Source organism: Oncorhynchus gorbuscha, linkage group LG09 (assembly GCF_021184085.1).
Source record: "Oncorhynchus gorbuscha isolate QuinsamMale2020 ecotype Even-year linkage group LG09, OgorEven_v1.0, whole genome shotgun sequence".
NCBI classification, from domain to species: domain Eukaryota; kingdom Metazoa; phylum Chordata; class Actinopteri; order Salmoniformes; family Salmonidae; genus Oncorhynchus; species Oncorhynchus gorbuscha.
Genome location: NC_060181.1, coordinates 87,569,271 through 87,641,359, shown reverse-complemented (window position 1 = coordinate 87,641,359; position 72,089 = coordinate 87,569,271). Strand labels below are relative to the sequence as shown.

The following is a 72,089-nucleotide window of genomic DNA, read 5'->3' as shown; positions in this document are numbered from 1 at the left end:
AATCAGCTAGACAAACAGGAAGACTGATCAGCTAGACAAACAGGAAGACTGATCAGTTAGACAAACAGGAAGACTGATCAGTTAGACAAACAGGAAGACTGATCAGCTAGACAAACATGAAGAACCTGATCAGCTAGACAAACAGGAAGACCCGGATCAGCTAGACAAACAGGAAGACTGATCAACTAGACAAACAGGAAGACCATCAGTTAGACAAACAGGAAGACTGATCAGCTAGACAAACAGGAAGACTGATCAGTTAGACAAACAGGAAGACTGATCAGCTAGACAAACAGGAAGACTGATCAGCTATACAAACAGGAACACTCTGATCAGTTAGACAAACAGGAAGACTGATCAGTTAGACAAACAGGAAGACTGATCAGTTAGACAAACAAGAAGACTGATCAGCTAGACAAACAGGAAGACTGATCAGTTAGACAAACAGGAAGACTGATCAGTTAGACAAACAGGAAGACTCTGACCAGCTAGACAAACAGGAAGTCTGATCAGTTAGACAAACAGGAAGAGTGATCAGTTAGACAAACAGGAATACTCTGATCAGCTAGACAAACAGGAATACTGATCAGCTAGACAAACAGGAAGACTGATCAGTTAGACAAACATGAAGACTGATCAGTTAGACAAACAGGAACACTGATCAGCTATACAAACAGGAAGACTGATCAGTTAGACAAACAGGAAGACTGATCAGTTAGACAAACAGGAAGACTGATCAGTTAGACAAACAGGAACAATCTGATCAGCTATCAAACAGGAAGACTGATCAGTTAGACAAACAGGAAGACTGATCAGCTAGACAAACAGGATTACTGATCAGTTAGACAAACAGGAAGACTGATCAGTTAGACAAACAGGAACACTCTGATCAGCTATACAAACAGGAAGACTGATCAGTTAGACTAACAGGAATACTGATCAGTTAGACAAACAGGAAGACTGATCAGCTAGACAAACAGGAAGACTCTGATCAGTTAGACAAACAGGAAGACCAATCAGCTAGACAAACAGGAAGACTGATCAGCTAGACAAACAGGAAGACTGATCAGTTAGACAAACAGGAAGACTGATCAGTTAGACAAACAGGAAGACTGATCAGCTAGACAAACATGAAGAACCTGATCAGCTAGACAAACAGGAAGACCCGGATCAGCTAGACAAACAGGAAGACTGATCAACTAGACAAACAGGAAGACCATCAGTTAGACAAACAGGAAGACTGATCAGCTAGACAAACAGGAAGACTGATCAGTTAGACAAACAGGAAGACTCTGATCAGCTAGACAAACATGAATACTGATCAGCTAGACAAACAGGAAGACTGATCAGTTAGACAAACAGGAAGACTGATCAGTTAGACAGACAGGAAGACTCTGATCAGCTAGACAAACAGGAAGACTGATCAGTTAGACAAACAGGAAGACTGATCAGTTAGACAAACAGGAAGACTCTGATCAACTAGACAAACAGGAAGACTGATCAGTTAGACAAACAGGAAGACTGATCAGTTAGACAAACAGGAAGACTGATCAGTTAGACAAACAGGAAGACTCTGACCAGCTAGACAAACAGGAAGTCTGATCAGTTAGACAAACAGGAAGAGTGATCAGTTAGACAAACAGGAATACTCTGATCAGCTAGACAAACAGGAATACTGATCAGCTAGACAAACAGGAAGACTGATCAGCTAGACAAACAGGAAGACTGATCAGTTAGACAAACAGGAACACTGATCAGCTATACAAACAGGAAGACTGATCAGTTAGACAAACAGGAAGACTGATCAGTTAGACAAACAGGAAGACTGATCAGTTAGACAAACAGGAACACTCTGATCAGCTATCAAACAGGAAGACTGATCAGTTAGACAAACAGGAAGACTGATCAGCTAGACAAACAGGATTACTGATCAGTTAGACAAACAGGAAGACTGATCAGTTAGACAAACAGGAACACTCTGATCAGCTATACAAACAGGAAGACTGATCAGTTAGACTAACAGGAATACTGATCAGTTAGACAAACAGGAAGACTGATCAGCTAGACAAACAGGAAGACTCTGATCAGTTAGACAAACAGGAAGACCAATCAGCTAGACAAACAGGAAGACTGATCAGCTAGACAAACAGGAAGACTGATCAGTTAGACAAACAGGAAGACTGATCAGTTAGACAAACAGGAAGACTGATCAGCTAGACAAACATGAAGAACCTGATCAGCTAGACAAACAGGAAGACCCGGATCAGCTAGACAAACAGGAAGACTGATCAACTAGACAAACAGGAAGACCATCAGTTAGACAAACAGGAAGACTGATCAGCTAGACAAACAGGAAGACTGATCAGTTAGACAAACAGGAAGACTGATCAGCTAGACAAACAGGAAGACTGATCAGCTATACAAACAGGAACACTCTGATCAGTTAGACAAACAGGAAGACTGATCAGTTAGACAAACAGGAAGACTGATCAGTTAGACAAACAAGAAGACTGATCAGCTAGACAAACAGGAAGACTGATCAGTTAGACAAACAGGAAGACTGATCAGTTAGACAAACAGGAAGACTCTGACCAGCTAGACAAACAGGAAGTCTGATCAGTTAGACAAACAGGAAGAGTGATCAGTTAGACAAACAGGAATACTCTGATCAGCTAGACAAACAGGAATACTGATCAGCTAGACAAACAGGAAGACTGATCAGTTAGACAAACATGAAGACTGATCAGTTAGACAAACAGGAACACTGATCAGCTATACAAACAGGAAGACTGATCAGTTAGACAAACAGGAAGACTGATCAGTTAGACAAACAGGAAGACTGATCAGTTAGACAAACAGGAACACTCTGATCAGCTATCAAACAGGAAGACTGATCAGTTAGACAAACAGGAAGACTGATCAGCTAGACAAACAGGATTACTGATCAGTTAGACAAACAGGAAGACTGATCAGTTAGACAAACAGGAACACTCTGATCAGCTATACAAACAGGAAGACTGATCAGTTAGACTAACAGGAATACTGATCAGTTAGACAAACAGGAAGACTGATCAGCTAGACAAACAGGAAGACTCTGATCAGTTAGACAAACAGGAAGACCAATCAGCTAGACAAACAGGAAGACTGATCAGCTAGACAAACAGGAAGACTGATCAGTTAGACAAACAGGAAGACTGATCAGTTAGACAAACAGGAAGACTGATCAGCTAGACAAACATGAAGAACCTGATCAGCTAGACAAACAGGAAGACTGATCAACTAGACAAACAGGAAGACCATCAGTTAGACAAACAGGAAGACTGATCAGCTAGACAAACAGGAAGACTGATCAGTTAGACAAACAGGAAGACTGATCAGCTAGACAAACAGGAAGACTGATCAGCTATACAAACAGGAACACTCTGATCAGTTAGACAAACAGGAAGACTGATCAGTTAGACAAACAGGAAGACTGATCAGTTAGACAAACAAGAAGACTGATCAGCTAGACAAACAGGAAGACTGATCAGTTAGACAAACAGGAAGACTCTGATCAGGTAGACAAACAGGAAGACTCTGATCAGCTAGACAAACAGGAAGACTGATCAGTTAGACAAACAGGAACACTCTGATCAGCTATACAAACAGGAAGACTGATCAGTTAGACAAACAGGAAGACTGATCAGTTAGACAAACATGAAGACTGATCAGTTAGACAAACAGGAAGACTGATCAGCTAGACAAACAGGAAGACTGATCAGTTAGACAAACCGGAAGACTGATCAGTTAGACAAACAGGAACACTCTGATCAGCTATACAAACAGGAAGACTGATCAGTTAGACAAACAGGAAGACTGATCAGTTAGACAAACGGGAAGACTGATCAGCTAGACAAACAGGAAGACTGATCAGCTAGACAAACAGGAGGACTGATCAGTTAGACAAACAGGAAGACTCTGATCAGTTAGACAAACAGGAAGACCCTGATCAGTTAGACAAACAGGACGACTGACCAGCTAGACAAACAGGAAGACCCTGATCAGTTAGACAAACAGGAAGACTCTGATCAGTTAGACAAACAGGAAGACTCTGATCAGTTAGACAAACAGGAAGACTCTGATCAGCTAGACAAACAGGAAGGATGATCAGTTAGACAAACAGGAAGACTGATCAGTTAGACAAACAGGAAGACTGATCAGTTAGACAAACAGGAAGACTCTGATCAGTTAGACAAACAGGAAGACCCTGATCAGTTAGACAAACAGGAAGACTCTGATCAGTTAGACAAACAGGAAGACTCTGATCACCTAGACAATCAGGAAGACCCTGATCAGTTAGACAAAAAGGAAGACCCTGATCAGTTAGACAAACAGGAAGACTCTGATCAGTTAGACAAACAGGAAGACTCTGATCAGTTAGACAAACAGGAAGACTCTGATCAGCTAGACAATCAGGAAGACCCTGATCAGTTAGACAAAAAGGAAGACCCTGATCAGTTAGACAAACAGGAAGACCCTGATCAGCTAGACAAACAGCAAGACCCTGATCAGGTGGACAAACAGGAAGACTGATCCATTAGACAAACAGGAAGACTGATCCGTTAGACAAACAGGAACACTCTGATCAGCTATACAAATAGGAAGACTGATCAGTTAGACAAACAGGAAGACTGATCAGTTAGGCAAACAGGAACACTCTGATCAGTTAGAGAAACAGGAAGACTGATCAGCTAGACAAACAGGAAGACCTTGATCAGCTTGACAAACAAGAAGACTCTGATCAGCTAGACAAACAGGAAGACTGATCAGCTAGACAAACAGGAAGAATCTGATCAGCTAGACAAACAGGAAGACCCTGATCAGTTAGACAAACAGGAAGACCCTGATCAGTTAGACAAACAGGAAGACCCTGATCAGTTAGACAAACAGGAAGACCCTGATCAGTTAGACAAACATGAAGACCCTGATCAGCTAGACACACAGGAAGACTCTGATCAGCTAGACAAACAGGAAGAACCTGATCAGTTAGACAAACAGGAAGACCCTGATCAGTTAGACAAACAGGAAGACCCTGATCAGTTAGACAAACAGGAAGAACCTGATCAGTTAGACAAACAGGAAGACTATGATCAGCTAGACAAACAGGAAGACCCTGATCAGTTAGACAAACAGGAAGAACCTGATCAGTTAGACAAACAGGAAGACTCTGATCAGCTAGACAAACAGGAAGACCCTGATCAGTTAGACAAACAGGAAGACCCTGATCAGTTAGACAAAAAGGAAGACCCTGATCAGTTAGACAAACAGGAAGACTCTGATCAGTTAGACAAACAGGAAGACTCTGATCAGTTAGACAAACAGGAAGACTCTGATCAGCTAGACAATCAGGAAGACCCTGATCAGTTAGACAAAAAGGAAGACCCTGATCAGTTAGACAAACAGGAAGACCCTGATCAGCTAGACAAACAGCAAGACCCTGATCAGGTGGACAAACAGGAAGACTGATCCATTAGACAAACAGGAAGACTGATCCGTTAGACAAACAGGAACACTCTGATCAGCTATACAAACAGGAAGAAGGATCAGTTAGACAAACAGGAAGACTGATCAGTTAGGCAAACAGGAACACTCTGATCAGTTAGAGAAACAGGAAGACTGATCAGCTAGACAAACAGGAAGACCTTGATCAGCTTGACAAACAAGAAGACTCTGATCAGCTAGACAAACAGGAAGACTGATCAGCTAGACAAACAGGAAGAATCTGATCAGCTAGACAAACAGGAAGACCCTGATCAGTTAGACAAACAGGAAGACCCTGATCAGTTAGACAAACAGGAAGACCCTGATCAGTTAGACAAACAGGAAGACCCTGATCAGTTAGACAAACATGAAGACCCTGATCAGCTAGACACACAGGAAGACTCTGATCAGCTAGACAAACAGGAAGAACCTGATCAGTTAGACAAACAGGAAGACTCTGATCAGCTAGACAAACAGGAAGACCCTGATCAGTTAGACAAACAGGAAGAACCTGATCAGTTAGACAAACAGGAAGACTCTGATCAGCTAGACAAACAGGAAGACCCTGATCAGTTAGACAAACAGGAAGACCCTGATCAGCTAGACAAACTGGAAGACTCTGATCAGCTAGACAAACATGAAGACTGATCAGTTAGACAAACAGGAAGCCTGATCAGTTAGACAAACAGGAAGACTGATCAGCTAGACAAACAAGAAGACTGATCAGTTAGACAAACAGGAAGACTGATCAGTTAGACAAACAGGAAGACTCTGATCAGCTAGACAAACAGGAAGACTCTGATCAGCTAGACAAACAGGAAGATGCTGATCAGCTGTACAAACAGGAAGACCCTGATCAGCTAGACAAACAGGAAGACCCTGATCAGCTAGACAAAAACAGGAAGACCCGGATCAGCTAGACAAACAGGAAGACCCTGATCAGTTAGACAAACAGGAAGACCCTGATCAGCTAGACAAACTGGAAGACTCTGATCAGCTAGACAAACATGAAGACTGATCAGTTAGACAAACAGGAAGCCTGATCAGTTAGACAAACAGGAAGACTGATCAGCTAGACAAACAAGAAGACTGATCAGTTAGACAAACAGGAAGACTGATCAGTTAGACAAACAGGAAGACTCTGATCAGCTAGACAAACAGGAAGACTCTGATCAGCTAGACAAACAGGAAGATGCTGATCAGCTGTACAAACAGGAAGACCCTGATCAGCTAGACAAACAGGAAGACCCTGATCAGCTAGACAAAAACAGGAAGACCCGGATCAGCTAGACAAACAGGAAGACTGATCAACTAGAGAAACAGGAAGACCATCAATTAGACAAACAGGAAGACTGATCAGCTAGACAAACAGGAAGACTGATCAGTTAGACAAACAGGAAGACTGATCAGTTAGACAAACAGGAAGACTGATCAGTTAGACAAACAGGAAGACTGATCAGTTAGACAAACAGGAAGACTGATCAGTTAGACAAACAGGAAGACTGATCAGCTAGACAAACAGGAAGACCCTGATCAGCTAGACAAACAGGAAGACTGATCAGCTAGACAAAGAGGAAGACTGATCAGTTAGACAAACAGGAAGACTGATCAGCTAGACAAACAGGAAGACTGATCAGCTATACAAACAGGAACACTCTGATCAGTTAGACAAACAGGAAGACTGATCAGTTAGACAAACAGGAAGACTGATCAGTTAGACAAACAAGAAGACTGATCAGCTAGACAAACAGGAAGACTGATCAGTTAGACAAACAGGAAGACTCTGATCAGGTAGACAAACAGGAAGACTCTGATCAGCTAGACAAACAGGAAGACTGATCAGTTAGACAAACAGGAACACTCTGATCAGCTATACAAACAGGAAGACTGATCAGTTAGACAAACAGGAAGACTGATCAGTTAGACAAACATGAAGACTGATCAGTTAGACAAACAGGAAGACTGATCAGCTAGACAAACAGGAAGACTGATCAGTTAGACAACCCGGAAGACTGATCAGTTAGACAAACAGGAACACTCTGATCAGCTATACAAACAGGAAGACTGATCAGTTAGACAAACAGGAAGACTGATCAGTTAGACAAACGGGAAGACTGATCAGCTAGACAAACAGGAAGACTGATCAGCTAGACAAACAGGAAGACTGATCAGTTAGACAAACAGGAAGACTCTGATCAGTTAGACAAACAGGAAGACCCTGATCAGCTAGACAAACAGGAAGACCCTGATCAGCTAGACAAAAACAGGAAGACCCGGATCAGCTAGACAAACAGGAAGACCCTGATCAGTTAGACAAACAGGAAGACCCTGATCAGCTAGACAAACAGGAAGACCCTGATCAGCTAGACAAAAACAGGAAGACCCGGATCAGCTAGACAAACAGGAAGACCCTGATCAGTTAGACAAACAGGAAGACCCTGATCAGCTAGACAAACTGGAAGACTCTGATCAGCTAGACAAACATGAAGACTGATCAGTTAGACAAACAGGAAGCCTGATCAGTTAGACAAACAGGAAGACTGATCAGCTAGACAAACAAGAAGACTGATCAGTTAGACAAACAGGAAGACTGATCAGTTAGACAAACAGGAAGACTCTGATCAGCTAGACAAACAGGAAGACTCTGATCAGCTAGACAAACAGGAAGATGCTGATCAGCTGTACAAACAGGAAGACCCTGATCAGCTAGACAAACAGGAAGACCCTGATCAGCTAGACAAAAACAGGAAGACCCGGATCAGCTAGACAAACAGGAAGACTGATCAACTAGAGAAACAGGAAGACCATCAATTAGACAAACAGGAAGACTGATCAGCTAGACAAACAGGAAGACTGATCAGTTAGACAAACAGGAAGACTGATCAGTTAGACAAACAGGAAGACTGATCAGTTAGACAAACAGGAAGACTGATCAGTTAGACAAACAGGAAGACTGATCAGTTAGACAAACAGGAAGACTGATCAGCTAGACAAACAGGAAGACCCTGATCAGCTAGACAAACAGGAAGACCCAGATCAGCTAGACAAACAGGAAGACTGATCAACTAGACAAACAGGAAGACCATCAGTTAGACAAACAGGAAGACTGATCAGCTAGACAAACAGGAAGACTGATCAGTTAGACAAACAGGAAGACTGATCAGCTAGACAAACAGGAAGACTGATCAGCTATACAAACAGGAACACTCTGATCAGTTAGACAAACAGGAAGACTGATCAGTTAGACAAACAGGAAGACTGATCAGTTAGACAAACAAGAAGACTGATCAGCTAGACAAACAGGAAGACTGATCAGTTAGACAAACAGGAAGACTCTGATCAGGTAGACAAACAGGAAGACTCTGATCAGCTAGACAAACAGGAAGACTGATCAGTTAGACAAACAGGAACACTCTGATCAGCTATACAAACAGGAAGACTGATCAGTTAGACAAACAGGAAGACTGATCAGTTAGACAAACATGAAGACTGATCAGTTAGACAAACAGGAAGACTGATCAGCTAGACAAACAGGAAGACTGATCAGTTAGACAACCCGGAAGACTGATCAGTTAGACAAACAGGAACACTCTGATCAGCTATACAAACAGGAAGACTGATCAGTTAGACAAACAGGAAGACTGATCAGTTAGACAAACGGGAAGACTGATCAGCTAGACAAACAGGAAGACTGATCAGCTAGACAAACAGGAAGACTGATCAGTTAGACAAACAGGAAGACTCTGATCAGTTAGACAAACAGGAAGACCCTGATCAGTTAGACAAACAGGAAGACTGATCAGCTAGACAAACAGGAAGACCCTGATCAGTTAGACAAACAGGAAGACTCTGATCAGTTAGACAAACAGGAAGACTCTGATCAGTTAGACAAACAGGAAGACTCTGATCAGCTAGACAAACAGGAAGACTCTGATCAGCTAGACAAACAGGAAGATGCTGATCAGCTGTACAAACAGGAAGACCCTGATCAGCTAGACAAACAGGAAGACCCTGATCAGCTAGACAAAAACAGGAAGACCCGGATCAGCTAGACAAACAGGAAGACTGATCAACTAGAGAAACAGGAAGACCATCAATTAGACAAACAGGAAGACTGATCAGCTAGACAAACAGGAAGACTGATCAGTTAGACAAACAGGAAGACTGATCAGCTATACAAACAGGAAGACTGATCAGCTATACAAACAGGAACACTCTGATCAGTTAGACAAACAGGAAGACTGATCAGTTAGACAAACAGGAAGACTGATCAGTTAGACAAACAAGAAGACTGATCAGCTAGACAAACAGGAAGACTGATCAGTTAGACAAACAGGAAGACTCTGATCAGGTAGACAAACAGGAAGACTCTGATCAGCTAGACAAACAGGAAGACTGATCAGTTAGACAAACAGGAACACTCTGATCAGCTATACAAACAGGAAGACTGATCAGTTAGACAAACAGGAAGACTGATCAGTTAGACAAACATGAAGACTGATCAGTTAGACAAACAGGAAGACTGATCAGCTAGACAAACAGGAAGACTGATCAGTTAGACAACCCGGAAGACTGATCAGTTAGACAAACAGGAACACTCTGATCAGCTATACAAACAGGAAGACTGATCAGTTAGACAAACAGGAAGACTGATCAGTTAGACAAACGGGAAGACTGATCAGCTAGACAAACAGGAAGACTGATCAGCTAGACAAACAGGAAGACTGATCAGTTAGACAAACAGGAAGACTCTGATCAGTTAGACAAACAGGAAGACCCTGATCAGCTAGACAAACAGGAAGACTGATCAGCTAGACAAAAACAGGAAGACCCGGATCAGCTAGACAAACAGGAAGACCCTGATCAGTTAGACAAACAGGAAGACCCTGATCAGCTAGACAAACAGGAAGACCCTGATCAGCTAGACAAAAACAGGAAGACCCGGATCAGCTAGACAAACAGGAAGACCCTGATCAGTTAGACAAACAGGAAGACCCTGATCAGCTAGACAAACTGGAAGACTCTGATCAGCTAGACAAACATGAAGACTGATCAGTTAGACAAACAGGAAGCCTGATCAGTTAGACAAACAGGAAGACTGATCAGCTAGACAAACAAGAAGACTGATCAGTTAGACAAACAGGAAGACTGATCAGTTAGACAAACAGGAAGACTCTGATCAGCTAGACAAACAGGAAGATGCTGATCAGCTGTACAAACAGGAAGACCCTGATCAGCTAGACAAACAGGAAGACCCTGATCAGCTAGACAAAAACAGGAAGACCCGGATCAGCTAGACAAACAGGAAGACTGATCAACTAGAGAAACAGGAAGACCATCAATTAGACAAACAGGAAGACTGATCAGCTAGACAAACAGGAAGACTGATCAGTTAGACAAACAGGAAGACTGATCAGTTAGACAAACAGGAAGACTGATCAGTTAGACAAACAGGAAGACTGATCAGTTAGACAAACAGGAAGACTGATCAGCTAGACAAACAGGAAGACCCTGATCAGCTAGACAAACAGGAAGACCCAGATCAGCTAGACAAACAGGAAGACTGATCAACTAGACAAACAGGAAGACCATCAGTTAGACAAACAGGAAGACTGATCAGCTAGACAAACAGGAAGACTGATCAGTTAGACAAACAGGAAGACTGATCAGCTAGACAAACAGGAAGACTGATCAGCTATACAAACAGGAACACTCTGATCAGTTAGACAAACAGGAAGACTGATCAGTTAGACAAACAGGAAGACTGATCAGTTAGACAAACAAGAAGACTGATCAGCTAGACAAACAGGAAGACTGATCAGTTAGACAAACAGGAAGACTCTGATCAGGTAGACAAACAGGAAGACTCTGATCAGCTAGACAAACAGGAAGACTGATCAGTTAGACAAACAGGAACACTCTGATCAGCTATACAAACAGGAAGACTGATCAGTTAGACAAACAGGAAGACTGATCAGTTAGACAAACATGAAGACTGATCAGTTAGACAAACAGGAAGACTGATCAGCTAGACAAACAGGAAGACTGATCAGTTAGACAACCCGGAAGACTGATCAGTTAGACAAACAGGAACACTCTGATCAGCTATACAAACAGGAAGACTGATCAGTTAGACAAACAGGAAGACTGATCAGTTAGACAAACAGGAAGACTCTGATCAGTTAGACAAACAGGAAGACCCTGATCAGTTAGACAAACAGGAAGACTGATCAGCTAGACAAACAGGAAGACCCTGATCAGTTAGACAAACAGGAAGACTCTGATCAGTTAGACAAACAGGAAGACTCTGATCAGTTAGACAAACAGGAAGACTCTGATCAGCTAGACAAACAGGAAGAATGATCAGTTAGACAAACAGGAAGACTGATCAGTTAGACAAACAGGAAGACTGATCAGTTAGACAAACAGGAAGACTCTGATCAGTTAGACAAACAGGAAGACTCTGATCAGCTAGACAATCAGGAAGACCCTGATCAGTTAGACAAAAAGGAAGAGCCTGATCAGTTAGACAAACAGGAAGACTCTGATCAGCTAGACAAACAGGAAGACCCTGATCAGTTAGACAAACAGGAAGACCCTGATCAGTTAGACAAACAGGAAGACCCTGATCAGTTAGACAAACAGGAAGACCCTGATCAGTTAGACAAACAGTAAGACTCTGATCAGCTAGACAAAGAGGAAGACCCTGATCAGTTAGACAAACAGGAAGACCCTGATCAGTTAGACAAACAGGAAGACTGATCAGCTAGACAAACAGGAAGACCCTGATCAGTTAGACAAACAGGAAGACTCTGATCAGTTAGACAAACAGGAAGACTCTGATCAGTTAGACAAACAGGAAGACTCTGATCAGCTAGACAAACAGGAAGAATGATCAGTTAGACAAACAGGAAGACTCTGATCAGTTAGACAAACAGGAAGACTGATCAGTTAGACAAACAGGAAGACTCTGATCAGTTAGACAAACAGGAAGACTCTGATCAGTTAGACAAACAGGAAGACTCTGATCAGTTAGACAAACAGGAAGACTCTGATCAGCTAGACAAACAGGAAGACCCTGATCAGTTAGACAAACAGTAAGACTCTGATCAGCTAGACAAACTGGAAGACTCTGATCAGCTAGACAAACAGGAAGACCCTGATCAGTTAGACAAACAGGAAGACCCTGATCAGCTAGACAAATAGCAAGACCCTGATCAGTTGGACAAACAGGAAGACTGATCCGTTAGACAAACAGGAAGACTGATCCGTTAGACAAACAGGAACACTCTGATCAGCTATACAAACAGGAAGACTGATCAGTTAGACAAACAGGAAGACTGATCAGTTAGGCAAACAGGAACACTCTGATCAGCTATACAAACAGAAAGACTGATCAGCTAGACAAACAGGAAGACCCTGATCAGCTTGACAAACAAGAAGACCCTGATCAGCTAGACAAACAGGAAGACTGATCAGCTAGACAAACAGGAAGAATCTGATCAGCTAGACCAACAGGAAGACCCTGATCAGTTAGACAAACAGGAAGACCCTGATCAGTTAGACAAACAGGAAGACCCTGATCAGCTAGACAAACTGGAAGACTCTGATCAGCTAGACAAACATGAAGACTGATCAGTTAGACAAACAGGAAGCCTGATCAGTTAGACAAACAGGAAGACTGATCAGCTAGACAAACAAGAAGACTGATCAGTTAGACAAACAGGAAGACTGATCAGTTAGACAAACAGGAAGACTCTGATCAGCTAGACAAACAGGAAGACTCTGATCAGCTAGACAAACAGGAAGATGCTGATCAGCTGTACAAACAGGAAGATCCTGATCAGCTAGACAAACAGGAAGACCCTGATCAGCTAGACAAACAGGAAGACCCGGATCAGCTAGACAAACAGGAAGACTGATCAACTAGAGAAACAGGAAGACCATCAATTAGACAAACAGGAAGACTGATCAGCTAGACAAACAGGAAGACTGATCAGTTAGACAAACAGGAAGACTGATCAGTTAGACAAACAGGAAGACTGATCAGTTAGACAAACAGGAAGACTGATCAGTTAGACAAACATGAACACTCTGATCAGCTATACAAACAGGAAGACTGATCAGTTAGACAAACAGGAAGACTGATCAGTTAGACAAACAGGAAGACTGATCAGTTAGACAAACAGGAACACTCTGATCAGCTATACAAACAGGAAGACTGATCAGTTAGACAAACAGGAAGACTGATCAGTTAGACAAACAGGAAGACTGATCAGTTAGACAAACAGGAACACTCTGATCAGCTATACAAAAAGGAAGACTGATCAGTTAGACTAACAGGAATACTGGTCAGTTAGACAAACAGGAAGACTGATCAGCTAGACAAACAGGAAGACTGATCAGTTAGACAAACAGGAAGACTCTGATCAGTTAGACAAACAGGAAGACTGATCAGCTAGACAAAGAGGAAGACTGATCAGTTTGACAAACAGGAAGACTGATCAGTTAGACAAACAGGACGACTGATCAGTTAGACAAACAGGAACACTCTGATCAGCTATACAAACAGGAAGACTGATCAGTTAGACTAACAGGAATACTGATCAGCTAGAAAAACAGGAAGCCTCAAAAGAGAGGTACTAGCTCCTGTCAGGACAACACTAGTTACTGTATATAGGTCATGGGATGGCAGATACCCTAGTGGTTAGAGCATTGGGCCAATAACCAAAAGGTTGCTAGATCAAATCACCAAGCTGACAAAGTAAAATTATTGTATTCTGCTCCTGAACAAGGCAATTAACCCACTGTTCCTAGGCCGTCATTGTAAATAAGAATTTGTTCTTAAAACCTCTTGCTCCTACCTGGCACGCAGGCGTCCCATCTAGAGATCTGGAAATGCAAATGCACTACGCTAAATGCTAATAGTACTAGTTAAAACTTAAACGTTCATTAAAATACACATGCAGAGTATTGAATTAAAGCTACACTCGTTGTGAATCCAGGCAACAAGTCAGATTTTTAAAATGCTTTTCGGTGAAAGCATGAGAAGCTATTATCTGATAGCATGTAACACCCCAAAAGACCCGCAGGGGACGTAAACAAAATAATTAGCATAGTTGGCGCTACACAAACCGCACAATAAAATATAAAACATTCATTACCTTTGACCATCTTCTTTGTTGGCACTCCTAGATGTCCCATAATCAATATTGGGTCTTTTTTTCGATTAAATCGGTCCATATATAGCCTAGATATCGATCTATGAAGACTGTGTGATAAACTGAAAAAAATAGCGTCTTATAACGTAACGTCATTTTTTTAAATAAAAATTTGACGATAAACTTTCACAAAACACTTCGAAATACTTTTGTAATGCAACTTTAGGTATTAGTAAACGTTAATAAGCGATCAAATTAATCACAAGACGAAGTATATTCTTTAGCTGTCCGTCTGGAAAAAATGTCCGGGTAGAATCTCAACCAAAATATCCGGTCCGAGAAGAACTGTGCTGCCTTGCATCTGTTTGACCAAGAAACAAAGAGTAGGCAAATGACAAGACTCTAGACAACGTGTGGAAGCTGTAGGTATTGCAACTTCAGCCCCATTAAATGTGGTTCACCTTTATCAATGGGTTCAAGTCGCGCAGGAATATATTTTTCCATTTTCAGTGACCAGATTTTCCTGCACTTTTCGATGAAACGCACGTTCTGTTATAGTCACAGCCGTGATTTAACCAGTTTTATAAACGTCTGAGTGTTTTCTATCCACACATAATCATATGCATATACTATATTCCTGGCATGAGTAGCAGGGCGCTGAAATGTTGCGCGATTTTTAACAGAATGTTCAAAAAAGTAGGGGGTAGGAGTAACAGGTTAACTGACTTGCCTAGTTAAATAAAGGTTAAATAAAAAATATATTGTGGAGGAGGAGGTGAAGAATATTTCAACCTTAACTGTGACTAAGATGTTGTTGATTGGGAGGTGGACGAGTTAAATGTGGCTACTGTTGAGGCCTAAATGTAAACGTGTGTGTCGTGAACAACATTGGTGAGAGAAAAAAATAGTGGAATCTGCAGTTCACCTTCAAAATGAATGTCCCCCATTGAAATGAATAAAAATAGTGAAAACATGCCACAATTGGACTAGGTAATGCTAAACAAGATTAGAATGTTGTTATATACAGCAACAGTCAAAGGTTTGGACACACCTACTCATTCAATGGTCTTTCTTTATTTTACTATGTTTTACATTGTAGAAACATTGTCAAGACCATGCAAAGCTGTCATCAAGACAAAGGGTGGCTACTTTGAGGAATCTAAGATCTAAAATATATTTTGATTTGTTTAACACTTTTTTGGTTACTACATGATTCCATATGTGTTATTTAATAGTTTTGATGTCTACACTATTATTCTGCAACGTATAAAATAGTAAAATAAAGAAAAACCCTTGAATTAGTAGGTGAGTCCAAACTGGTGACTGGTACTGTGAGCCCGCAACATTACAATTTGAACCAAATACTTTCCCTCATTCAATGAACCAGGGATGAAATGGCTAAAGTGGCCGACTTCAAAGAAGGGTAGCTAACTAAGTCATTTTTATCTATTTCTAAGGCTAAAATATTACATTTTCAGATTGACAGCATAGCAGTTACTTGTCAATTAGCCTTTTCAAATAATATATATTTTTCACGTTGTCAGAAGTACGTTACATGGCCAGTATTGAATGACCAAAAATGTGCTATAATTCGGTGTAATGAATTTCCTCCTCTTCTTCCGAAGAGGAGAGGCGAAACGGATCAGAGGACCAATACGCGGCGTGGTAAGTGTCCATGGTTCTCTTTAATACGTTAAGGTACACATGAACAACTGACTACAAAAACAATAAATGTGAAAACTCAAAACAGTCCTATCTGGTGCAAACACAGAGACAGGAACAATCACCCACCAACACACAGTGAAACCCAGGCTACCTAAGTATGATTCTCAATCAGAGACAACTAATGACACCTGCCTCTGATTGAGAACCATACTAGGCTGAAACATAGAAATACCCAAAACATAGAAAAACAAACAGACTGCCCACCCAACTCACGCCCTGACCATACTAACTAACTACAAAACACAGGAAATAAAGGTCAGAACGTGACATTGGGCAAATAACTTACTAGCAACGAATATCAACAAATGTGCACACGTGGCTTGCTTTGATCTCACAAACGTATCTAACAACTGCGTGATTGATAGACTGCATGGTGCCTGGCAATTCAAGCCTAGAATAAGTCTACTGTGATGAGCTCTGCAGAGATTGGGAAGACAGATGCATCTTATCCAAAGGACACACTAATGTAATTCTAATTGGAGTTGCCTAATTGTTTGATATTGTGATTTTTGCCTGATTTTGTCTCACTTTTGAATCTATAATCTGCTTGTACGACAATTTGTTTTACTTGCTCCCGGACAAGTGTTAATGTTGAGTCCTGCTGTATGTGATAATCCACCCAAAGAGGGAAAACACACCAGAGCAACGGATGGACGAGTGTACTTAAAAACAGCGGGAGGCCATCCTATTGCCTTTGACCACAGAACATTGGCCGTCAATTTCAGGTTCATTTCCTGTCGATTCTACATGTTAAATTTTCGCCGTTCGTTGACACCCAGCAGGTTACCGCTGACAGGCCACGGCAACACACTGCTTTCAGACATCTGTCTTACTGCTGTGTTTCCTCTCTGCGTCCCCTGTGTTTTGTGTTGTTTATGAGGAGGAGTTGGAGACGCTGACCAAGCCCAACACAGACAGCGAATCAAAGGAGGAGGCTCTCCAGCCACCCATTATGACATCACAATGGCTCAACCCTGTGATGTCATAAGAAATCCACTTTGCACTGTTGGCCGCTAAATGTATTTATCTCTCTGATGGTCAAACATAAACATGCAGCGGTCGGGAATTCTAGCCTTACCGTTATTCTTTACTCACACAGACCATACAGCAACCTCACACAGACCATACAGCAACATCACACAGACCATACAGTAACCTCACACAGACCATACAGTAACCTCACACAGACCATACAGCAACCTCACACAGACCATACAGTAACCTCACACAGACCATACAGTAACCTCACACAGACCATACAGTAACCTCACACAGACCATACAGTAACCTCACACAGACCATACAGCAACCTCACACAGACCATACAGTAACCTCACACAGACCATACAGTAACCTCACACAGACCATACAGTAACCTCACACAGACCATACAGTAACCTCACACAGACCATACAGTAACCTCACACAGACCATACAGTAACCTCACACAGACCATACAGTAACCTCACACAGACCATACAGTAACCTCACACAGACCATACAGCAACCTCACACAGACCATACAGTAACCACACACAGACCATACAGTAACCTCACACAGACCATACAGTAACCTCACACAGACCATACAGTAACCTCACACAGACCATACAGCAACCTCACACAGACCATACAGTAACCTAACACAGACCATACAGCAACCTCACACAGACCATACAGTAACCTCACACAGACCATACAGCAACCTCACACAGACCATACAGTAACCTCACACAGACCATACAGCAACCTCACACAGACCATACAGTAACCTCACACAGACCATACAGTCAGGTGGACTGGGGACAGCAAGGAGTCATCATGTCAGGTAGTCCTGGGGCATGGTCCTAGGGCTCAGGTCCTCCGAGAGAGAGAAAGAAAGAGAGAAGGAGAGAATTAGAGAACGCACACTTATATTCACACAGGACACCGAATAGGACAGGAGAAGTACTCCAGATATAAAAAACTGACCCTAGCCCCCCGACACATAAACTACAGTAACCTCACACAGACCATACACCAACCTCACACGGACCATACAGTAACCTCACACGGACCATACAGTAACCTCACACGGACCATACAGCAACCTCACACAGACCATACAGTAACCTCGTAAGGCCAATGTGATTAACTCTGGTCACAGGGGTCCATGTTACATTCAGAAAACCGTATTCGATGACGTGATGGTAGAACATATACGGTTGTGGTTTACACAGGGACCAACTGCCTTCCCTCCTGGTTACAGAAACCGACAGCTATAGAAATGACACGTGTTCAACACTCTGTTTACTCTCCTATACATAATTATTGTCCCATAGAATTGACACTTCTGCCATGTATTCACAGAAAGCTTCTTGTGGAGTGGATATGAAGTGGTTATCAGTAATATTATATATTATTATTATATTAATAAATCAAATCAAACTTTATTTGTCACAACCTTACTGAGAAATGCTGACTTACAAGCTCTTAACCAACAGTGCAGTTCAAGAAGAGTTAAAATATTTACCAAATAAACTAAAGTTAAAAAACAAAACAATAATGAGGCTATGACTTTGTGTGACTGGGGTCTCTGATGTGTTATACTACACATCTTTAAGGCAATGAACTCCGGGTTAATAACATGTATTTTGTTTTGATACAGTGCATCATTATTCAGTTCATAACTGCTCAGTATCTCACACAAAATAGTCTATAGATTAGCAAACAGACACATTTTGTTTTAGTTGCTGACTGTATTTTTCCGTTCTGTTGGTCTGTATTGTTCAATCTGTATTGTTAAACTTGAACCAACAGGGGGAGGTGCAACATGATACATTTGTATTTCTGCGCCTAAAGAACGTTTGTCGACAATGCAAAGTACCGAGATACAGTTTGTATTAAAACTCAGAGAAAAGTGTTGACAGGAAACAAAAGTTTTATTTTTCATAAATATACAGTACAACAGAGACTCTGTCTCTCATGCACAACAGAGTATATACAGTACAACAGAGACTCTGTCTCTCATGCACAACAGAGTATGAATAGGAACAAGATGCAACAACAGGAAAATGACAAAACAGAAATGAAGTTGAAAGTTCATTGCAGAATCTGACCGTTATAGCCGCAAGTTAAAAACAGACATCCATAACAAACAAAACGTTTGACTGATCCTTACACTTCTATCTACAATAACGTTCAGACTGTCAAAGTGAACATGTACATTTGGTCAAGAATGGAAATGTAGTCGACCGAACACGTGAAATGGAAAACAACTGTTGATTGTAATTCTTTATATCAAAAGAGCAAGACTGATATAGAGAAGGATTAGACAGAGATTGATGACATCACTATCCAATCCTTCTGTATTTCATTCTGGAACCAGGAAGCACAGAGCTAACCCCTAGACCATTTAACCCTCCATAAACTTCCTGAAAACAAAAACCGCCGTTCAAGAAGCGAGACAAAGGTTATACTCATGCCCCTCTCCCATTGGAAATCAACCCCTATCCCTAGGAACTTCTTCATTAATGCCTACAGATCCGTAGTACAGGGAGCATGGTGTACAGCCCATCTAGACTACCATGGGGCTAGGTAGAGCCATACCTTACTGCTTACACCTATCTGATCCATTGGAATCTACAAAGGGCCATCAAGAAGCATACATGGGATAAACGCAAAAGAGATTGATTTGAGATTAAGTAACACACCCCTTAGTAACCATATCATTGCTTATAGACTATTGACACCCACTTTAGTAACCGTATCCCTGGTGATAGCCGTCCTGGTAACCGTCGTAGCCGTGGTGATGGTACCCGTAGCCTCCGTACTCGTCTTCCGGGCAGCGCATGCCCAGTGACTGCTGGATGGCCATCTCCTGCCTGCGGAGCTGCATAGAGTCCACCAGGTCGTAGATAATGGCCATGGACCACATGGGGCTCGGGTACCACGACTTGACGTTGCCGTCCTTCCCCACCAGCAGCATGGAGAAGTACTCTGGGCTGATCTGGAAGTAGTTGCGGATGTCTTTGACCAGGGTGGCCGAGAGGCCCTCACGATCCACCGTGGCACTGCCTGGAAGGAGGAGAGAGAGATGGATAGGAGTCAGTCAATATCCTTTGGTACGATTGATGTCTTTGACTGAAGTGGCAGAGAGGCATACTCGCTCCACGGCCAAGCTGCCCGTCTCAAGAGAAAGAAGGAATTAGGCCAAGCGGCCCCAGCCCCACCTCTCTGCCCCAGCCCCACCTCTCTGCCCCAGCTCTGCCCCAGCCCCACCTCTCTGCCCCAGCCCCACCTCTCTGCCCCAGCTCTGCCCCAGCCCCATCTCTCTGCCCCAGCCCCACCTCTCTGCCCCAGCCCCACCTCTCTGCCCCAGCCCCACCTCTCTGCCCCAGCCCGACCTCTCTGCCCCAACTCTCTGTCCCAGCCCTAGCTCTCTGCCCCAGCCCCAGCTCTCTGCCCCAGCCCCACCTCTCTGCCCCAGCCCCACCTCTCTGCCCCAGCCCGACCTCTCTGCCCCAACTCTCTGTCCCAGCCCTAGCTCTCTGCCCCAGCCCCAGCTCTCTGCCCCAGCCCAACCTCTCTGCCCCAGCTCTGCCCCAGCCCCACCTCTCTGCCCCAGCCCCACCTCTCTGCCCCAGCTCTGCCCCAGCCCCATCTCTCTGCCCCAGCCCCACCTCTCTGCCCCAGCCCCAGCTCTCTGCCCCAGCCCCACCTCTCTGCCCCAGCCTCACCTCTCTGCCCCACCTCTCTGCTTCAGCCCCAGCTCTCTGCCCCAGCCCCACCTCTCTGCCCCAGCCCCACCTCTCTGCCCCACCTCTCTGCTTCAGCCCCAGCTCTCTGCCCCAGCCCCACCTCTCTACCCAAGCCCCAGCTCTCTGCCCCAGCCCCACCTCTCTGCCCCAAGCCCCAGCCCTCTGCCCCAGCCCCAGCTTTCTGCCCCACCTCTCTGCTTCAGCCCCAGCTCTCTGCCCCAGCCCCACCTTTCTGCCCCAGCCCCACCTCTCTATCCCAGCTCTCTGCCCCAGCTCTCTGCCCCATCTCTCTGTCCCACTTCTCTGCCCCAGCCCCAGCTCTCTGCCCCAGCCCCCTCTCTCTACCCTAGCCCCAGCTCTCTGCCCCAGCCCCAGCTCTCTACCCCAGCTCTCTGCCCCAGCTCTCTACCCCAGCTCTCTTCCCCAGCTCTCTGCCCCAGCCCCACCTCTCTGTCCCAGCCCCACTTCTCTACCCCAGCCCCACCTCTCTGCCCAAGCTCTCTGTCCCAGCCCCACCTCTCTGCCCCAGCCCCACCTCTCAGCCCCAGCTCTCTGTCCCAGCCCCAGCTCTCTACCCCAGCCCCACCTCTCTGCCCCACCTCTCTGCCCCAGCCCCACCTCTGCCCCAGCCCCACCTCTCTGCCCCAGCCCGACCTCTCTGCCCCAGCTCTCTGCCCCAGCCCCAGCTCTCTGCCCCAGCCCCAGCTCTCTGCCCCAGCCCCACCTCTCTGCTCCAGCTCTCTGCCCCATCTCCACCTCTCTGCCCCAGCCCCAGCTCTCTGCCCCAGCCCCAGCTCTCTACCAAAGCCCCAGCTCTCTGCCCCAGCTCTCTGACCTCTCTGCCCCAACTCTCTGCCCCAGCCCCACCTCTCTGCCCCAGCCCCACCTCTCTGCCCCACCTCTCTGCTTCAGCCCCAGCTCTCTGCCCCAGCCCCACCTCTCTACCCAAGCCCCAGCTCTCTGCCCCAGCCCCACCTCTCTGCCCCAAGCCCCAGCCCTCTGCCCCAGCCCCAGCTTTCTGCCCCACCTCTCTGCTTCAGCCCCAGCTCTCTGCCCCAGCCCCACCTTTCTGCCCCAGCCCCACCTCTCTATCCCAGCTCTCTGCCCCAGCTCTCTGCCCCATCTCTCTGTCCCACTTCTCTGCCCCAGCCCCAGCTCTCTGCCCCAGCCCCCTCTCTCTACCCTAGCCCCAGCTCTCTGCCCCAGCCCCACCTCTCTGCCCCAGCCCGACCTCTCTGCCCCAGCTCTCTGCCCCAGCCCCAGCTCTCTGCCCCAGCCCCAGCTCTCTGCCCCAGCCCCACCTCTCTGCTCCAGCTCTCTGCCCCATCTCCACCTCTCTGCCCCAGCCCCAGCTCTCTGCCCCAGCCCCAGCTCTCTACCAAAGCCCCAGCTCTCTGCCCCAGCTCTCTGACCTCTCTGCCCCAACTCTCTGCCCCAGCCCCACCTCTCTGCCCCAGCCCCACCTCTCTGCCCCACCTCTCTGCTTCAGCCCCAGCTCTCTGCCCCAGCCCCACCTCTCTACCCAAGCCCCAGCTCTCTGCCCCAGCCCCACCTCTCTGCCCCAAGCCCCAGCCCTCTGCCCCAGCCCCAGCTTTCTGCCCCACCTCTCTGCTTCAGCCCCAGCTCTCTGCCCCAGCCCCACCTTTCTGCCCCAGCCCCACCTCTCTATCCCAGCTCTCTGCCCCAGCTCTCTGCCCCATCTCTCTGTCCCACTTCTCTGCCCCAGCCCCAGCTCTCTGCCCCAGCCCCCTCTCTCTACCCTAGCCCCAGCTCTCTGCCCCAGCCCCAGCTCTCTACCCCAGCTCTCTGCCCCAGCTCTCTACCCCAGCTCTCTGCCCCAGCTCTCTGCCCCAGCTCTCTGCCCCAGCCCCACCTCTCTGTCCCAGCCCCACTTCTCTACCCCAGCCCCACCTCTCTGCCCAAGCTCTCTGTCCCAGCCCCACCTCTCTGCCCCAGCCCCACCTCTCAGCCCCAGCTCTCTGTCCCAGCCCCAGCTCTCTACCCCAGCCCCACCTCTCTGCCCCACCTCTCTGCCCCAGCCCCACCTCTGCCCCAGCCCCACCTCTCTGCCCCAGCCCGACCTCTCTGCCCCAGCTCTCTGCCCCAGCCCCAGCTCTCTGCCCCAGCCCCAGCTCTCTGCCCCAGCCCCACCTCTCTGCTCCAGCTCTCTGCCCCATCTCCACCTCTCTGCCCCAGCCCCAGCTCTCTGCCCCAGCCCCAGCTCTCTACCAAAGCCCCAGCTCTCTGCCCCAGCCCCACCTCTCTGCCCCAGCCTTCTGCCCCAGCCCCAGCTTTCTGCCCCACCTCTCTGCTTCAGCCCCAGCTCTCTGCACCAGCCCCACCTCTCTGCCCCAGACCCACCTCTCTGCCCCAGACCCAACTCTCTGCCCCAGACCCAATCTCTTCCCCTGCAAAGCTACCACTTCATTCAAGGAAAGCTCCCCAAAGAGCTCATATGAATGCTATTTGGATGGGCGGAGAAATTAAAGGGAGGGTTTACATATTTCCTCCCTAACACCCCCACCACAGCAAATGTCTGTGTGCTTATGCAGCTGTGAGGGGTGTATGGGTGGAGGGCCGTATGTGTTTGTGTTGATGGTGTGGTGTAGGCAGCAGCACCAACATGTTTTTGAGGTTGAGCCCCATACCACAGAGGAAAGATCAAAAATGTGTATCTGGTAGCATAGAGAGAATAAATAAACAAGGCTGGGCTATAGGGACCTGGACCGGGGGAGACAGCAGTAGTTAGGGCTGAGGCTGGGCTATAGGGACAAGGACTGGGGGAGACAGCAGGAGTTAGGGCTGGGCTATAGGGACCTGGACCGGGGGAGACAGCAGTAGTTAGGGCTGAGGCTGGGCTATAGGGACATGGACTGGGGGAGACAGCAGTAGTTAGGGCTGAGGCTGGGCTATAGGGACAAGGACTGGGGGAGACAGCAGGAGTTAGGGCTGAGGCTGGGCTATAGGGACAAGGACTGGGGGAGACAGCAGGAGTTAGGGCTGGGCTATAGGGACAAGGACTGGGGGAGACAGCAGGAGTTACGGCTGAGGCTGGGCTATAGGGACAAGGACTGGGGGAGACAGCAGGAGTTATGGCTGAGGCTGGGCTATAGGGACAAGGACTGAGGGAGACAGCAGGAATTAGGGCTGAGGCTGGGCTATAGGGACAAGGACTGAGGGAGACAGCAGGAATTAGGGCTGAGGCTGGGCTATAGGGACAAGGACTGGGGGAGACAGCAGGAATTTGGGCTGAAGTTGAGCTACCTGCCTGCTGTGACAATTAAACAACATCAGACATTCAACAGCATGGGTGTATTAACTGAAGAACAAAACATAACACAGCCCATTTACCCTCCATGTGTTTCCTGTTTTGTTTCATCTTCACAGCCATTTCCTGTATGAAGTATGATACACAAAGGCGCTGTGGAGACAACAGGGTTCTCACCGTTGATTGGATAGAGCTCTAGTACTCCTCCCTGATCCACTGCCTCCATGCCAACCAGCTTCAGGATGGAGATGTGTCTCAGGCCTGGGTCACCATGGAAACCACCACCATACAGACAAACCCACAACAGAGAAGCACATTAAGAACAACAAAAACACCCAACAACAACTACTTACAACGTAAAGTCAAACGTCTCCTACTGAGCATCTAAGTCAGGGTTCTTCAACCTGTAAACAATAAGGAAGGGAGGCGTTGATTGGTTAGGGAAATCTTTGTAGATTGAAGGTGTTCCTTAGTAAGAGAGAAATCTGTAGCGCCACTGAGTGTGCAGGGTTTTGATCCAACCCCCTGCAACAACACACACCTGATTCAGCTAAGTAACGGTCCAGAGAGAAGACCTTGATCTCCAGGATCAGAGTCGGAGCACCCCCCAAAAACGGATATAATTCAACCACTTGTTTCATATTCATCTCTAAACGTATTTATTCAATATGTGGATGCGGCTGTTCCTGATTAGAACCATCTGTGAATTAGTAGTGAGGGAATGTGAAGGACTTGTGTCCTGCTGAGCCAGACAGATGGTTGTTCTGAAGACAGAAAAACCACAGTAACCACATGAAAACACTGCTCTCTAAGGTGAGAGCCAAGAGCTGAATACCGCGGTACGAACCCAAAGCAGAGTCAGCAGCTAGGAGAAGCCTTGTTTACCAGAGAAGCCAGGTTTGAACACACACACACCTAGCCAAGAGAAACAGAGGAGGGGATCACAGTCTGTGATCTGAGACTCCAGAACTGGTAGATGAGTAGGGAGTTACACTTCCATGAACCTTTTCTGAGGGGTATATGCTGTGTGTGTGTGGTTTTGTGTGTGTGTGTGTGTGGTTGTGTGTGTCTGTGTGCGTGTGTGTTGATTTACATCTGTTGTGTGTGTACCAGAGGTTGGCACAACACGTCCCAGACTGGTAAAACTCCTGACCCTATACGGACATTATTAATTTGTTGTTAAAAGGTTTAATATTGGTAATGGTGGAACCAGAGCAGGTCACATGGTTTAAAAAATAAAACTCCTGGAAAAACTCCTGCCCCTGGGAAGGATGAAAATCCTGTTACAGCTACAGCCACCTTGTTCATATGATTGAGATTTTAAGGAAGGACTAGGGGGGTTTCCTACACACAAACACAGAGAAAGCAAAATGATTGCACAGTAAAATGGCTGAGCTTGCTTTATTCAGGTTTGCATCGTGTAGTCCCGCCCTATGAACCGTAGGCCTTAATTAAAAATGAACTCAGTCTATGTCAGCTATTGTGTTTATTGATCAATTCCAGTGTCAATATATTTCAGTCAATATATATTTTTTAACAAAATCAAGAGTGTTGTGAAAAGCGTGTCCTTGCTACAAGTTTTCCAGAGGCCATAGTGAGACCACGGGATGATCCACACAGAGCCCAGATGATACTGCTGGCAGCACGCTGCAAGTGGATGGCTCTGATTTGACAACTGCCCAGTTTGTGTGTGTGTGCGTGTCAGCAGTTTATGGCCTGCTTCAGAAACAACGTGTCTTCCTGTTGATCTGAAAGTATAAGATAAATATGGTAAATATGGTAATAACTCAATGATTCCTTGTAATAATCACCCAGGTTGCAGGCTTGGCTGGTCAGGGCGTGAAGCTGCTGCTGATAGGCCCATTCCTCATCGTTGGGGGCGGAGATTACAAACAGGCGACGCCTCCAACGGAACCTGAGAACCCAAAGACGGAACGACGATGAGATGCAGTAGGATTAAACTATACGGTGATGTCATCAATCTCACGTATTTAAATATCCTACAAGGCACTTCCTCAAGACTTGAACCAAGTCTCTTCCTGTATAAACACTGTGAGTCACTGTCATTAGAACCAACAACCAACCCACTGGGTACTGACCTCATTTCAACGTCTAGTTTAGATTTACATCTGGTTGAGTTGTCAACTAACGTGAATTCAACGTGAAATCAATAAAACATGTCACCATGTCATTGGATTTCGGTAACAAGTTATGTGAGAAAAAAGACATTTCTTTACGTTGATGACTCTACAATCAGTTTTCCACGTTGATTCAACGTCATCACATATAACTTTTTTTTATTTTGAAATGATGTGGAACACAGTTGACTCACAGTTGCCCAGTGGGAAGTCATTCCCTGTCTGAACACTGTGGGTCACGGTCATTAGACTGGAATTTAGTCTCCATGGCAACAAACCACAGTCAATCTGGTTAAAACATTTCAGTTAAATACAATATGCAGCACTAGTCAAAAGTTTGGGCTCACCTACTCATTCAAGGGATTTTCTTCATTTTTACTATTTTCTACATTGTAGAATAATAGTGAAGACATCAAAACTATGAAATAACACACACCCTAACCCTAACCCTAACCCTCCAGCCACACCCGTTTGTGACAGGTGTATAAAATCGATCACACATCTATGCAATCTAGACATAGACAACATATTGGCAGTAGAATGACCTTACTAAAGAGGTCAGTGACTTTCAACCTGGCACGGTCATAGGGTGCCAATTTTACAACAAGTCAGTTTGTCAAAATCCTGCCCTGCTAGGGCTGCCTCAGTCAACTGTATGTTCTGTTATTTTAAAGTGTAAATGTCTAGGAGCTACAAAGAGTCAGCCGTAAAGTGGTAGGCCACACAAGTTGACAGAACGGCACCAACGAGTGCTGAAGTCCGTAGCGCTGTCCTAAGGTTAAAACACTCAATACCGAGATCCAAACTGCCTCTGGAAGCAACGTCAGCACAAGAACTGTTCGTCGGGAGCTTCATGAAATGGGTTTCCATGGCCGAGCAGCCCACAAGCCTTAGATCACACCATGCGCAATGCCAAGTGTCGGCTGGAGTTGTGTAAAGCTCGCCGCCACTGGACTCTGCAATGGAAACACCTTATCCACAGTGATGAATCACGCTTCACCATCTGGCAGTCTGACGGACCATTCTGGGTTTAGTGGACGCCAGGAGAATGCTACCTGCCTGAAAGTGCCAAACTGTAAAGTTTGGTTTATGAGGAATAATGGCTTGGGGCTGTTTTTCATGGTTTGGGCTAGGCTTAGTTCCAGTGAAGGGAAATCTTAATGCTACAGCATACAAGAACATTCTAGATGATTCTGTGCTTCCAACTTTGTGACAACAGTTTGGGGAAGGCCCTTTTTCGGGTTCAGCATTACAATGCCCCCGTGCAATAATTGAGGTCCATACAGAATTATTTTTTTTTCGAGATCGGTGTGGAAGAACTTGACTGGCCTGCATAGAGGCCTGACCTCAACCCCATCGAACATCTTTGGGAAAAATTGGAAAGCCTAATCGCCCAAAATCTGTGCCCGACCTCACTAATGCTCTTGTGGCTGAATGGAAGCAAGTCCCTGCAGCAATGTTCCAACATCTAGTGGAAATCTTTCCCAGAAGAGTGGAGGCTGTTATAGCAGCAAAGGGGGGACCAACTTCATATTAATGCTTATGATTTTGGAATGAGATGTTCAACAAGCAGGTGTCCAAAATACTGTTGGTCATGTAGTGTATAAACGGGACCATAGTCAATTGATCCAAGGTTTTAGTGTATCCTATAATACTGGAAATGAAATATTAATTTAGCAGACACATTTATCCAAAGAGACTTACAGTTATGTATACATGCAATGAAAAAAATACGTATGGGTGGTTCGTGTTAATATTAATGTTGACATGGCCACCTGACAATTCTGACCAATCCTCAGCCAGATCCTTACCTGGCAGAATGAGGCAATATTCGCACCGGCTATGGAGCAAAATGTATGTTTCATATGGAGCAAAATGTCAGATTCCAGCCATTCCCAGCCACAACCATAGGCGTGACACACACACACACACACACACCCACACACACACACACACACACACACACACACACACACACACACACACACACACACACACACACACACACACACACACACACACACACACACACACACACACACACACACACACACACACACACACACTACCTGGAGAGGAAGTTCTCAAGTGATCTTGGTTTGTCCTCCTTCTTGCAGGCCACTCCATCTCTCTTCTGCTGTTCCATCTCTCTGATGCGAGAGGTGAAGGTGTCAATGTAATCGAACACAGCCTTCATGGCAATGGGAACCTCGTAGGATTGCTGTTGGAGGGACACACATCATTAAGTCAGTGGACCAAAAAGGTAACCAACCAATGAAGGATTTGAGTGTACATATTATTCTAGTGGTCAGGAGAGAAATGTAAGAAATGCTATAATGATTCCAATATTCCTAGAAAAAACTTGAAAACCCTGTATCCTGTATTCCAAGAGACTGAGCAATGTGTTCCAGTTTGCTGTGACAGGCATTCTCTGCATGTTTCTGAGAAGCACAACCAGAGCAGCGGGCCATGGGGTTCAACACAGCGGGCCATGGGGTTCAACACAGCGGGCCATGGGGTTCAACAGAGCGGGCCATGGGGTTCAACACAGCGGGCCATGGGGTTCAACAAAGCGGGCAATGGGGTTCAACAGAGCGGGCCATGGGGTTCAACACAGCGGGCCATGGGGTTCAACAGAGCGGGCCATGGGGTTCAACACAGTGGGCCATGGGGTTCAACACAGCGGGCCATGGGGTTCAATACAGCGGGCCATGGGGTTCAACAGAGCGGGCCATGGGGTTCAACACAGTGGGCCATGGGGTTCAACACAGCGGGCCATGGGGTTCAACACAGCGGGCCATGGGGTTCAACACAGTGGGCCATGGGGTTCAACAGAGCGGGCCATGGGGTTCAACACAGTGGGCCATGGGGTTCAACACAGTGGGCCATGGGGTTCAACAGAGCGGGCCATGGGGTTCAACACAGTGGGCCATGGGGTTCAACACAGTGGACCATGGGGTTCAACAGAGCGGGCCATGGGGTTCAACACAGCGGGCCATGGGGTTCAACACAGCGGGCCATGGGGTTCAACAGAGCGGGCCATGGGGTTCAACACAACAGTTCAGAACGTGATAAATTCCACCATGCAGCTTATTTTTTAGGAACAGCAGAGATCCCAGCATAAAATATGATATTTTATAGGGCACACGCCCCCATCTCTCTCATACCCACACCCTCTAATAGACTGTCTTGTCTATAATAGACTCCCCTGTCTGTAATAGACTGTCCTGTCTGTTATAGACTGCCCTGAGAGAGAGAGGGATACGGAGAATGAGAAAGAGGTACAGATGATATACAGAGAGAGAGAGATACAGAGAAAGAGAGCGATACGGAGATACAGAGAGAGAGAGGGAGAGATACAGAGAGGGAGAGATACACAGAGAGATAAAGAGAAATACACAGAGAGTGAGAGAGGGTGAGAGAGAGAGAGACTGATAGAGAGATACAGACAGAAAGAGAGATACACAGAGAGAGAGAGATAGAGATACAGAGAGAGAGAGAGAGAGATAGAGAGAGATACAAACAGAAAGAGAGAGAGATACAGAGAGAGCAAGAGATACCAAGAGAGAATGAAAGAGATACGGATAGACAGAGAGTTAACCACATAGAACTCCTATGAAATGATTGCTCTAATTCATAATTGTATTGGTAACCCCACCTTGAATCTCATGTCAGTGTCAGTGACGACCATGTAGAAGTGATTGAAGGTCATACTGAACTCCTTCCTCAGCTCTGTAATCACATCCTGGTTCACCAGATCCTCCTGACGAAGACCCTTCATAGGCTTATCATTCTCTGAGAGGGGAGGAATGAGAGAGAGAGAGACAGAACAGAGACAGAGACAGAGACAGGGAGAGAGAGAGAGAGAGAGAGAGAGAGAGAGAGAGAGAGAGAGAGAGAGAGAGAGAGAGAGAGAGAGAGACAGAGACAGAGAGAGAGAGAGAGAGAGAGAGAGAGAGAGAGAGAGAAAGAAAGAAAATTAAGAAAGAGTCAGCATTTAACACGGATTGGACAACACCCTTCCAATCAGGGGACCGGATTGGTTGACAATTGACCGACCAGAAGGCGTGTGCAGCTTCAAGAGTAAACATAGGTCCATATCAATCCATAGCATGTTCAGGATAGATTATTAGTACTCCATCTATGCCTGTCTCTTCAGCTCTGCAAACATCAGAGTGGTATGGAGGAGACGAATGGAAGAGACTAAGAGTTGTTTTTTGATGAGCGTCTCTTTGGTAAAATAATCTCAAGGGCAGAGATTTACCACCCAAAAGGAGGGCAATCGTGTGTTTCCTCTAGGTTTACTGCTTCCTCTACGGAGAAGAGACACACACGCACACACACCTCAGTCACTCAGTCACTCACTCACACTGACACCCTCTTTATTACAAAACACTGGCACTTCCCTCTCTCAAAAAGAGGAAGATGGCTGAAGCGGGAGAAGCCCACGAAGATTGTTTATCTTATTTTTATTTCTCACTCTGTTTTAACATGGATATTCCTTCTCAAAAAATGTATTCACAATTTTTTTCCTCCCCATTCTTGAAACCCATGTACCAGGTCTTCCTCTGTTTTTGACTTGAATCCAGAACACCCAGAAGACCACAGCTGTCTTTAATATGAGGTGATGATAGAAGACCACAGCCGTCTTCAATATGAGGTGATGATAGAAGACCACAGCTGTCTTTAATATGAGGTGATGACAAAAGACCACAGCTGTCTTTAATATCAGGTGATGATAGAAGACCACAGCTGTCTTTGTTATGAGGTGATGACAGAAGACCACAGCTGTCTTTAATATCAGGTGATGACAGAAGACCACAGCTGTCTTTAATATCAGGTGATGATAGAAGACCACAGCTGTCTTTGTTATCAGGTGATGATAGAAGATCACAGCTGTCTTTGTTATGAGGTGATGACAGAAGACCACAGCTGTCTTTAATATCAGGTGATGACAGAAGACCACAGCTGTCTTTAATATCAGGTGATGAAAGAAGACCACAGCTGTCTTTATTATCAGGTGATGATAGAAGATCACAGCTGTCTTTGTTATGAGGTGATGACAGAAGACCACAGCTGTCTTTAATATCAGGTAATGATAGAAGACCACAGCTGTCTTTGTTATGAGGTGATGACAGAAGACCACAGCTGTCTTTAATATCAGGTGATGACAGAAGACCACAGCTGTCTTTAATATCAGGTGATGATAGAAGACCACAGCTGTCTTTGTTATCAGGTGATGATAGAAGATCACAGCTGTCTTTGTTATGAGATGATGACAGAAGACCACAGCTGTCTTTAATATCATGTTATGCAGGTGAATGAGGACCCAAAAGCGACTTGGCGAAAACAGAGTTTTTAATCCAGTAAGAAACTTTACAAAACAAAAAGCATAATACTACTCGTAAAGACGAGAACAGACAGGAGACTTGATCGAGAACTGCAGGTTGCCTCGGGAAGGCACTTGAACCTAGCAGACTCAGACACCTGCTCACCACGCAGCATCTGAGGGAAACACGACACGACAGGGCAAAACATAGACACAGCACGGTGAATTATAGATGAGGATCCGACAGGGCAGGTACGGAAAACAAGGAGAGAAATAGGGACTCTAATCAGGGAAAAGGATCGGGAACAGGTGTGGGAAGACTAAATGATGATTAGGGGAATAGGAACAGCTGGGAGCAGGAACGGAATGATAGAGAGAAGAGAGAGCGAGAGAGTGAGAGAGGGAGGGGGAGAGAGAGGGATAGAAAGAGGGAAAGAACCTAATAAGACCAGCAGAGGGAAACGAATAGAAGGGGAAGCACAGGGACAAGACATGATAATTAATGACAAAACATGACAGTACCCCCCACTCACCGAGCGCCTCCTGGCGCACTCGAGGAGGAATCCTGGCGGCAACGGAGGAAATCATCAATGAGTGAACGGTCCAGCACGTCCCGAGACGGAACCCAACTCCTCTCCTCAGGACCGTAACCCTCCCAATCCACTAAGTATTGGTGACCCCGTCCCCGAGAACGCATGTCCATGATCTTATGTACCTTGTAAATAGGTGCGCTCTCGACAAGGACGGGAGGGGGAGGGAAGACGAACGGGGTGCGAAGAAAGGGCTTGACACAGGAGACATGGAAGACAGGATGGACGCGACGAAGATGTCGCGGAAGAAGCAGTCGCACAGCGACAGGATTGACGACCTGGGAGACACGGAACGGACCAATGAACCGCGGAGTCAACTTACGAGAAGCTGTCGTAAGAGGAAGGTTGCGAGTGGAAAGCCACACTCTCTGGCCGCAACAATACCTTGGACTCTTAATCCTGCGTTTATTGGCGGCTCTCACAGTCTGTGCCCTGTAGCGGCAAAGTGCAGACCTCACCCTCCTCCAGGTGCGCTCACAACGTTGGACAAACGCTTGAGCGGAGGGAACGCTGGACTCGGCAAGCTGGGATGAGAACAGAGGAGGCTGGTAACCCAGACTACTCTGAAACGGAGATAACCCGGTAGAAGACGAAGGAAGCGAGTTGTGAGCGTATTCTGCCCAGGGGAGCTGTTCTGCCCAAGACGCAGGGTTTCTGAAAGAAAGGCTGCGTAGTATGCGACCAATCGTCTGATTGGCCCTCTCTGCTTGACCGTTAGACTGGGGATGAAACCCGGAAGAGAGACTGACGGACGCACCAATCAAACGACAGAACTCCCTCCAAAACTGTGACGTGAATTGCGGGCCTCTGTCTGAAACGGCGTCTAACGGGAGGCCATGAATTCTGAACACATTCTCGATAATGATTTGTGCCGTCTCCTTAGCGGAAGGAAGTTTAGCGAGGGGAATGAAATGTGCCGCCTTAGAGAACCTATCGACAACCGTAAGAATCACAGTCTTCCCCGCAGACAAAGGCAGACCGGTAATGAAGTGTAGGGCGATGTGAGACCATGGTCGAGAAGGAATGGGGAGCGGTCTGAGACGACCGGCAGGAGGAGAGTTACCCGACTTAGTCTGCGCGCAGTCCGAACAAGCAGCCACGAAACGGCGCGTGTCACGCTCCTGAGTCGGCCACCAAAAGCGCTGGCGAATAGACGCAAGAGTGCCTCGAACACCGGGATGACCAGCTAACTTGGCAGAGTGAGCCCACTGAAGAACAGCCAGACGAGTGGAAACAGGAACGAAAAGGAGGTTACTAGGACAAGCGCGCGGCGACGCAGTGTGCGTGAGTGCTTGCTTAACCTGTCTTTCAATTCCCCAGACTGTCAACCCGACAACACGCCCATAAGGAAGAATCCCCTCGGGATCAGTAGAAGCCACAGAAGAACTAAACAGACGGGATAAGGCATCAGGCTTGGTGTTCTTGCTACCCGGACGGTAAGAAATCACAAACTCGAAACGAGCGAAAAACAACGCCCAACGAGCTTGACGGGCATTAAGTCGTTTGGCAGAACGGATGTACTCAAGGTTCTTATGGTCTGTCCAAACGACAAAAGGAACGGTCGCCCCCTCCAACCACTGTCGCCATTCGCCTAGGGCTAAGCGGATGGCGAGCAGTTCACGGTTACCCACATCATAGTTGCGCTCAGATGGCGACAGGCGATGAGAAAAATAAGCGCAAGGATGAACCTTATCGTCAGACTGGAAGCGCTGGGATAGAATGGCTCCCACGCCTACCTCTGAAGCGTCAACCTCGACAATGAATTGTCTAGTGACGTCAGGAGTAACGAGGATAGGAGCGGACGTAAAACGTTCTTTTAGAAGATCAAAAGCTCCCTGGGCGGAACCGGACCACTTAAAACACGTCTTGACAGAAGTAAGAGCTGTGAGAGGGGCAGCAACTTGACCGAAATTACGAATGAAACGCCGATAGAAATTAGCGAAACCTAAAAAACGCTGCAACTCGACACGTGACCTTGGAACGGGCCAATCACTGACAGCTTGGACCTTAGCGGAATCCATCTGAATGCCTTCAGCGGAAATAACGGAACCGAGAAAAGTAATGGAGGAGACATGAAAAGAGCACTTCTCAGCCTTTACGTAGAGACAATTCTCTAAAAGGCGCTGTAGAACACGTCGAACGTGCTGAACATGAATCTCGAGTGACGGTGAAAAAATCAGGATATCGTCAAGATAGACAAAAACAAAGATGTTCAGCATGTCTCTCAGAACATCATTAACTAATGCCTGAAAAACAGCTGGCGCATTGGCGAGACCAAACGGCAGAACCCGGTACTCAAATCTGATACTGGGAAGATGACTACCATCTAAGGCAAACATGGGCGTAGGCTTGTCTAACTCTCTGAAAGGAATGTTACGTTTCCGAACCCATGCTTCGTCCATGAAACAACCCTCAGCCCCAGAGTCAATCAAGGCACTGCATGTAGCACCCGAACCGGTCCAGCGTAGATGGACCGACATAGTAGTACAGGATCTAGATGAAGAGACCTGAGTAGTAGCGCTCACCAGTAGCCCTCCGCTTACTGATGGGCTCTGGCCTCTTACTGGACATGAATTAACAAAATGTCCATCAAATCCGCAATAGAGGCACAGGCGGTTGGTGATCCTCCGTTCCCTCTCCTTAGTCGAGATGCGAATCCCTCCCAGCTGCATGGGCTCAGTCTCAGAGCCAGAGGAGGGAGATGGTTGCGATGCGGAGCAGGGAAACACCGTTGATGCGAACTCTCTTCCACGAGCCTGGTGACGAAGATCTACCCGTCGTTCTATGCGGATGGCGAGAGCAATCAAAGAGTCCACACTGGAAGGAACCTCCCGAGAGAGAATCTCATCTTTGACCACTGTGTGGAGTCCCTCCAGAAAACGAGCGAGCAGCGCCGGCTCGTTCCAGTCACTAGAGGCAGCAAGAGTACGAAACTCTATAGAGTAATCCGTTATGGATCGATCACCTTGGCATAGGGAAGCCAGGGCCCTAGAAGCCTCCCCACCAAAAACTGAACGGTCAAAAACCCGAATCATCTCCTCTTTAAAGTTCTGGTAATTGTTAGAACAATCAGCCCTTGCCTCCCAGATAGCTGTGCCCCACTCTCGGGCCCGGCCAGTAAGGAGTGAAATGACGTAAGCAACCCGAGCTCTCTCTCTAGAGTATGTGTTGGGTTGGAGAGAGAACACAATCTCACACTGGGTGAGAAAGGAGCGGCACTCAGGGCTGCCCGGAGTAGCAAGGTGGGTTATTAACCCTAGGTTCTGGAGGCTCGGCAGGCCAGGAAGTAACAGGTGGCACGAGACGAAGACTCTGGAACTGTCCAGAGAGGTCGGAAACCTGAGCGGCCAGGTTCTCCACGGCATGGCGAGCAGCAGACAATTCCTGCTCGTGTCTGCAGAGCATGGCTCCTTGGATCTCGACGGCAGTGTTACGAGCCTCTGTAGTCGCTGGGTCCATTCCTTGGTCGGATCCTTCTGTTATGCAGGTGAATGAGGACCCAAAAGCGACTTGGCGAAAACAGAGTTTTTAATCCAGTAAGAAACTTTACAAAACAAAAAGCATAATACTACTCGTAAAGACGAGAACAGACAGGAGACTTGATCGAGAACTGCAGGTTGCCTCGGGAAGGCACTTGAACCTAGCAGACTCAGACACCTGCTCACCACGCAGCATCTGAGGGAAACACGACACGACAGGGCAAAACATAGACACAGCACGGTGAATTATAGATGAGGATCCGACAGGGCAGGTACGGAAAACAAGGAGAGAAATAGGGACTCTAATCAGGGAAAAGGATCGGGAACAGGTGTGGGAAGACTAAATGATGATTAGGGGAATAGGAACAGCTGGGAGCAGGAACGGAACGATAGAGAGAAGAGAGAGCGAGAGAGTGAGAGAGGGAGGGGGAGAGAGAGGGATAGAAAGAGGGAAAGAACCTAATAAGACCAGCAGAGGGAAACGAATAGAAGGGGAAGCACAGGGACAAGACATGATAATTAATGACAAAACATGACATATCAGGTGATGAAAGAAGACCACAGCTGTCTTTATTATCAGGTGATGATAGAAGATCACAGCTGTCTTTGTTATGAGGTGCTGACAGAAGACCACAGCTGTCTTTGTTATCAGGTGATGATAGAAGACCACAGCTGTCTTTGTTATCAGGTGATGATAGAAGACCACAGCTGTCTTTAATATCAGGTGATGACAGAAGACCACAGCTGTCTTTAATATCAGGTGATGATAGAAGACCAGAGCTGTCTTTAATATCAGGTGATGAAAGAAGACCACAGCTGTCTTTATTATCAGGTGATGATAGAAGATCACAGCTGTCTTTGTTATGAGGTGATGATAGAAGACCACAGCTGTCTTTGTTATCAGGTGATGATAGAAGACCACAGCTTTCTTTAGTATGAGGTGATGATAGAAGACCACAGCTGTCTTTGTTATCAGGTGATGATAGAAGACCACAGCTGTCTTTAGTATGAGGTGATGATAGAAGACCAAGGCTGTCTTCAGTAGTGACTATATGTTAAGTTACTGTATGTTTTGACTGTAAACCGATCATTCTCCATACCTAGGATGATTTTGACACGATATGTTAATTAGGGACCCAAAATGTCTGAAATGCATTATGTTAGTACCGTATCAACAAAGGTTTCACACCGATACATAACCAATATGAAGATGAAGATTTTTTTCAACCCAAAATCAAACCCTTTCTACAGAAAACATTTTCATCTTCACTTGGATTACATACAGTATATCTGTAGGTATATGGTTTCTAAGGAAAAGCAGTGTTGAGTCCTATCTGGTTTGGGTAAGTTGTAATAGTCACAGTGGGAACAACTTCCCTCATACCCTTTCTAATGAACTCAGTCACCGTGTTCGTGTATACATCAATGTTATTCTCCGAGGCTACCCAGAGCATATCTCAGTTCACGTGATCGAAACAAAATTTAAGCATGGATTCTGATTGGTCAGACCAGCGCTGAATAAGCCTTAGCATGAGTACTTCCTGTTTGAGTTTCTGCCTGCATGAAGGGAGGAACTGATTTGATTTTCGTGATCTGATTTGCCGAAGGGAGGGCGGGTGAGGGCCTTGTCGGCTTCCCGCCAGAGAGAATATCAGTGGTTGAGTGTTTTCCCAGCGCGAGTACTACAGTCAATATATTGATAGAAATTCGGTAGCGTTTTCCAAAAATGTGTTTTAATAAAATCCCCAGTGACAATAAATGTGGCCTCAGGATATGTGGTGTCCAATTTGCATAAAGTCCGGTGTAGATCCTTGAGGGCCGTTGTGGTATCGGCTTGAGGGGGAATATACACGGCTGTGACTGTAACCCGAAGATAATTCTCTTCGGAGGTAATACGGTCAGCATGTGGTTTTTGGACACATATTTTAACCCCTTATTGTTGGGAAAGAGATGCATGCATAAACAGATGTCTCTATAGCTTAAACTGTCTCTTATGTCTCTTAGATTGACCAATGGGTGCTTCAATAGACTCTGAAGGATTACCTTAGAAAGCTTAGTTAAGATACGTTCTCCCTGCTTCAGCCTGTCTTTCCTCTCAGTACCCCATCACTTTCACTTGCTCTGTCCTATCACCAGGCTTACTTAAAGATCAATCCAGATCTGCTTCTTTCCACTTTAATGTTCAGCCCAATGAGACATGGGTTCCAACCTGAATGTGTGTTTTGCTCATTTCCTGTCAATGATCCCAGAGTTAGTTTCCTGTAACTGCCTATTATAGTCTACGGTGACATACAGAGGCCAATCAACTGATCACACATCCGGTATGAGAGAGTAAACGCCATTACGTCTCATCTCTGGGAGCCAGAGCTCGTCTCATTACGTCTCATCTCTGGGAGCCAGAGCTCGTCTCATTACGTCTCATCTCTGGGAGCCAGAGCTATTTGCCACTGTCACATTGTCATCATAACCAGTATGTTCAGTGTCATCGTTTGAGCCTCTGTGCTGCAGACACTGTAAAAACACCTGGAATCCTTCAGTTTAAGACAGAAGGGGTGAAATAAGGATACAACAGTCACAAGGTCCTTTATTCAGTTTCCATCTGGAACTCGGCATGTAAGTTAGGAGACATGAAGGACTAGAGGAAATGTGTACAAGTGGAGAGGATATTTAAGACATGAATTACAGTAGGGCTGAATATTTTACAAATACATTTACTTGAAGAACAGTGCAGATGAAGAGTTTGGTAACAGAATGATAGTTGGTGCTGTTCGTGTTGCCATTCATTCAATTAGTTTTTTTGTCAAATATTCAGTGGACATTTTAAAAGTAGTCCCTGTGCGGTTTGTTTAACTTTGCAATCATTGGTTTATGTTTGGCACACATTTTAAAGTAAAACAATCTGAATCTCAGCATCAGTCTGTTACAGTGGAAATGCTCAGTATCACCTGGAAGACACTAAACCAGAATGATCTAACCAGTACAACCAGAAAGTTGATCTTCTCCTCCTGACACAGACCCTGTCTTCTCCTCCTGACCCAGACCCTGTCTTCTCCTCCTGACCCAGACCGTCTTCTCCTCCTGACCCAGACCGTCTTCTCCTCCTGACCCAGACCCTGTCTTCTCCTCCTGACCCAGACCCAGACCCTGTCTTCTCCTCCTGACCCGGACCCTGTCTTCTCCTCCTGACCTGGACCCTGTCTTCTCCTCCTGACCCAGACCCTGTCTTCTCCCCCTGTCTTCTCCTCCTGACCCGGACCCTGTCTTCTCCTCCTGACCCAGACCCTGTCTTCTCCTCCTGACCCGGACCCTGTCTTCTCCTCCTGACCCGGACCCTGTCTTCTCCTCCTGACCTGGACCCTGTCTTCTCCTCCTGACCCGGACCCTGTCTTCTCCTCCTGACCCGGACCCTATCTTCTCCTCCTGACCCGGACCCTGTCTTCTCCTCCTGACCCGGACCCTATCTTCTCCTCCTGACCCGGACCCTATCTTCTCCTCATGACACAGACCCGGTCTTCTCCTCCTGACACAGACCCTGTCTTCTCCTCCTGACACAGACCCGGTCTTCTCCTCCTGACACAGACCCTTTCTCCTCCTGACCCAGCCCCTTTCTCCTCCTGACCCAGCCCCTCTGTTCTCCTCCTGACACAGAACCTGTCTTCTCCTACTGACTCAGACCCTTTCTCCTCCTGACCCAGTCCCTGTCTTCACATCCTGACCCAGACCCTGTCTTCTCCTCCTGACCCAGACCCTGTCTTCTCCTCCTGACCCAGACCCTGTCTTCTCCTCCTGAACCGGACTCTGTCTTATCCTCCTGACCCAGACCCTGTCTTCTCCTCCTGACCCAGACCCTGTCTCCTCCTCCTGACCCAGACCCTGTCTCCTCCTCCTGACCCAGACCCTGTCTTCTCCTCCTGACCCGAACCCTGTCTTCTCCTCCTGACCCGGACCCTGTCTTCTCCTTCTGACCCAGACCCTGTCTTTGTGAAACCCTTCCATATCTTACATCCTCTCTGTATACTGTTTACCATTCAATGTTTATAGTGCCCCATTCACCTCCATTCACCGAACCACATTAAGATGGTGGTGTCGACCCTGTCTGTAGTGGTATGATGGTTTAAGGTGCTTACCCAGCTGGTAGTGGTCTATCTTCATGGTGGAGTTGGTGAGTGTGCCAAAGATAGTGATGATGGAGACTTTCCTGATGGCCATCTCACACACCGTCTCCAGGTACTCATCCCTCTGTTGCAGGTACATAGTGCTCTCCTCACTGGGGGCTGTTATGATCTGGAGACACACACAGAGAAAGAAAGACTGGGTTAGACCGGGTTACACACACCGCTGTTGAGATTGTTTACATTAGACAGTGGAGAGGGAGAGGATGAGGACTGTATTTCCCACCCTGCCCTTGGCTGCACACCTATGATCAAATTCTTGAAAGGCTATACTCCAATCTATAACAACACATCTATACAGTCTGCTAGTACTCTAAAGCTGTTAAGTCATTGAGAGGCAGTTTACTACAGCACTTATGTCAGTGCTATGACGTTTCTGGCAGTGTGCTATTGCTGCTATTGTATTGTGGCTTTGATATGTTCTTGGGATGTGGAACAAATTATATTTAAATCAAATGTATTTTTGTTATTAGTTACACTATCCCATATATTGCTTCATTAGTTCTCTAAAGTCTTCTATTTGTTTCAGTGGTGCGTTTGTAGTCCTGACGGTTTCTCTGGGGATCCTGGCGCCACACCCAGAAACAAGGGGAAACACTTTTCTTACCACGAGTCATCGCTTGTTCTCAAAGTAGTCCAGGAAGGAAACCACTTTCCACGAGTCATCGCTTGTTCTCAAAGCAGTCCTGGAAGGAAACCACTTACCACGAGTCGTCTCCTGTTCTCAAAGTAGTCCAGGAAGGAAGCCAGGGATCCCCTAGAAGGCGGAGGCTTCTTGGTGGGTTTGTAGTACTCCTCTTTCTCAGGATTCTTCGACACCTTCTTTCCGTTCTTCTTTCCGTTGTTTTTGCCCTCCTTCCCTCCTCTCCTCTCGGCCTTGTCCCTCTTGGCGGCCTTGTCTGGTTTGCCCTTCTTCTTTTTCTTCTTCTTCTCAGTATTGTCGTGTTTTCCCTTGCCCCTCTTGGCTGGGCTGACCTTTGTGTTGACCTCTGTCTGTGTCTCTGGGTCGCCGACGGTGGGCCGGCCAGATTCATACTTCTCCTCATACTCATTATTATTTAACACCTGGATGAGAGGAGAGGAGAGGAATTTTTAATTGATCAACAAAATCAAGGCTGATGCAACATTCTCAACAGCAATGTAATAAGTGAAATGTAATAAGTCCACTGCATACCATCTCATTCTTCCTCTTGGTAGGTTTGCCCTTGGCGGATTTGTGCTGGGTGGGCACCACTTCTGGCTGCTGACGGCCATTGTGTTCCTTCCCCTCCTTGTCTGTTCGGTTGTCCCCAGACGGGGTGGTCGTGGCTGCGTACCTGTCCCTCTCCCTGTCCCTGCCGTTATAGTAATATGGCTCAGCCGTGGTCCTAGGGACAGGCAGCCAGTCAGGGGTGGTCTGTGCTTTTGTGGGTCTCTGGGTTGTGGTGGTAGTAGCAGTAGTGGTCTGTCGTGTGGTTGTAGTCTGTTTAGTTGTGGTCGTTGTGGGTTTTGGTGTGGTTGTCGTGGTGGCTTTTGTCGTGGTGGCTTTTGTCGTGGTGGCTTTTGTCGTGGTCCTTGTGGGTCGCATAGTTGTGGTAGTTGTCACTGTGGTAGTTGTCGTTGGCCTCGTTGTCATTGTGGCAACAGTGGTGGTTGTCGTGGGTCTCCTCATTGGCTTCCTCACAGGCTTCCTCTCCGGGGGCGGGTCTACCTGTCCACCTGTTTCCACTACCGCCCCTGAGTCTCCGCCCCCCTCCTCCACCTGGCCCTCTACTCCTGCCCCTTTACACTTTTGGACGAATCCTTTCTGTCGGATCTTCTCAAACTTCCTCATTGGTGCCTTGTCGATGACCTCGTACATGGCCTCCAGCCTGACTGGATAGGGATACCTCTCCTCCACCTGGAGGGTTTTCCTCAGGAGTACCATTCCAAACTTACCTGGACAGGACAGGGTGACAGATAAGAGAATACATTTACTTAATAAAATAGTCTGGATTTCATGGCTCTGGCCACAATCAACATGCAGAAAGGAGACAATCTCACCAAGCACGGTGTAAGCATCTCAAACCTGGAAAGACTCAGATTTATGTTTTTTTCCCTCACAATTTAATTTTCATGTTCACTGCTTTTCAGCATATCATATACAGCAAAACATGCAAATAGCCAACACCACACACCCCTGTAACCCCAACATCAAACAGCTGACAGGTTTGAATGGACTAGGACAGGTGTGACCAGTATGGTTCATTGCTGGGTTGTTGGCGTTGTGTCACTAAGTTGGTTTGTTTTGTTAAAAACTATTGGGGTATTGATGCTGGGTGCTTGATTATTGATGCTGGGTTATTGACATCACAGGAGGCTGCTGAGGGGAGGACGGCTCATAATAATGGCTGGAACGGAGTAAATGGAATCAAGCACATGGAAACTAAAGGTTGACTGATTATGATTTTTCAACGCCGATACCGATACTGATTATTGGATGGCCAAAAAAAGCTGATACCGATTAATCGGACGATTTTTTATTTTTTTTATTTGTAATAGTGACAATTACAACAATACTGAATGAACACTTATTTTATCTTAAAATAATACATCAATAATATCAATTTAGCCTCAAATAAATAATGAAACATGTTCAATTTGGTTTAAATGCAAAAACAAAGTGTTGGAGAAGAAAGTAAAAGTGCAATATGTGCCATGTAAGAAAGCTAACGTTTCAGATCCTTGCTCAGAACATGTGAACATGTGAAAGCTGGTGGTTCCTTTTAACATGAGTCTTCAATATTCCCAGATAAGAAGTTTTAGGTTGTAGTTATTATAGGAATTATAGGACTATTTCTCTCTATACCATTTCTCTCTATACAATTTATATTTCATATACTTTGACTATTGGATGTTCTTATAGGCACTTTAGTTTTGCCAGTGTAACAGTATAGCTTCCATCCCTCTCCTCGCTCCTACCTCCTACCTCGAAGCATCGTTGCCCATTACTCCATAAAATCTGCGGTCCTTGCAGAGCAAGGGGAACAACTACTCCAAGTCTCAGAGCGAGTGACATTTGAAACGGTATTAGCGTGCACCCCGTTAACTAGCTAGCCATTTCACATCGGTTACTCCAGCCTAATCTGGGGAATTGATAGGCTCGAAGTCATAAACAGAGCACGAAAGTGCTGTTTAACACGAAAGTGCTGATTGAATGAATGCTTACAAGCCTGCTGCTGCCTACCATCACTCAGTCACACTGCTCTATCAAATATCAAATCATAGACTTAATTATCGAACAAAAAAATCCAAGACGTCTTTGTCTTGTCTCGTCCCATGTGTATGTATATTTTTCTAAAAAACTTCTGCAAATAGGCCTTTCTCATCGACCTGGCCGTGATATCCTGGAATGACATTGACCTCATCCCGTCAGTAGATGATGCCTGGCTATTCTTTAAAAGTGCCTTCCTCACCATCTTAAATAAGCATGCCCCATTCAAAAAATGTAGAACTAGGAATAGATATAGTCCTTGGTTCACTCCAGACCTGTCTGCCCTTGACCAGCACAAAAACATCCTGTGGCGTTCTGCATTAGCATCGAACAGACCCCGTGATATGAAACTTTTCAGGGAAGTTAGGAACCAATATACACAGGCAGTTAGGAAAGTAAAGGATAGCTTTTTCAAACAGAAATTTTGATCCTGTAGTACTAACTCGTAAAAGTTCTGGGACACTATAAAGTCCATGGAGAATAAGAGCACCTCCTCCCAGCTGCCCACTGCTCTGAGGCTAGGAAACACTGTCATCACCGATAAATCACTATAATTGATCATTTCAATAAGCATTTCTCTACGGCTGGCCATGCTTCCCACTTGGCTACCCCTACCCCGGTCAACTGCCCGGCACCCTCCACAGCAAACCGCCAAAGCCCCCACCATTTCTCCTTTACCCAAATCCAGATAGCTGATGTTCTGAAAGAGCTGCAAAATCTGGACCCGTACAAATCAGCCGGGCAAGACAATCTTGACCCTCTCTTTCTAAAATTATCTGCCGAAATTTTGCAACCCTATTACTAGCCTGTTCAACCTTTCTTTCATATCGTCTGAGATTCCCAAAGATTGGAAAGCTGCCGCGGTCATGCCCCTCTAGACCCAAACTGCTACAGACCTATATATATCCTAAGGTCTTTGAAAGCCAAGTTAACAAACAGATTACCAACCTCTTCGAATCCCACAATACCTTCTCCGCTATGCAATCTGGTTTCAGAGCTGGTCATGGGTATACCTCAGCCACACTCAAGGTTCTAAACGACATCATAACTGCCACCGATAAGAGACATTACTGTGCAGCCGTATTCATCGACCTGGCCAAGGCTTTGACTCTGTCAATCACCACATTCTTATTGGCAGACTCGGCTGCCTTGGTTTCTCAAATGATTGCCTCGCCTGGTTTACCAGCTACTTCTCAGACAGAGTTCAGTGTGTCAAATCGGAGGGCCTGTTGTCCAGACCTCTCATGAGACATGGGACCAGCACTTAACATGTTGCGTTTATATGTTTGTTCAGTGTAGTTAGCTACCTATGATTTCAGGTGTGGTTGTTTGGATGGCAACTACTGTATGTGTTGTCAAAACATGACCTTTTGAGGTTAGAAACGTAATCAATAAACTAGCTGACTTTAAAAAAAAGCAATGACAAGGGCCTGGTCTACCTATCTACCGATACCTAGTAATGGGCATTCATTCTGTTCATATTTTAGCTGGCTATCTAACAACACCATTTTGGGGGTGCTACAGGGTTTAATCCTCGGGCTGACTCTCTTCTCTGTATACATCAATGATGTTGCTCTTGCTGCTGATGATTCTCTGATACACCTCTACGCAGATGACACCATTCTGTATACCTCTGGCCCCTCTTTGGACACTGTGTTAACTAACCTCCAGATGAGTTTCAAAGCCATACAACTCTCCTTCAGTGGCATCTAACTGCTCTTGAATGCAAGTAAAACTAAATGCATGCACTTCAACCGATCACTGCCCACACCTGCTCGCCCGTCCAGCATCACTACTCTGGACGGCTCTAACTTAGAATATGTGGACAACTACAAATACCTAGGTGTCTGGCTAGACTGTAAACTCTCCTTCCAAACTCAAATTAAGCATCTCCAATCAAAATTAAATTGGCTTCCTATATCGCAACAACGCATCCTTCACTTATGCTGCCAAACATACCCTCGTAACACGGACCATCCTACCAATCCTTGACTTCGGTGATGTCATCTATAAAATAGCCTCCAACACTCTACTCAACAAACTGGATTCAGTCTATCACATTGCCATCCGTTTTTTCACCAAAGCCCCATACACGACCCACCATTGCGACCAGTACGCTCTCGTTGGTTGGCCCTCGCTTCATACTCGTCGCCAAACCCACTGGCTACAGGTTATCTAACCCACTGGCTACAGGTAAAGCCCCTCCTTTTCTCAGCTCACTGGTCACCATAGCAGCACCCACCTGTAGCATGCGCTCCAACAGGTATATCTCACTGGTCACCCCCAAAGCCAATTCCTCCTTTGATCGTCTTTCCTTCCAGTTCTCTGCTGCCAATGACTGGAACGAACTTCAAAAATCTCTGAAGCTGGAGACTCATATCTCCCTGACTAGCTTTTTAAGTGCCAGAGCAACTCACAGATCACTGCACCTGTACATAGCCCCTTTGTAAACAGCAAATCTATCTACCTACCTCCCTCATCCCCATACTGTATTTATTTATTTATCTTGCTCCTTTGCACCCCAGTATCTCTACTTGCACATCTACCTTTCCAGTGTTTAATTTCTATATTGTAATTACTTCGCCACCAGGGCCTATTTATTGCCTTACTTCCCTTATCTTACCTCATTTGCACTCACTATATATAGACTTTTTGTTTTCTTTTGTTCTACTGTATTATTGACTATGTTTTGTTTATTCCATGTGTAACTCTGTGTTGTTGTATGTGTCAAATAATACAGCTAGCCTACCTGATTAAATAAAGGTGAAATAAAAAATACAAAAATAAATGTATAACATAATAACACATAGAAATACGAGCCTTTGGTCATTAATATGGTGATATCCGGAAACTATAATTTTGAAGAAAAAAACATCTATTCTTTCAGTGAAATATGGAACCGTTTAGTATTTTATCTTACGGGTGGCATCCCTATGTCTAAATATTGCTGTTACATTGCACAACCTTCAATGTTATGTCATAATTATGTACAATTCTGCAAAATGAGTTAGTCTTAGTTAGGAATAGGAGTTCGCAATGAGCCAGGCGGCTCAAACTGCTGCATATACCCTGACTCTGCTTGCACAGAACGCAAGAGAAGTGACACAATTTCCCTTGTTAATTTTAAATATATTCATGTTAACAGGCAGTATTAACTAAATATGCAGATTTTAAAGAAAGGCATTGATGTTTATGGTTAGGTACATTGGTGCACCGACAGTGCTTTTTTCACAAATGCGCTTGTTAAATCGTCACCCGTTTGTCGAAGTAGGCTGTGATTTGATGAGAAATGAACTGGCACCGCATCGATTATATGCAACGCAGGACACGCTAGATAAACTAGTAATATCATCAACCACGTATAGTTAACTAGTGATTATGTTAAGATTGATTGTTTATTATAAGATAAGTTTAATGCTAGCTAGCAGCTTACCTTGGTTTCTTGCTGCTCTCTCATAACAGGTAGTCAGCCTGCTACGCAGGCTCCTCTTGGAGAGCAATGTAAGGCAGGTGGTTAGAGCGTTGTGCCAGTAACAGGAAGGTTGCAAAAACGAATCTCCGAGCTGACAAGGTAAAAATCTGTCATTCTGCCCCTGAACAAGGCAGTTAACCCACTGTTCTTAGGCCGTCATTGAAACTAAGAATGTGTTCTTAACTGACTTGCCTAGTATAATAAGGGTTAAATAAAAGTGTAAAAACATATATACAGATTACCGATTGTTATGAAAACTTGAAATCGGCCCTAATTAAATTGGCCATTCCGGTTAATCGGTCAACCTCTAATGGAAACCAACTGTTTGATGTATTTGATACCATTCAACCTATTCCCGCTCCATCCATTACTATGAGCCCGCCCTCCCCAATTAAGGTGCCACCAACCCCCTGTGATTGAGATATGACCAAGTGACTCAGATCAGAAGAGATGTTGCTTAGTAGGGGCTTGGCTTTGATATAGTTCATTTTGGGCACCTGTGACAGTAAATGCCATTCCGGTTCATCTGTTCTGTTGTATTGTCATCACATATTAATACTGAACACTTTGGTAGTTTTAAAACCTCTTAGGGAGGCTGCAAATTTTTGCAGCTTTTTGTTAAAAATCGCGCAACATTTCAGCGCCCTGCTATTCATGCCAGGAATATAGTATATGCATATGATTAGTATGTGTGGATAGAAAACACTCAGACGTTTCTAAAACTGGTTAAATCACGTCTGTGACTATAAGAGAACATGCGTTTCATCGAAAAGTGCAGGAAAATCTGATCACTGAAAATGGGAAAATATATCCATACGCCACTTCAACCAATTGTTAAAAGTGACCCACATTAAATGGGGCTGAGTTTGCAATACCTACAGCTTCCACACGATGTCAACAGTCTTGTCATTTGTCTCGGATTTGTTTCTTGGTCAAACCGAAACAAGGGAGCCGATTTCTTCCGGTCTCCGACAGGATGTTTTGGTTGAGAAATATCCGGACATGATTTCAAGACGTGGAGCTAAATAATATACATCGCTCTGTGATCATTTTGATAGATTATTAATGTTTACTAATACCTAAAGTTGCATTACAAAAGTATTTCGAAGTGTTTTGTGAAAGTTTATCGTCGACTTATTTAATTTTTAAAAATGACGTTGCGTTATCAAACTCAGTTTTTTCCTTGATTACACAGTCTTCATAGATCGATATCTAGGCTATATATGGACCGATTTAATCGAGAAAAAAATACCCAAATAAATGTTTATGGGACATCTAGGAGTGCCAAGAAAGAAGCTCGTCAAAGGTAATGAATGTTTTATATTTTATTTCTGCGTTTTGGGTAGCGCCGGCTAACGCAAAATCTGTCGTGTTAGGTGACGTTGCAGTATTTTGGGGGTACATGCTATCAGATAATAGCTTCTCATGCTTTCGCCGAAAAGCATTTTACAAATCTGACTTGGTGGATAGATTCACAACGAGTGTAGCTTTAATTCACTACCTTGGATGTGTATTTTAATGAAAGTTTAATGAAAGTTTGAGTTTTATCAAAAACTATAGGTGGCGCTCTGAAATTCCGCTGAGTGATGTTCCTGCATGGGAACTGTGTTCTGCGTCAGCCTTAAGAGAAGCTTGAAAGTATCTGAGTTCCTCAAGATCCTATGCATATCCCAATGCTGGGATATGTGTAACAGTATAATTTTAAACCGTCTGCTCGCCCATACCCGGGCGCGAACCAGGGACCTTCTGCACACATCGACAACAGTCACCCACAAAGCATCGTTACCCATCGCTCCACAAAAGCCACGGTCCTTGCAGAGCAAGGGGAACTACTACTTCAAGATCTCAGAGCAAGTGACGTAACGATTGAAACGCTATTTAGCGCGCACCGCTAACTAAGCTAGCCGTTTCATATCCGTTACATATGTAAACAATAATGTTATCGGAATATGTAATGTGCAAAAGGAAGGACATTTTTCATTTGTCATATACAAACGTATCATGATGAACAGGAGTGACAGATCTGCCAACACTAAAGGAGTAGGGGATAGTTATCAGATAGCCTTTACCTTTCTCCAGTTTGAGGAAGGTCATGAGGCGGGGGATGAGCGCTGTGTCCAAAGGGTCCTCCATCACCTTCCCCTCTCTGGTGATCCGCCTCACCTTCCCACCCATCTCCCCCTCCTGGTGGAATATCACGATCTGCTGCACATGCCGCTCCGCCAGCTCACAGTACACGTCTGGCTTCAGCAGTGTCATCATTAGCCGGTAGTAACCGTCTGAGTCGTGGGGGGCAGAAATCACCAAAATTCGGTTTTTCCCTGCAAAGCTCGCCAGGAGGTTAGGTGAGCCTGCACTGCTTGGTATGCGGGTCTGTCTGGTCCTCACCCCGAGAGCACCTTCATCCTGAAGCATGACAGGCTGGAGAGGAACGCGCTGCCCGGCTGCCCTTCTCCCTACTGCCCCTGCCAGCGCTCCACCTCTTCTGCCTTGTCCAGCCCCAGTCCTGGCCCGAGGAACAGAGGCCTGGTCTGCCTGCATGTCCTCCCCGCGCCTAGCGCTGAGACCGGTGGGCACCGAGGCTGAGCTGGGTCCAGGGCGGGAGGTCCCTCTCCCTCCGACAATACTCTTTCTTTCGGCTGCGCCCGGCTGCAGACGCCCGTTGTTGAGTATGCGCATCTGTTTGAGATGGGTTTGTTTGTCTGCGTGTCCTGCCCACGCTAGCAGACAGAGCAGGAACAGACCCAGAACAAACGCTCCCCGCATTATGGGAAGCTGTCAATTACAATGAACAATCTGACAGAGTGATAAATATCCAATAGTACACATGGGACCTGTAGGCCTATTTAGAACATTTATTTTCAGCAAATAAAAAATACAGTACAGCGCAGTGAAAAATAGAGTGCAAGAGAGAGGCAAACACTTCAGTGTTGTGTTTCACAGCATGCCTTTAGTTTTAGTGGAACAGCAGATAACCCAGCACACTACTTCACCAGCCTGCTATCAACATGACAGCTGCACAAAAACGCAGACAGGAAAACTCAACAAATTAGCCACTCATTGACGGAGTCAGCAATTCCTAAAAATCATTCCGGGTATTAGAAACCGTTATTCCAAACCTCCAAGTTCAGCTCTCCAAATCACCACACAAGTTAGGAAAAGACGCTGATTTTGCGCTACCTGAATTTCTTTGCATATCAGTTATACACTCCAAGTGTACACAGCATTTTAACATCCACAAGTTAACAAGTTAACTGATAGAGCACTCTTGAAAATGAATGCGTTTTACTTCATTCTCTGACCGTTATTTGAAAAGACTGTCCAACTGTCCAAATAAGCCATCTAAAAAGCTGGGAGTTTTAGGCATAGAAGGCTTTTTCCGGATTCAAGATGAAAAACTGTGAAGAGTGGCTCTTCTGTATGGGAAACGCATCTCTATCTCCAGTCTCCTGATTTCCCAACCTAAAACTCTGGCGCTATCCGAGTAATGTCCACACAAACCATCTGCCCTGCCTTCGACTCGGCAGCGCTACACAGCACCAGCCCCTGCACAGCGGGTTGCCAGTTGTAAACTAAATCTCTTTATCTGGAAATGTTGTAGTCTTTCAGTCTTTTAGGAAACCCTTCTGAATAAAACTACTCTTGTAAAACACCAAATGATTCACAAAATACAATATCTAATTTATGAATTTATTTTACTTTTACTTCTGATTTTAATTCAATTTGAAGTTAGAATTTTATTCGCAACTGGCAACCCAGCCGGAGAGAACGCTCTGGGAAGAGAACTGACCATAGCTAATCTCAATGTCAAGTTCCTCCCATAAACTGTAATGAGGAACGGCTTCTATTGCCCACATCCATTCCCTTTGAAATGTTCTAAAATAGCCGGGGCTTTCCCCATGCAAGACTTGTTCAATGGCAACGATAATAAATACACGGCGCATTAAAGATCAATGGACTTTTGGCTCATTTAAGAACTGAAAGCTGTGGTAAATTTAGACTGAGACTTTGGCAGTGCATCTATTCTCCTCTAAACTGTAGGCTACATGTTATTACTGTAAGCCTCCACAGAGTCAAGTTGTGTAACTATGATATCTATCCCTCTGTATACTTCATAAAATATAATTACAATGCATTATAACCTCTTTTTACGATTCTCATTTAGCCCACAGGAGTTTTTTCAACCGCTCAGCTCATTGCCAACATGGGTTGAACAACCTGGTTTGTAGCCACGTTTACTGCCTCATCTCTCATGGGTTCTCTGCCATGCTTATATTTCCAGAAGTGTTTCAAGATGAAAGGTGCGTGCGCGCGTGTGTGTGTGCGTGCGAGCGAGCGAGTGGGTGAGTGAGTTAGTGAGTGAGTGAGTGAGTGAGTGAGTGAGTGAGTGAGTGAGTGAGTGAGTGAGTGAGTGAGTGAGTGAGTGAGTGAGTGAGTGAGTGAGTGAGCGAGCGAGTTAGTGAGTGAGTGAGTGAGCGAGCGAGTGAGTGAGTGAGTAAGCGAGTGAGCGAGTGAGCACACCGCTGCAATAGTTCTTCATCAGACAGGGACACCTGATGAGATATAATCTATCAGTTCTGTATGGAACTATACAAAGTAGCAGGAAAAGTGCAAACTATCAGTCCATGTGCAACTGTAACACTTCAATTACAGTGTATATATATGTACACACACATACACACAGTACCAGTCAAAAGTTTGGACAAACCTACTCATTCTGGGGTTTTTCTTTATTTTTACTATTTCTACATTGTCAAATAATAGTGAAAACATCAAATCTATGAAATAACACATATAGAATCATGTAGTAATCAATAAAAGTGTTAAACAAATCCAAATCTATTTTATATATGAGATTCTTCAATGTACAGTGGCTTGCAAAAGTATTCATCCCCTTTGTCCTTTATCCTATTTTCTTGCCTTACAACCTGGAAATTGATTTTTTGGGGGGTTGTATAATTGTATTTACCCAACACGGCTACCACTTTGAAGATGCAAAATATGTTTTATTGTGAAACAAACAAGAAATAAGACAAAAAAAAAAAAAACTTGAACGTGCATAACTCTTCACCCCCCAAAGTCAATACTTTGTAGAGGCACCTTTTACAGCAATTACAGCTGCAAGTCTCTTTGGGTATGTCTCTATAAGCTTGGCACGTCCAGCCACTGGGATTTCACCCCATAATTCAATGCAAAACTGCTCCAGCTCCTTCAAGTTGGATGGGTTCCTCTGATGTACAGCAATTTTAAGTCATTGCACAGATTCTCAATTAGATTGAGGTCTGGGCTATGACTAGGCCATTCCAAGACATTTAAATGTTACCCCTTAAACCACTTGAGTGTTGCTTTAGCAGTATGCTTGGGGCCATTGTCCTGCTGAACAGTGAACAGTCTCAAATCTCTGGAAAACTAAAACAGGTTTCCCTAAAGAATTCCCTGTATTTAGCGCCATCCATCAATTCCTTTCATTTTGACCAGACTCCCAGTACCTGCCAATAAAAAACATCCCCACAGCATGATGCTGCCACCACCATATTCACTGTGGGATGGTGTTCCCGGGGTGATGAGAGGCGCTGGGTTTGCACCAGACATAGCATTTTCCTTGATGGCCAAAAGGCTCAATTTTAGTCTCATCTGACCAGAGTACCTTCTTCCATATGTTAGTGGAGTCTCCCACATGCCTTTTGGTGAACACCAAACGTGTTTGCTTATTTTTTTCTTTAAGCCATTGCTTTTTCTGGCCTCTCTTCCGTAAAGCCCATCTCTGTGGAGTGTATGGCTTAAACTGGTCCCATGGACAGATACTCCAATCTCCGCCGTGGAGCTTTGCATCTCCTTCAGGGTTATCTTTGGTCTCTTTGTTGCCTCTCTGATTAATGCCTTCATTGACTGGTCCTTGAGTTTTGATGGGTTTGTTGTGGTGCCATATTCTTTCAATTTTTTAATAATGGATTAAGTGGTGTTCCGTGGGAAGTTCAAAGTTTCTAATATTTTTTTAGCAAGTTCTTCTTTTCATTTCACTTCACCAATTTGGACTATTTTGTATATGTCCATTACATGAATTCCAAATAAAAAATCAATTTAAATTACAGGTTTCATGCAACAAAATAGGGAAAATGCCAAGAGGGACAAATACTTTTGCAAGGCACTGTAGCCACCCTTTGATTTGATGACATCTTTGCATACTCTTGGCATTCTGTCAACCAGCTTCATGAGGTAGTCACCTGGAATTCATTTCACTGACTAGGTGTGCCTTGTTAAAAGTTCATTTGTGGTATTTCTTTCCTTCTTAATGCATTTGAGCCAATCAGTTGTGTTAGGGTGGTATACAGGTAGGGGTTGTATACAGAATATAGACCTATTTAGTAAAATAGCAAGTCCATATTATGGCAAGAACAGCTGAAATAAACAAAGAGAAATGCCAGTCCATCATTACTTTAAGACATGAAGGTCTGTCAATACGGAACAGTTCAATAACTTTGAAAGTTTCTTCAAGTGCAGTCGCAAAAACCATCAAGCGCTATGATGAAACTGGCTCACATGCGGACCGCCACAGGAGTGGAAGACCCAGAGATGTCTCTGCTACCGAGGACAAATTCATTAGAGTTACCACCCTCAGAAATTGCAGCCCAAATAAATGCTTCACAGAGTTCAAGTGACAGACACATCTCAACATCAACTGTTCAGAGGAGCCTGCGTGAATCAGGCCTTCATGGTCTAATTGCTGCAAATAAACCACTACTAAAGACAACCAATAATAAGAGGCTTGCTTGGGCCAGGAAACACGAGCAGTGGACATTAAACTGGTGTAAATGTGTCCTTTGTTCTGGAGTCCAAATTGAAGATTTTTGTTTCCAACTGCCCTGTCTCTGTGAAACGTGATGTGGGTGAACAGATGATCTCCGCATGTGTATTTCCCACCGTGAAGCATGGAGGAGGTAGTATGGTGTGGGGTTGCTTTGCTTTGCTGGTGACGCTCTGTGATTTATTTAGAATTCAAGGCACGCTTAACCAGCATGGCTACCACAGCATTTTGCAGCAATACGCCATCCCATCTGATTTGTGCTTTTAAACAGGACAATGATCCAACACACCTCCAGGCTGTGTAAGGGCTATTTGACCAAGAAGGAGAGTGATGGAATGCTGCATCGGATGACATGGCCTCCACAATCACCGACACCAACCAAATGATTTGTTTAACACTTTTTTGGTTACTACATGATTCCATGTGTTATTTCATTAGGTTTGATGTCTTCACTATTATTTTACAATGAATAATGTAGTACAAAAAAATAAAAACCCTGGAATAAGTAGGTCTTCTAAACCTTTTGACTGGTAGTGTATAAATATATAAAAAATATTAATACCATTTAAGTTCCAGTAGTATGATTGCCCTGTAGCTGCAAGATGGTTGGTTCTAGCCCTGTTTCAGATATCCTCAGAATATTCGCTACATTGTGTGTGTGTGTGTGTATATGTGTTAGACAATATCACAGAGCAATACAGCGATGCAAGAATACAATCATTGACCTCTGTACAAAGACATAGAAAGCCATTCTCTATCTTTATTCACCCTGGTAATAGGACTTTATCTCAATGCCCTGATGCTGACTGTAGTGAAGAAGGGGAGAGCAGCTGGGAATGATGAACATTCCTCTACTGTGTCTTTGAGCAAGGCAGTTAACCCCCAACCCTTTCCCTTTTTCTTTCCACTGATGCTGAACCAATTAAAACTCCCAGGGCCAGCTATGAGCCAGCCCTGTGTACCCCAATATGATCACTCCGAACTTCAATAGACACACACACACACACACACACATGCACACACAGCTGGCCAGCGTAAATGTTTGAGGATATGAAAGGAAACTATCAGTATCTTGACTCAGAGTATTCTGAGTATTCTGAGGAAGAACTGGGGATGTTAGTACAGACACACACACACTTGTCAAAATGATTTTACCAAGGCGCAGCGTGTGTAGAATTCCACGTTTAATAATTAATAAACTCACCAAACAAAACAAGAAAAACGAAACGTGACATTCTGGGCTGCACACGGGCAGCTACACAAAAAAAGATCCCACAATAAACAAAGGAGAAATGGCTGCCTAAATATAATGATAAACAGCTGCCTCTGATTGGGAACCATACCAGGCCAATATAGAAATGTAAATCACCTAGATGACCCAGCCTAGTCACACCCCGACCTAACCAACATAGAGAATGAAAAGCTTTCTATGGTCAGGGTGTGACAGTACCCCCCCCCGCAAAACCTGACTGAATAGGGGAGGGTCCGGGTGGCCATATACTGCCGGGGGCGACTCCGTGCGTGGCGAAGTACCCACTCCGCTAGAGGATACGTCATCATCTTCAATGAAGGCTCTGGTGCGGGGATCATCGCTGGATGCTCCAGACCGTGGATTGTCGCCGGAGGAACCGGACCGTGGGTCGTCGTGTCGCCGGGAACTCCGGACCGTGGATCGTCGCCGGAGATTCCGGACTGGGAACCCTCGCAGGAGGCTCCGGACCACCGACCTTCTCAGGAGGCTCTGGACCGCCGACCTTCTCAGGGGGTTCCGGACCGTGGACCGTCTCACGAGGTTCCGGACCGTGGACCGTCTCACGAGGTTCGGACCGTGGACCGTCTCACGAGGTTCCGGACCGTGGACCGTCTCAGGGGACTCTGGACCGTGGTTCGTTGCCATGGACTCCGGACAGTAGATCGTCGCCGGAGGCTCTGGACTGGGAACCCTCGCAGGAGGCTCTGGACTGAGGACCCCTCGTGGAGCCTCCGGACCGCCGACTGTCTCTGGAGGCTCTGGACCGCCGACCGTCTCAGGAGGTTCCGGACCGCGGACCGTCTCAGGAGGTTCCGGACCGCGGACCGTCTCAGGAGGTTCCGGACCGCGGACCGTCTCAGGAGGTTCCGGACCGCGGACCGTCTCAGGAGGTTCCGGACCGCGGACCGTCTCAGGAGGCTCCGGACCGTGGACCGTTGTTGGAGGTTCCGGACTGTGAAGCGCCGTCGGAGGATGACAACCCTCGCATGGCAAGTGCGGGGAGCTAGCACTGGACTGTGAAGGCGCACTGGGGACCGGTGCAGAATGTACTGGACCCTGGAGGCGCACTGGAAACATGGAGCGCTGATACAGCACAACCCGTCCTGGACAGATACCCATTTTAGCTCGACAAGAGCGAGGACCTGACACAGGACGTACTGGGCTGTGAAGGCGCACTGGAGACCTGGTGCGTATAGCCAGCATCAATTGTACCGGAACTTTAGCACACTTCTCAGGACAAGTGCGAGGAACTGGTACAGGTGGCATCGGACAGCTAACGCTCCTCAGGGCGAATGCCGTGCATACTACACCAAACCAACAGCTCTCTCTCTTCACTCTCCTCCAATTTGTCCAACAACTCCTCGAAGTTCTCTAACTCTCCCCTCTGGTCACTCTCCTCCAATTTGTCCATTAACTTCTCGACAGTCTCTGACTCACCCCTCAACTTCGCCGACCAAATGTGGGCTGTCTTTTGGGCTTGTGTCGTGACCGCGAACCCTGGCGTCGTCGCTGTTGTTTCCTCGCTGCCTCCGCCTGCTTCCATGGCAGGCTTCTATCTCCTGCCATAATCTCTTCCCACACCCAGGATGTCCTCCACTCCTGGCTTTCCTCCTGGGCACGCTGCTTGGTACATTGTTGGTGGGATCTTCTGTCACGCTTGTCGAAATGATTGGACCAAGGCGCAGATTGTGTGGAATTCCACATGTTTAATAATTAATAAACTCACCAAACAAAACAGAAGAAAAACTAAACGTGATGTTCTGGGCTGTTCACAGGCAGCTACACAAAAACAAGGTCCCAAAAACACAAAGTTGAAATGGCTACCTAAATATGATCCCCAATCAGAGACAACGATAAACAGCTGCCTCTGATTGGGAACCAATCCAGGCCAACATAGAAATAGAAATCACCTAGATGAACCACCCTAGTCACACCCCGACATAACCAACATAGAGAATGAAAAGCTTTCTATGGTCAGGGCGTGACACACACACAGGTCGTTGAGTAGAATATGAGATGTCCGGATGACTGTATGTATGTGTCAGTAGTAGAGTAGTCTGATTCTAACACAGGATTCATAGTAGAGAGAAGCCAACCAGAATACTGTCTTCATCTGCCTCCATTATCTCAACCAATTATGACTTTTTATCATACAAATCACATTAAAGAGTACGTGGTATTTTACCGGCTCGCCATGCCGGTATTACATTTCATATAATACTTTCTATTACAGCATAATCTCACTTTTATTTTGTTCCATCTCTTTTCCATCTAATTCATTGTTTTTAAACTTTAGATCCAATTGTTGCTTCGCTGTGCCACTTCTCTCTGGCAAATAACGTATATTATTTTGATATAAAGGGCTACTTGCCGTCACATCTTAGATTGCATTCCATCTTTGTTGTTTACTCAGTGAAGCCTGTACTCGAGTGAACTGTGTGTGTGGGCGTGTAACATCTGTATTAAAACCGGATGGGAATTAAAGTACATGGTTCAGTCGGGGTTGATATAGGCTGATTCAAAGTGTGGCTGTAGTGGGCTGAGACCCAGTGATTCTCCACTGAATGTTGGTTGTAATTACAGAGTAAGGCATGGAGAGTTCTCATATGTTTCATTCTACAGAAGAGGAAGGAAACGTTTTGGTTTTTCAACAGCACCATGAAAGCTTTAATATGGGTGGTATCAAACAGACGGCCCTCTGGCGTGTGTCTCATGGTTGACTTACTATCCACAATATAGAGAGGCAGCCAATGACATGTTGCACCTGTTAGTGTACAATCACCTTGAGTCAAGCAACAGTGAGCCCCACTAACACATCAACAGCAGTAAGGTTTTGTCACCCAGTATGTCCTGTCTACTCTCCCATGCCATAGAGATAATGTTGTATCTCCATTTTAAAGTAGTCAATTTTCTTCTTTTGATGTTTGAAAAGTGTAAAGCTAATATTGGTGACTTACGAACCAAATATTTTGTTGTTCATGTATGGTGGACAGTAGATGGAGTTGATATAGACTACATATGCAAAAGAACGTGGACAACGCTTCAAATTAGTGGAGTTAGCTATTTCAGTCACACCCGTCGCTGACAGGTGTATAAAAATCGAGCACACCACCATGAAATCTCCATAGACAAACATTGGCCTTACTGAAGAACTCAGTGGCTTAATGTATTGTGTGGTAACATCTTAAAGCCATTTACAAACCATTAAAGGTAATACTCAGATTTGCGGATTACTCCCAACCCATTGGAATCCTCACCCAGTTGACTACTTTAAAATGCTGGAAGCCCTCAATAGCAATGTGCATGCGAAAAAACAAGTTATTTCCAAGTAATGACCTCCATGTCCCATTTGTAGACATTATTGACCCCTGGCAGGTCAGTGAGAGAGGACTACCAGCACGTGCACACACAGATGTGTATTTACCCTGTTTAATTATTTAAAATTATCAGTTTAAAAATCACCCGTTTATAGTGTCAGTTGAAGTGGATTTTCCCAGTCGTAGGTGGTAAATATCACCTTCCCACTTTGTTATGAACTCAGCATCAGTCCCGGAGATAATGTCTGACCTGCTGGAGGATTGTTCAAGTCGGTTGCTCATCTGTTGGTTGAATTGTTTGTTTGGCAGCCACTCGTCGTCTTCCGTTGTAGTCAAGCGTCTGTGGCACCCAGCCCACAGTCCGGTCCAGTCCGGTATGCTATAGAGAGGAAAACACGCATGAGCAAGGAGCCATTCTGAACAGAAGTGGCGGTAGTCTCCTCCTCTAGCAGACAACCCCAGAAAGAAATGGAAATTCCATTTTAAAAAGTTCAGATTGCTCGTTAGTCAATGAGGCCCAAGTGTGACAGACCTCAATTCTCTTCTCCAAGGCGAACAGCCAAGGGGGTGGAGTCTACAATAAATACATTCAGACAAGGAAGAGAACACAGCAAACCAAGTTCAATTATGGCAAGTAAAAAGATGCACAATTTCTAAATGAAAAATCACTGCAAAAAAAGGACTGGTCTCCAATTTGGGGAAGAACAAGGAAGGGCAATAAGTGACACGTGCTTGTGTGTGTGTGTGTGTGTGTGTGTGTGTGTGTGTGTGTGTGTGTGTGTGTGTGTGTGTGTGTGTGTGTGTGTGTGTGTGTGTGTGTGTGTGTGTGTGTGTGTGTGTGTGTGTGTGTGTGTGTGTGTGTGTGTGTGCGTTACACATTCCCATTATAGTAAAGTCCATTTCAGCTGAATGCATTCCGTTGTACAGCTGACTAGGTCTCCCCCTTTCTCTTCCCAGACTGAGGGAACCAGCCAGGTCACCCAGTGATACACGTCCATCCATGTCTGAGGACGTCGTCGGGAGATGATGTAGGGGCCACTCGGGGCAACAGTGAGCGTTGTTACCTTCTAGAAGGTTTGGGTTTGCTAGGGCGTTGTGGCCGGGCATGCCAGATGGAAGTAAGCATCTGCCTCTGGTGCCAAAGGTCACATGTTCAAAGAGATAGAAAGGTATTTTTTAACATTTAGTTTTTCAGCCTATCCCAAACCTTAACCCTTCAGAGTTAATACCTAACCTTCAGAGTTAATGCATACAAAATATCCGTTCCTGATTTTAGGTCTGTGCTCTCAGTCCTGGAAGAAGCAAAGGTTCTCTGAGAAAGATATCATTAGACAGATTCACACATCAGCGGTGTTAGATCTGTGCTCACTGGTCAGAAGTACTAACTATCTTGCAAGACACAACAAAACATGACAGTATTTAAAACTTGCATAAGTGTTGTGTGAGTGTGTGTGGGTACATATTACAGTGGTTGAACAGGGCTTTCAGGTAAAACAAAAAAATAAGTACAAATATTTCTTAATTGAAAATGGCTCAAGTAAAAGTACAATTCACCCAGTAAAATACTACTTCAGTAAAAGTCTAAAAGTATTTGGTTTTAAATATACTTAAGTATCAAAAGTAAAGTATGAATCATTTCAATGTCTTTATGTTAAGCAAACCAGACGGCATCAGTTTATTTTTTTCCATTTACAGATAGCCAGGGGCACACTCCAACACTCAGACATTATTTACGGATGGCCAGGGGCACACTCCAACACTCAGACATTATTTACAGATAGCCAGGGGCACACTCCAACACTCAGACATTATTTACAGATAGCCAGGGGCACACTCCAACACTCAGACATCATTTACAGATAGCCAGGGGCACACTCCAACACTCAGACATTATTTACAGATAGCCAGGGGCACACTCCAACACTCAGACATTATTTACAGATAGCCAGGGGCACACTCCAACACTCAGACATTATTTACAGATAGCCAGGGGCACACTCCAACACTCAGACATCATTTACAGATAGCCAGGGACACACTCCAAAACTCAGACATTATTTACGGATGGCCAGGGGCACACTCCAACACTCAGACATTATTTACGGATGGCCAGGGGCACACTCCAACACTCAGACATTATTTACAGATAGCCAGGGGCACACTCCAACACTCAGACATCATTTACAGATAGCCAGGGACACACTCCAAAACTCAGACATTATTTACGGATGGCCAGGGGCACACTCCAACACTCAGACATTATTTACGGATGGCCAGGGGCACACTCCAAAACTCAGACATTATTTACGGATGGCCAGGGGCACACTCCAACACTCAGACATTATTTACGGATGGCCAGGGGCACACTCCAACACTCAGACATTATTTACGGATGGCCAGGGGCACACTCCAACGCTCAGACATTATTTACAGATGGCCAGGGGCACACTCCAACACTCAGACATTATTTACGGATGGCCAGGGGCACACTCCAACACTCAGACATGATTTACAGATGGCCAGGGGCACACTCCAACACTCAGACATTGTTTATGGATAGCCAGGGACACACTCCAACACTCAGACATTATTTACGGATAGCCAGGGGCACACTCCAACACTCAGACATTATTTACGGATAGCCAGGGGCACACTCCAACACTCAGACATTATTTACGGATAGGCAGGGGCACACTCCAACACTCAGACATTATTTACGGATAGCCAGGGGCACACTCCAACACTCAGACATTATTTACAGATAGCCAGGGGCACACTCCAACACTCAGACATCATTTACGGATGGCCAGGGGCACACTCCACCACTCAGACATCATTTACAAATGGCCAGGGGCACACTCCAACACTCAGACATAATTTACAAATGAAGCATGTGTGCTTAGTGAGTCCGTCAGATCAAAGGCAGTAGGGATGACCAGAAATGTTCTCTTGATAAGTGTGTGAATTGGACCATTTTCCTGTCCTGCTAAGCATTCAAAATGTAATGAGTATTTTGGGGGTCAGGGAAAATGTATGGAGAAAAAAGTACATCATTTTCTTAAGGAATGTAGTAAAGTAAAAGTAAAAGTTGTCAAAAAATATATATAGTAAAGTACAGACAGCCCAAAAATGACTTAAGCATTACGTTCAAGTATTTTTACTTAATTACTTTACACCACTGGCCCCAATGTCCACCAAACAACCTACAGTAACAACCTACAGGCCAATTGTCACACACACACACGCACACACACACGCACACGCACACACACACACACACACACACACACACACACACGCACACGCACACGCACACGCACACGCACACGCACACGCACACGCACACGCACACGCACACGCACACACACACACACACACACACACACACACACACACACACACACACACACACACACACACACACACACACACACACACACACACACACACACACAAGTATTTGCATTGAGAGGTTGTCTAGGGATGGGTTGTTCCATAGGCATGGGCACGGTTATTTGAATATCCAAACGGACGTTACTATTTAAATACTTGCGAGAGTATTTGTTTTTTTAGGAAACAAATCAGAGGCCTAATTTAACAATGAATAGGTTCTCTCAAATAGATCATTTTATTTATGTGACATTCCTACACACAAGGGTATATACCATGAATTGAATAAAACAACAAACTTTTGAACATAGTTTTTTATAACGTGCACCCCATAAAAAAGAGATACCGGTAGCCTACACAGGTTTCACGCATGTAGCTAGTTGTTGTTGGCACCAGTCAGACGCTCCATGTGCAGCAACGTGAAGAGGGAGATCTCTAATCAATACAATTGAAAATTATGGAATTAAGTTAGCTAAATGAGAAGGGGTAGGCTACAACGAGCGTGTAGGCTGCTGTTTATTCTGAATGGAGTTGTTGTAGACAAACGTATGTTGGCTACGTGTTGAAATGCTCATATGTTTCATTGTAGCTTCATGTGTTTTCTTATCACCATGACCACAACTTTCTAAAACAATGTCAAATATATAGAAGAAATATAGACCATCCACTGAGCACACAATGGTTGAATCAACGTTGTTTCCACGTCATTTTAAATTAAATTGCATTGAACTTGCGGTGCCTGTGCCCAGTGGGTAATGATATCAGGAGACCCAAAGAAGATGTTGAGAAGGACCACTTCAACTATTTTAGAAGAAGGGGACTGCTGTTGAGTGAGAAACCCTCTCTTCCTGTCTGGTGTGAACTGAGGAAACATTGGACAGTGACAGGTTTACTTTGAAGAGGATCAAATATAGACACGCACACGCACACACACATACACACACTCTTCCAAGAGCCTTGCCAGTGCCTGCTGAGGATGACAGGTTGACTTTGAGGGGGATTAAGGATGTTTGCCCAGGCCAGCTCAGAGCCCCAGCCTTGCAGTGTCTCCCCAGCGTCTCCCCAGTGTCTCCTAGTGCCAAGTCCCCCTCCGGCTGGCTGCTTTGTCTAACCTCCGCCAGGCACAGAGACAGTACTGATCTCTGACTGGGACATGGTGAATATACCACTCCACTCGAGCAGACTAATGTCTGGGGCTTGGTGAATGGGGCCCTAATACCAGCTCAATGAAGGGAGAGAACAAGGAGAAAACACACACAGGTATGTACACACACACACACACACACACACACACACACACACACACACACACACACACACACACACACACACACACACACACACACACACACACACACACATGTACACACACACACACACACACACACATGTACACACACACACACACACGCACACACACACACACACACACACACACACACACACACACACACACACACACACACACACACACACACACACACACACACACACACACACACACAGGCATGTACACACACACACACACACACATGTACACACACACACACACACACACACACACACACACACACACACACACAGTCATGCACGCACACACAGTCATGCACGCACACACACACACACACATGCACACACACACAGTCATGCACACACACACACACACACACACACACACACACACACACACACACACACACACACACACACACACACACACACACACACACACACACACACACACACACACAGAGAGAGAGGATGTGTAGAAACTTGATGTTCAGCCAAAGTGCTACAGAGGGTGCTCTTTCCATCCCCTTAGGTCTTGGCTGGACATGTCCTGAGCTCTCACATTACACTATCTACTGCGTAGATGTAAGAGACAAGCATGTGTTTTTGCCTGGGCAACATATTTAGTATTATGAATGCTCTGTATTCAGTGGCTTTTAGAGACTGTGGGTTTGTAAATGACAAACAGACTACAGTCACCAATACAGCTTTACATGTTCTGTAGAGTTCAAACATCTCACAGCCTGGATCATTCATTCATTGATATTCAACAATATACTATTATTCTCCTAGCTAGCACACCACATAGGTTCAGTCCGTTCACCCCTCCAGTGCAGGTGTCTGGGGTTTCCTCCTGTGTTCAGATCTGTGCCCCGTGTAGCTCAGTTGGCTTCGCCAGGGTTGTTGGTTTTGATGCCCTCAGTGCAGGTGTCTGGGGTTTTCTCCTGTGTTCAGATCTGTGCCCCGTGTAGCTCAGTTGGCTTCGCCAGGGTTGTTGGTTTTGATGCCCTCAGTGCAGGTGTCTGGGGTTTTCTCCTGTGTTCAGATCTGTGCCCCATGTAGCTCAGTTGGCTTCACCAGGGTTGTTGGTTTTGATGCCCACAGTGGATGAGTATGAAAATGTATGCACTCATTACTGTAAGTCGGTCTGGATAAGAGCATCTGTTAAATGACTTAAATGTAATTGTAGAGAAAATGAAAACATACGGCCAGCAGCTCCTGAGGCAGTCTAAGGGCTGGATGGGGGTTTGATCAATCAACATCTTTGATCAAATCAGAGCCTTTTTTTAAGTTGATCAACCTGCCCCATGTGTTAACTTCCCTGTCCCCAACCCTAAATACATGATCCATACTGTATGTCAACTAGATTCAGCTGTGTGCCGATTTCTTTCTTGAGCAGATGGTCAAGGGGACAGAACATAATTGCAAATAATTTATAGACTACAAATTGACAGCAAGAAGCCCAAAGCTTCAGCACATTTCACCTCCCTCTATACAGTTGCTACTCTATATGAAAGATGAGGTTAACATAAAGACATGTTCCATGGAGAAAGAGATTAACTCGCCGAACATTAAGTCGTACTTCCGAGTACACAAAGAAAAGCATTTGAAAAGTCCGCAGGAATAGTACAATACGGAACAGATGATGCTATTTGGGAACGTTTGGGTTAACATAACATTCAACCTGCCCCTTGAATCATCCCTTCACACAAAGGCATTTTAAACAAGGAACCTCCAACGCACATGCAACTGGTTCTCTTGTTTAATCACAAACACTCTATAACCCCTCACATCAAGCCTTGTCTCATAGACTAGATGTTTGGTATGAGGACAGCAAACAACATTGGTTGGGGTGGATGGGTCGATGTATAACGCAAACATCTAGCAACCTAAATCTCATCACGGACAACTTAAATATTTTAGCTAATTAGCAATTTACAACTATTTAACAGTTTTTAGCTACCATACAACTAAATTCAGCAAAAAAAGAAAAGTCCCCTTTTTTAGGACCCTGTCTTTCAAACATAGTTCGTAACAATCCAAATAACTTCACAGATCTTCATTGTAAAGGGTTTAAACACTGTTTCCCATGCTTGTTCAATGAACCATAAACAATTAGTGAACATGCACCTGTGGAATGGTCGTTAAGACACTAGCAGCTTACAGACGGTAGGCAATTAAGGTCACAGTTATGAAAACTTAGGACACTAAAGAGGCCTTTCTACTGACTCTGAAAAACACCAAAAGAAAGAAGCCCAGGGTCTCTGCTCATATGCGTGAACATGCCTTAGGCATGCTGCAAGGAGGCATGAGGACTGCAGAGGTTGCCAGGGAAATAAACTGCAATGTCCGTACTGTGAGACGCCTAAGATAGCACTACAGGGAGACAGGACAGACAGGTGATCAACCTCGCAGTGGCAGACCATGTGTAACAACACCTGCACTGGATCGGTACATCTGAACATCACACCTGAGGGACAGGTACAGGAAGGAAACAACAACTGCCCGAGTTACACCAGGAATGCACAATCCCTCCATCAGTGCTCAGACTGTCTGCAGTAGGCTGAGAGAGGCTGGACTGAGGGTTTGTAGGCCTGTTGTAAGGAAGGTCCTTACCAGACATCACCGGCAACAACGTTGCCTATAGGTACAAACCTAGTGGACCAGACAGGACTGGCAAAAAGTGCTCATCACTGACGAGTCATGGTTTTGTCTCACCAGGGGTGATGGTCGGATTCACGTTTATCATCGAAGGAATGAGCATTACACCGAGGCCTGTACTCTGGAGCGGGATCGATTTGGAGGTAGAGGGTCTGGGGCGGTGTGTCACAGCATTATCAGACTGAGCTTGTTGTCATTGCAGGGAATCTCAACGCTGTGCGTTACAGGGAAGACATCCTTCTCCCTCATGTGGTACCCTTCCTGCAGGCTCATCCTGACATGACCCTCCAGCATGAAAATGCCACCAGCTATACTGCTCATTATGTGCATGATTTCCTGCAAGACAGGAATGTCAATGTCCTGCCATGGCCAGCGAAGAGCCCGGATCTCAATCCCATTGAGCACATCTGGCACCTGTTTGATCGGAGGGTGAGGGCTAGGGCCATTCCCCCCAGAAATGTCCGGGAACATTCAGGTGCCTTGGTGGAAGAGTGGGGTAACATCTCAATGCAAGAACTGACAAATCTGGTGCAGTCAATGAGGAGGAGATGCACTGCAGTACTTAATGCAGCTGGTGGCCACACCAGAATACAGATTGTTATTTTTTATTTTGACCCCCCCCCCTTTGTTCAGGGACACAATTTTCAATTTCTGTTAGTCACATGTCTGTGGAACTCGTTCAGTTTATGTCTCAGTTGTTGAATCTTGTTAGAAATACAAATATTTACACATGTTAAGTTTGCTGAAAATAAATGCAGTTGACAGTGAGAGGACGTTTCTTTTTTTGCTGAGTTTACTTAGCATGTTAGCTAAACCTTCCTCTAACCCTAACCTTAACCCCTAACTCAATGCCTAGCTAACATTAGCATTAGCCACCTAGCCACCTAGCTAACGTTAGCTACAACAAATTGGAATTCGTATCTTATGAATTGTATTTCGGGAACATAACATACAAAATGGATGATGGACATCCACAAATGAATACATAGCTTACAAAACGTAACATATCCTACCAAATGGAGTGTCCCGGATTTACGTTCACTGTGTTACAAAACGCTGAACAACTTATTTAAGGCAACTGCCCTCTCTCTCTCTCTCTCTCTCTCCCACCCTTATCTCTCTAATACACTTTCTGCATACAGTGATTTCCCAAGTTGTAAATATTTTGCAGTGTCTCACAGAGACACAGAGCCTCATTGTGGAACAGAGAGGGCAGGCTGTATCTCTGACCTCACTTCTGTTTACATTACACAACGACAACATGACTTCCTGGTGAATGGGGATTCTAAATCCAATGACAAAAATGGCACCACATGCAGAAGTATATCTTGGTTTGCGCATGACTCTCATTCACACAATGATTGGATGAAAGGCAAACATACGACACATTGCTTTACGAGCGTCTACAAATCACTTATCTCACATGTCCTCATATCCTCTGGCCTACAGTCTTTCATGACTGAATGTTCAGAAATGAGACGTAAATCTTCCCACTATCAGTGACATCATCTGTGTAAAGAAGGCATGCACATGAGGTCAGGATCTGGGGTGATACACCAGTCTGCCCCTAATTTCTCCAGTCCGTCTCTCATTTCGTCTGTCCGACTATCAAATCAAGGCTATGAGGTTACCATCTGGTCATTGAGACTCTGCTTTAGTTTAAAACACAGTTATATAGGAGGAGTTTGTTCAGGGAGATGGGTGGAGTGTGAAGTCTCCCATCAGTCACTGCCAACAGAACATGCTTTGGCCTAGAGTCAAGCATTTACATGATATTGAGACTTAGATTTGGCCTCTTACAGTTTATACAGATCATTTCCATTGCCATACTCAGTCAGAAAATGAAGAGAAGTGCATTTCAGAAGTTGCCAATGAGGAAATAGTCGCTAAAGCTTTATGCGTGATTTAAATCCAGTTGAACAACTCCCAACACTCCGGTCCCTTACTTAACTGTAGCGGTCTTGGTCGGAACGCCAAGATTCCTGAGGGAGCAGTGAGTGGGTTATTCCTTTACTGAGTCATTTTCTTGACTCTTATCCGTAGTTCCCAGGCAGCTAGCAGGCTCCAGCTTTACAGTCTGCAGCCGGTGGATGTGAAAGACCAAAGTTCTCCAAAAGGATCATTTCACTTTTCAGAGAGGAGAAAGAAAATCTGTTTCTCAAGCTCCATAACATAGTCAGTACCTGTCAGGGTTCTTCTCATCTAGTCAGTGTTCTCATCTAGTCAGGGTTTTTCTCATCTAGTCAGGGTTCTTCTCATCTAGTCAGGGTTCTTCTCATCTAGTCAGGGTTCTCATCTAGTCAGGGTTCTTCTCATCTAGTCAGTGTTCTTCTCATCTAGTCAGGGGTTTTCCCATCTAATCAGGGTTCTTCTCATCTAGTCAGGGTTCTTCTCATCTAGTCAGGGTTCTTCTCATCTAGTCAGGGTTCTTCTCATCTAATCAGAGTTCTTCTCATCTAGTCAGGGTTCTTCTCATCTAGTCAGGGTTCTTCTCATCTAGTCAGGGTTCTTCTCATCTAGTCAGGGTTCTTCTCTAGTCAGGGTTCTTCTCATCTAGTCAGGGTTCTTCTCATCTAATCAGGGTTCTTCATCTAATCAGGGTTCTTCATCTAATCAGGGTTCTTCTCATCTAGTCAGGGTTCTTCTCATCTAATCAGGGTTCTTCATCTAATCAGGGTTCTTCATCTTATCAGGGTTCTTCATCTAATCAGGGTTCTTCTCATCTAGTCAGGGTTCTTCTCATCTAGTTAGGGTTCTTTTCATCCAGGCATTCTTTGGAAGGTTTTGAAGTCATACTAAGAAGGACCCTACTGTGAAGTGCCATAATCTAAATCACACTACTGTGAAGTGCCATAGTCTAAATAACCCCACTGTGAAGTGCCATTGTCTAAATAACCCCACTGTGAAGTGCCATTGTCTAAATAACCCCACTGTGAAGTGCCATTGTCTAATTAACCCCACTGTGAAGTGCCATTGTCTAAATAACCCCACTGTGAAGTGCCATTGTCTAAATAACCCCACTGTGAAGTGCCATTGTCTAAATAACCCCACTGTGAAGTGCCATTGTCTAAATAACCCCACTGTGAAGTGCCATTGTCTAAATAACCCCACTGTGAAGTGCCATAGTCTAAATAACCCCACTGTGAAGTGCCATTGTCTAAATAACCCCACTGTGAAGTGCCATTGTCTAAATAACCCCACTGTGAAGTGCCATAGACTAAATAACACTACTGTGAATTGCCATAAACTAAATCACACTACTGTGAAGTGCCATTGTCTAAATAACCCTACTGTGGAGTGCCATAGACTAAATCACACTACTGTGAATTGCCATTGTCTAAATAACCCTACTGTGAAGTGCCATAGACTAAATCACCCTACTGTGAAGTGCCATAGACTAAATCACACTACTGTGAAGTGCCATAGACTAAATCACACTACTGTGAAGTGCCATAGACTAAATCACACTACTGTGAAGTGCCATAGTCTAAATAACCCCACTGTGAAGTGCCATTGTCTAAATAACCCCACTGTGAAGTGCCATTATCTAAATCACACTACTGTGAAGTGCCATTGTCTAAATAACCCTACTGTGAAATGCCATAGTCTAAATCACACTACTGTGAAGTGCCATTGTCTAAATAACCCTACTGTGAAGTGCCATAGACTAAATCACACTACTGTGAAGTGCCATTGTCTAAATAACCCTACTGTGAAATGCCATAGACTAAATCACACTATTGTGAAGTGCCATTGTCTAAATAATCCCACTGTAAAGTGCCATTGTCTAAATAACCACACTGTGAAGTGCCATTGTCTAAATCACACTACTGTGAAGTGCCATTGTCTAAATAACCCTACTGTGAAGTGCCATAGTCTAAATCACACTACTGTGAAGTGCCATTGTCTAAATAACCCTACTGTGAAGTTCATAGTCTTCAATTTGAGTTTTGGAATATACCTGCACTGCTGAACTCTGATAACTGCACTTTAACTGGGAGAACACTTGAAACCCCTCAAACTATCATGCAGTGGTGTAAAGTACTTATGCAAAATACTTTAAAGTACTTTTTAAGTCATTTTTGGGGGTATCTGTACTTTACTATATCTATATTTTTTTTTACAAATTTTACTTTTATTACACTACATTCCTAAAGAAAATATTGTACTTCTTACTCCATACATTTCCCTGACACCCAAAAGTAATTGAAACATTTTGAATACTTAACAGGACAACAAAATAGTCAAATTCACACACTTATCAAGAGAACATCTCTGGTCATCCCTATTGCCTCTGATCTGGCGGACTCACTAAACGCACATGCTTAATTTGTAAATGATGTCTGAGTGTTGGAGTGTGCCACTGGCTATAGATACATTTTAAGAACAAGAACATGGTGCGGTCTGGTTTGCTTAATATAAGGAACTTTAAATTATTTATACTTTTAGTATATTTTTTTAACCTTTATTTTACTAGGCAAGTCAGTAAAGAACACATTCTTATTTCCAATGACAGCCTAGGAACAGTGGGTTAACTGCCTGTTCAGGGGCAGAACAACAGATTTGTACCTTGTCAGCTCGGGGATTTGAACTTGCAACCTATCGGTTACTATTCCAACACTCTAACCACTAGGCTACCCACTAGGCTACCTTAGGCAATTCCATTTACTTTTGACACTTAAGTATATTTAAAACCAAATACTTTTAGACTTTTACTAAAGTAGTATTTTAATGGGTGACTTTCTCTTTTACCTGATGTCACGCCTTGGTCATAGTGTTTTGTGTTTCGTTATATATTTGGTCAGGCCAGGGTGTGACATGGGTTTATTTTGTGGTATTTCGTATTGGAATTTTTGTAGTATTGGGATTGCGGCTGAGTAGTGGTGTGTCTAGCATAGGCTTGGCTGCCTGAGGCGGTTCTCAATCAGTATTTAGGTAGCCGGGGTTCACTGTGTATTGCGTGGGTGATTGTTCCTGTCTCCGTGTAGTGTTCACCAGATAGGCTGTAATTAGATTTCACGTTCCGTTTACATTTACATTACATTTAAGTCATTTAGCAGACGCTCTTATCCAGAGCGACTTACAAATTGGTGCATTCACCTTATGACATCCAGTGGAACAGTCACTTTACAATAGTGCATCTAAAACTTAAGGGGGGGGGGGTGAGAGGGATTACTTATCCTATCCTAGGTATTCCTTAAAGAGGTGGGGTTTCAGGTGTCTCCGGAAGGTGGTGATTGACTCCGCTGTCCTGGCGTCGTGAGGGAGTTTGTTCCACCATTGGGGGGCCAGGGCAGCGAACAGTTTTGACTGGGCTGAGCGGGAGCTGTACTTCCTCAGTGGTAGGGAGGCGAGCAGGCCAGAGGTGGATGAACGCAGTGCCCTTGTTTGGGTGTAGGGCCTGATCAGAGCCTGGAGGTACTGAGGTGCCGTTCCCCTCACAGCTCCGTAGGCAAGCACCATGGTCTTGTAGCGGATGCGAGCTTCAACTGGAAGCCAGTGGAGAGAACGGAGGAGCGGGGTGACGTGTTGTTTTGTTGTTTTGTATTTGTATAAGTTATTTCATGTATCGCGATTGTTTCATTAAAGACATGAGTAACCACCACGCTGCATTTCGGTCCGACTCTCTTTCGACAAACGAAGAACGCCGTTACAGAGTCAGCCACCACACACGGACCGAGTGGCGTGGTAACAGGCAGCAGGAGCAGCGAAGGGAGGACGTTATGGACAGCAGAGGTATGGAGTATACTACGTGGGAAGAAATAGACAGGTGGGCGGTCGACCCAGAGAGAGTGCCGGAGCCCGCCTGGGATTCGCTGGAGCAGTGCGAAGAGGGCTATAGGAGAATGGAGTCGAAGAGAAAGACACGGCGGCGCAGAAAGAAACCCGAAAGTCACCCCCAAAAATGTATTGGGGGAGGGCTCAGGGAGAGAGTGGCAGAGTCAGGAGTCTGACCTGAGCCAACTCTCCCTGTTAATCGTGAGGAGCAGCGATCAAAGGACATCTGGACTTGGGAGGAGATATTAGACGGAAAAGGACCCTGGGCTCAGCCTGGAGAATATCGTCGTCCCAAGGAAGATCTGGAGGCGATAAAAGCTGAGAGGTGCTGGTATGAGGAGGCAGCACGGCGAAGCGGATGGAAGCCTGAGAGTCAGCCCAAAAGGATTATTGGGGGGGGCTTACAGGGAGTATGGCTATGCCAGGTAGGAGACCTGCGCAAACTCCCTGTGCTTACCGGGGGGCAAGAGAGACCGGGCAGGCATTGTGTTATGCTATGGAGCGCACGGTGTTTCCAGTGCGGGTGCATAGCCTGGTGCGGTTCATACCAGCCCTTCGTATTGGCTGGGCTAGAGTGGGCATCGAGCCAGGTAAGGTTGGGCAGGCTCGGTGCTCAAGAGCTCCAGTGCGCCTGCACGGTCCGGTCTATCCAGAGCCACCTCCACACACCAGTCCTCAGGTAGCAGCTCCCCGCACCAGGCTTCCTGTGCGTGTCCTCAATCCAGTATCACCAGTGCCAGCACAACGCATCAGGCCTACAGTGCGCCTCGC

General features: G+C 45.4%; 1 protein-coding gene across 1 annotated transcript; it reads right to left on the bottom strand.

Moving 5' to 3' along the window:
• Window positions 1-19,308: 19,308 nt before the first annotated feature.
• Window positions 19,309-50,344, bottom strand: LOC124044233 (coiled-coil domain-containing protein 80-like). The gene is made up of 9 exons (XM_046363826.1): window positions 48,895-50,344; window positions 41,296-42,038; window positions 40,827-41,186; window positions 40,077-40,233; window positions 30,210-30,346; window positions 28,621-28,772; window positions 26,225-26,328; window positions 24,591-24,674; window positions 19,309-20,462 (listed from the first exon to the last, which is right to left on the bottom strand). Exons 1-9 carry the CDS (start codon window positions 49,589-49,591, stop codon window positions 20,143-20,145), a joined length of 2,754 nt encoding a protein of 917 aa, XP_046219782.1. The 5' UTR covers window positions 49,592-50,344; the 3' UTR covers window positions 19,309-20,142.
• Window positions 50,345-72,089: the final 21,745 nt, after the last annotated feature.

Bases quoted from the DNA above. Each gene is read 5' to 3' on its own strand.
- LOC124044233 (XM_046363826.1), bottom strand. From the start codon at position 49,591: ATGCGGGGAGCGTTTGTTCTGGGTCTGTTCCTGCTCTGTCTGCTAGCG. The intron at 41,187-41,295 runs GTATGCAGTGGA...CCTCTCATCCAG, and splicing joins CCAAGAGGAAGAATGAGATG to GTGTTAAATAATAATGAGTA. The intron at 28,773-30,209 runs GTGGGGTTACCA...TCCCTCCAACAG, and splicing joins ACACTGACATGAGATTCAAG to CAATCCTACGAGGTTCCCAT.